This window comes from Prosopis cineraria, unplaced genomic scaffold (assembly GCF_029017545.1).
Source record: "Prosopis cineraria cultivar Desert tree isolate PC_DT_omini unplaced genomic scaffold, ASM2901754v1 PC2, whole genome shotgun sequence".
Lineage (NCBI taxonomy): Eukaryota > Viridiplantae > Streptophyta > Magnoliopsida > Fabales > Fabaceae > Prosopis > Prosopis cineraria.
This window is the reverse complement of record NW_026555333.1, coordinates 18874613-18946701: the sequence shown is the minus strand read 5'-3', so window position 1 is coordinate 18946701 and position 72089 is coordinate 18874613. Positions and strand designations below refer to the sequence as shown.

General features: G+C 32.4%; 5 protein-coding genes across 6 annotated transcripts in view; 2 read left to right on the top strand and 3 right to left on the bottom strand.

The window, feature by feature from the left end:
• LOC129304229 (THO complex subunit 7A-like) overlaps positions 1-1441 on the top strand; it is a 3806-nt gene extending 2365 nt beyond the window's left edge. For both annotated transcript variants that reach the window (XM_054943919.1, XM_054943920.1), the window contains exons 2-3: positions 1-513; positions 972-1441. The exon at positions 1-513 is cut by the window's left edge and continues 90 nt beyond it. In XM_054943919.1, the coding sequence (XP_054799894.1) occupies positions 1-513; positions 972-1103 (645 nt within the window). In that variant the 3' untranslated portion in view covers positions 1104-1441. The remainder of the gene's footprint in view (positions 514-971) is intronic.
• A 17854-nt stretch (positions 1442-19295) lies between these two features.
• Positions 19296-22428, bottom strand: LOC129302516 (heat shock cognate protein 80). The gene is made up of 3 exons (XM_054941457.1): positions 22212-22428; positions 21430-21571; positions 19296-21320 (listed from the first exon to the last, which is right to left on the bottom strand). The coding sequence occupies exons 1-3, from the start codon at positions 22332-22334 to the stop codon at positions 19486-19488; spliced, it is 2100 nt and encodes a 699-aa protein (XP_054797432.1). The 5' UTR covers positions 22335-22428; the 3' UTR covers positions 19296-19485.
• Positions 22429-39544: 17116 nt separating this feature from the next.
• On the top strand, positions 39545-43603 carry LOC129301886 (protein transport protein SFT2-like). The gene is made up of 4 exons (XM_054940509.1): positions 39545-39977; positions 41854-42121; positions 42305-42409; positions 43233-43603. The coding sequence occupies exons 1-4, from the start codon at positions 39778-39780 to the stop codon at positions 43341-43343; spliced, it is 684 nt and encodes a 227-aa protein (XP_054796484.1). The 5' UTR covers positions 39545-39777; the 3' UTR covers positions 43344-43603.
• A 2744-nt stretch (positions 43604-46347) lies between these two features.
• LOC129301887 (kinesin-like protein KIN-14F) lies at positions 46348-60135 on the bottom strand. The gene is made up of 18 exons (XM_054940510.1): positions 59979-60135; positions 59287-59499; positions 55716-55879; positions 55447-55590; positions 54992-55351; positions 52105-52173; positions 51761-51985; positions 51576-51657; positions 51371-51466; positions 51114-51293; positions 50666-50772; positions 49906-50099; positions 49622-49804; positions 49284-49537; positions 48791-48954; positions 48514-48705; positions 47663-48387; positions 46348-46762 (listed from the first exon to the last, which is right to left on the bottom strand). The coding sequence occupies exons 2-18, from the start codon at positions 59444-59446 to the stop codon at positions 46606-46608; spliced, it is 3456 nt and encodes a 1151-aa protein (XP_054796485.1). The 5' UTR covers positions 59447-59499; positions 59979-60135; the 3' UTR covers positions 46348-46605.
• An 8988-nt stretch (positions 60136-69123) lies between these two features.
• On the bottom strand, positions 69124-71727 carry LOC129302600 (uncharacterized). The gene is made up of 5 exons (XM_054941519.1): positions 71221-71727; positions 70915-71140; positions 70398-70841; positions 69827-70059; positions 69124-69705 (listed from the first exon to the last, which is right to left on the bottom strand). Exons 1-5 carry the CDS (start codon positions 71725-71727, stop codon positions 69124-69126), a joined length of 1992 nt encoding a protein of 663 aa, XP_054797494.1.
• Between the last annotated feature and the right edge of the window lie 362 nt (positions 71728-72089).

The following is a 72089-nucleotide window of genomic DNA, read 5'->3' as shown; positions in this document are numbered from 1 at the left end:
ATAATAATCAAGCATAGGCTTCTCACTCGTACAACAACAACAAGGGGTGAGCCTCCATTGAAGAAGCTTCAGAAAAAATTCACAACCTTTGTCTCCGAGATTGAAAAAGAAGAAGATAACTATAATGACTGTGAAAAGCTAGCCAAAGCTTTCTTGCAGGAATTAGCCACATTTGAGATTCCACTTCTAAAGAGTAAAGCAATTGTTGACGCCAATATTAGAGAGAAGGAAAATTTTAATGAGCTGAAAGATGAAATAAATAGGCAAATTGTGCAAGCACAGGCTGACATTGAAGATCTAAAGAAGCAACTTGAAGAAAGTAAGATTGAGAGGCAGCACAAGGAGGAATGTGAGGCTATTAGGAAATTGATTGCTCAGCAGCCACCAAGATCAGAGACACAGAAGCTTATAACTGAGTTAGAGAAAGAAATTATGGCATTAGATGCAGAGAATACAGCTGGCTCGAGATTGTTGGAGCTTCGGAAGAAACAATTTGCTCTTCTGTTGCATGTGGTATGTGGAAGTCTGCACATGTCATAACTTGTGTGATTGTTGTGTTCCTTCTTATTTTTATTTTTAAAATTTTTCACATTGATTGTAGTGTTCTTTGTCCAGTGAAATAATTAGTATGCGTTTGATCATATCCTGAATTTTCATTAACTCAGTTTATTTTCTAAGATTATCATGACAATTTTAAGATTATTGCATTTATTTGAGCAGCACTACCCTTCCGTTACCTTGTCTTGCATCTATTGTCTCCCAATCAAACTTCATTTCCTGGAAAAGGGTTATTGGTATTTAATCTTTAAAAAGATTGAATATACATTGAAGAGTGATTTTGACAAATACTTGGCGATCCCCCCTTATTCTTAAGTGTCTTCGGCACTTGTTTTCCTAGCCCTTGGTTAAGAAGTTTGCTCAATAAGAAAGTCACTGCTGATGTAGCTCTTCTGCTGCTTATTTTCTTGCAGGTGGATGAGTTGCAGAACACAATAGAGGAAGAGCAGAAGAATCTCATTGAGGAGATGAGAGCAGCACCTGAAGAACTCAAGAATGGAATAGAAGATGCAAGTGGGGGTTCAGAAGCTATGGCTGTTGACTAGCAAGTGAATTTCATGTTGATCCTTCCATTGTAAGATTAGTTACTCTTCAATCATTTGATATCATCCCATAGGGATTGTTTTCTCATCTCTAAAATTGAGTAGTAACCTTTATTTATTCAACAACAATTAGTAATGCGCTAGTGAAACTTTATGGCAACTTAATGGGAACCCCACTCTGGCTGTTAGGCATGAACTTTCATTTCTGATAGTTGAGGTTGAGACCGCGTGTTTAATTTTTGGATTTGGATGTTCTGAAATTGTTGAGGTTCAACGCAAAATATTGTATTTTCTGTTTGTATATGCAAGGCAAAATTTATAAAACATGGAATGCTGAAGTACTTCATATCCATGTTCCTAATTTCCCCACTTTCATGCATCAAATAATCGTTGATAATGATAATGGCATAATCTTAATTCTAATGATAATTGGGTCTTAACCTCATGCATTACATGAAGTTTGAGAAAGCAAGTTGTGTTATTCACGATTGATGAACTGTGCAAATTGCCATAGATGCCTTTCCAGCTATAGTCAAAACTTACACACAAATGCACCGATGTTTCTTAATAAAAAAAGGAGCCAAAATCACCAACTCAAGTTAACGTTGGTGGGGAGTTTGAATCCTAATTATTGTGTTTCGAGCAACCTAGTTGGGAGGAGTTTAGTACTCTTTATGCCTTACCAAAAAAAAAAAATTAAATAAATAAATAAGAAAAAAGAAAAGCTGCCAACGTCAGAATTAATTTATGAGTTTGTGAATATATGAAGCCTCCTTGTTTTGGTGAAAATACTTCAATTAGTTGTGGCAATTACCTCACTTTAAACGAGAGTAGTTGTGGCGAATACTCACAAATGAATTCAGGTCTTGTTTTTGTTGTGAATTGTAATTGGACTAACCCTCTTGTGATTGAAAAAAAAAACAAGAATTGAAATGATCCCAACACAATAAGGACAAGGGTATTAAGAGTGGCTCTGTGGCCCAAAATTAATATCTAGGAGTTGAGAGAAGTTAAATGAACAGCCTGATCTTCCTCTACCATTCTTCAACCTTATTTCTTCCAACCACTAAGATCAAATTGTAATGATTCCAATTTGTTTGTTTCCTGAATTTTCATATTCTATTAATATTCTTATAAAATATAAGATTTATATATGAATGGTTGAGATTAAAAATAGGGAGGAAGTAAGAAAAGTGAAAGATTTAGAGAGCATCTTTGTTTTTTGACATTTTTATTTGACCGGATTAAACTCGAGTACCGTAGGAACCGATTGAAGGTGAGAGATCATTCATGGTGTTAGTAATATGATTTTGCATTGGGTCTAAGTTCCAACGCGGCCACTTAGAGGCCCAGATAAGAGATTTGCTGCCTTCTATCTTCTTATTCAATGCAGTTCTTTTGTTTTCAGTGAGTTATGTTCTAGTTAACATTTCAAGCTCTGAGACGTTTCCATTGATGGTGCTACATCTTTCCAAAAACCACTGTTTTATAATGTATGGCAGTGGATTTCGAAACGCTATCGGGGATGGATTTGTGCTCATAAACGCCTTGTGAGGCATAGGAAATAAGGAAATGTAGCATAGTGCAGTTCAACTCAACCAAGTTGGGTCTCTGTCAACTGGTTCTGGTCATCTTCTTCAAGTTGCTTCATAATCCTGCAAGCCAGAGTTCGAAGATGTTACTAGTTGTTATGTATGTGTCTGTGTTTATTTCTTTCGTCTTATGTTCAATGTTGCTATGTAACTAAGGCCAAATATAGTTCCTACGTAAGTTCTGGATTGGGTTATATGTCTCGTGACTTTCTTTCTGTCTTTAGTTGTTTCGTGTTTGTCTCCTGACTCCAAATAATGCTATTCATCTAATTTTCTTAGGCTTTTTATGTTATCGTTTTACTTTAATATAATTTGATCTGTATGTCAAATATATATATATATATATATGAGAAAGAAGAAAAATTTGTCATTTTCTTTGAGAATTGGGGGAATGACAAATTTTTTTCCCAAAATATGTAAATAATAATTAAGTATTGCAAAAGGTGATAATTATTATTTAATCTCAAGAGATTTATTTGACATTTCAATTTTTGACAAGATGTAATGTTTGCCCTCAATGATTATTATATATTGGAAAATGACTATTTTATTGGACTAATAACAAACAGAATAAAAAATAACTAATTTTTTTATGTAAATTTGATTATTAGTTAAGTGCAAGTAATTATCGGTGATTATTATAGGATTAATGAGTATTTTAGATTTTGAAGTATTACGCGAAAAATGCCCTAAACCCTAAACTTTTGAAATGTACAAAATGAACTTTAAACTTATAAATTTATAGTAAATTACCCCCACCATTAACTTATATTTAACGTTGTTACTGTTCACTTAGTGAGACCCAATCAAGATGCTAATGTGACAGTTTCTTATTAATATGTCATTTGTTAATGAGTACCATAAATTCTAAATTATTGCACGAGTAGCATTCTGAACCTTGAATGTTAAAATTTTGAATAAATTACCTCCACTATTTTGTGCAGAATGTTGGCAGTTATTAGACTAAATTAATTTCAGCGTGGTTCGCCATGATGAATGCGTTGTTAACTGCAGTGAATGACCCAAAATTTTGTCAAACAACATTTTTTGCCCCCTTTTTACAATGTTTTTCAAATGATTGACATTTCATGCTTTCGTATACTCTATAATTCTAATTTAGTTTTATTTTGAATAATATTTATTTATTTAATAGCAAAAACTTAAGATCTCATTTGAAAAGAAGTTTAAATATAAAAAGATATTATTTAACCGATTAATTTGGGTTTGAAATCCATTGATGAAATCTTCGGCTTTCGCATTTATCGTCTGTAAAATCCTTTGATACTTAAATTTCTTTTCAAATGAAATCCCAAGTTTTCACTATTAAATAAATAACAATTATTCAAAATAAGACTAAATTAAAATTATAAAGTATATCCATACATGTGATATCAATCATTTAGAAGACATTGCAAAAAAAGGGGGCAAAAAATGTCATATTACAAAATTATAGGTTGTTCATTGCGGCTAACAATGCATCCACCACTGCAGATTACATTAAGGCTAATTTAATTTACATAATAGTTAATATTCTACATATAAATGGTGGGGGTAATTTGCTTTGAATTTCAAAGTTTATGGTCCCTAATATTACTTGTGCAATAGCTTAGGATTTATGGTGCTTATTAATAAATGATACATCAATAAGAAACTGTCACATCAACATTTTGACTGGCCCTTTAAGTGGATCCCGTTTTAGTGCTAAGTAGTGTGATTAGTAGGAGAAGCTCATCACCAAAACGCACAGCTTAATTAAAGTAAGAAAAATCTTGGCCATCCATTATGTTATAATCTTAGCTGTTGATTTATTTATTATTTTTTTATCTCATCAAACCTGATGGCTCTACCCTTCCATTATTCGTGTTCCTTTCTTGGCTTCTCCAAAAACCAATTCGCCCAGCGTGAGTTCCCCAATCTTTGGCCTATCTCATCAGCAATTTCTTTAGCTCGTTTATCTTTCTCCATTATCAATAGAGAGGCTTGGAGAAAGATATTTTTATTAGATTGAAAGAGTTAGAGGTTAAGTTAGAGGTCAAATTACCAAATTGAAAGAGTTAGAGGTTAAGTGACGTTTTTTATTTTTTAAGAATATGAAGGAAGAAGAAGATATTTTTTGTTTGGTTCTTTCAGATAGATGACATGGAGTTTTTTTTTAGATTTATTTGTGATAATTTATTGTCAAAATTGCTGGATAGCACAAAAATCATGTGTATATGACAAGTATTCATCAATTCCTTATCCCCCATCCTATATACTTTTTATTTGTTAACGGTGTTTAGAATAATTTGACTTCTATTTTTTTATATTCTAAATATCATTCCAAAATTTCATTTCAAATGCCAACCCTACCACTCTTGCTTCTTTCTCTGTGAAATGCTTCTCAATCAAACATTCTCTTCTCAAATGCTAATGGAAGTAATGCCATGACATGATAACAGAAGGTTTTATTACAAGTCTCCAAGCTCACTTTGCTAGTGGGTTTCACAGGATAGTTGGAATTCAGCTCAGCATCAATCATGTGAGACATGTTCAACTCAGTGACCTTGTTCATGCTGAAGCTACCCCTGTCAGTATTAGCTTCACTGTTTGTGGACGTATGACTGAATCAATGAATCTCGAAACCTGTTTTTTATTAAAGCTGTGCATTTTTCTATGATGAGCTACTCCTGCTCAGTATTATGCTTAGCAGGAAAATTGATCCCCTCTTTAAGTGAATAGTAATGGCATTAAGTATAAATTAGTGGTGGGAGATAATTCACTGTAAATTTAAAAGTTTAGCATTCATTTTATACATTTTAATATTTTAAAATCTAGGGCTCTTTTTGCATAATACTTCAAGATTCAAAATGCTTATTAACCCATTATTATATGTTAGAAAATGAATATTTTAGTTGGGCTGTTGACTTAAATAGAATAAAAACTGAAGGCTTCTCTTTCACAAATTTGTGATTTATAAATGGATAAGAAAATAACTATTTTTGTTGCAGTTATTGATAAATAAATTTAAAAAAAAATGAAGTAGTCATTTTCTATTATGTTTTAGTTAATAACTCATTCAAAGTACTGAAGTAGTCATTTCTCAAAGTATTATAATCATTGGGAGCAAATATATCATTTTGTTAAAAAAAATAAAAAATGTTAGACAAGTTTTTAGAGACTAAATAATAATCATTATATTTTGTAGTATTTAATTATCATTTACATATTTTAAAGGTGTTTTTTATCATTTTCTCTTGAGTAATTTTTTTTTTAATTTTCAGTCCAAACAAATTCTAAAGATAAGAGTTGGATTCAAAGAAAGGAAGGTGGCGAATATTACGATCTCGTTTTATTAAGGAAAAACAAATGAGAAACACAAGGTTAAAAAGTAGTTTTTCCGTTAAAAAAAAAGTAAAAAAATAAAATGCTTTCGTAATATGGAAGTTTTTTTTTTTCACAAAAAAATATGAAAGTTCAAAAATAAAATAAATAATTAAAAAATGTAAGTATGTAAGTACTTTTATCTTGAATTTTATTATGAAAGAAACAACGTACTAGGAGCATTTTATACAATTGTTTAATCAAGTATAATATGAAAATTTTGGCCAGAAAAAGTGTATAATATGAAAATTCGGCAAGTTGAATCAGTAAATCATAAAATTAATATCTTAATTAGTTTAATAAAATACTTTTTTATTAAGATAAATTACTAAATTAGCCTACTGGTTAAAAAAAAATTAATATCGAGAAAATATGAATCAATTTTTTTTTTAAATTTAGAAGTATAGCTAGTTTCCATTAATATATAAAAAATTTATTATTTAAAATTTAAAAATTTACATAAATTTTTTAATTAATATATAATGATATATTATTAATAAATATAATGATCCGTTTATAATACAAAATATAATAAATATTTGAATCTATGTCCACAAAAGCCTCTTATAACTTTTCACTGTTAGACTACAGTTTTGACTGATCTGGTTTTCCGTGCTTTCCTTGTCCTCACATTGGATCAAGCCAACAAAGTAAATTTCAAAGGGAAAAGTGCAGCAGAGTCTTTTGAAGGAGAATGCAATTGAAACTTTAAGTCTATCATCTCTCTCATGCTTGTCATGGCTCATATCATCAAGATTCATGCTTTCTGTTTGATTTACTTTCTATTAAAGTGGATTTGGATTATCTCCTATTAAAAATATGTATTGTATGTTCTCTTTGTTTAAAATTTACATTTTAGGAATATTAATCCAATGGCTAGTAGAGGAACTTGGACTATAGCTAATTTATGTTATGCTCTCCTTAGCCGTTGGAACAATTTCTTTTTCCTACTATGGGATCAAACCATCAAACCATAATTCAAACAAGAGAGTACAACAAGAATTTTAAAAGAAGATATATTTTCTTGTTGAAACTGTAACTTTAACAGTGCTAGATTATCTTTCATGCTTTATCAGCGTGATCAATGCTCTTTGCGCATAATTTAAGAGCGTTATTAAAATAGATTTAGATCATCTCATGTAGAACACCTTATTATTCTTTCTTTTCTCAAACCTAGTTTGTTAGTTTGATCTAACAATCAAGATAAGGATTTGATCCAACGGCTAACATATGTAACACAATGTGCAACCGTTGGACCAAATCCCTTTCTTAGATGTTAAATAAACCCAACATACCAAATTTTAAATAGGAGAGTACATGATTGTTTTTAGCAGGAAAATATCTATTTCCTTTTTTGAAATGTTGTCAGTGCTAAATCATGCTTGTCATGTTCTATATCAGTGTGATTTATGCATTGTATGTTTGCGTATATTTTACATATATATCTTCTCAACTCCATAAATGTTGGCGACAGGTAAGAAAATAAAACTTGAGTCATGCCTAAAAATACTGTTCTTAATAATTATTTCAACACATTGGTACGGTAGACTGACAATTGTCCAAGATTAAATAAGCCCTTTTTGCATAGGTAAAGTAAGGCAGCAGAACAACAGGCACTAGTAAGAAAGAAACTTAGGCAGATGAACACAACAGAGGAGGAAAAAAGTGGCTTGAAAACTCAAGAGCCTAGCACACTAGTTCTGTTCGCATGCATGTCTATATATAGGTTGAAATCTTGGACAAACATTAGATCAATAATCATATGATTAATCTACCATTAAGCCTCGGTTACACACACATAAAATTCTATTAAACAAATGTGTCAAATCATTGGGGCAAACGTGTAATGAAAATTGATTAACAAAATCTATTTAAGAATTTGGTTAAAGCTATAAAACGTCTAAGGTCTGAATTCAAATTTCAAAATACTGAAAATCAAATTTTTTTAGTAAACTAATTTTAAATAAACAATTACCTATTTTCCACAAAAAAATATTCTAGTAAAAGAAACCTAGTACCTTTTTAAGGAGCACGCAAAAAGTTGACTGTTTTTAACTGTGATTGTCTTGAGTTAACTTATTTCATTCTCACGAGCTCACTTTTTCTTCAAGCTCATTTTATTAGCCTATTTCATTCCTTAATATTTATACAGTAAGAGCTTTTTTCATGTGGGTAATGTGGGACTTCTTCTTTTGACACACACATAATTACTACAACAATAAATACCCACATCTTCTATTCATTCTTCACAAACAAACATTGTATCCTCCAAACCACCTTATAGTTTCATTTCTCATCATTCTTATCTCCTTTTTATGAGTTCAATCCCTTCTGGTTGAGGTTTCATTTGCTTTGTGGTTGTTCTGAAGTAAAGAAGTTGAAGCCTCTTTGTTCATTCTCTGCTTCAATGCTCAATTGTAAGACATTTATTAAAATTATTTGTAGCTCTCTCTCTTACATGAGTTGGGTTTTAGGGTTCAAAGAGACCATATAAAAGAATTAATAGATTATCCACAAACATAATTGTCACATGATTTGAACTTATGACCTTATGAGTTAAATCTTTATTAAATGAATTAACTTTTGTCCTAGGGCTAAAGACAAATACAAAGAAGGACATGTGGGGTGCTCCCCACTTACTTTCTTTGTATTTATTTTAAAGTTTTCTTTCTGAAAAATGATAAAGTTGTTTCTAGGCGCCCATATTTTATATAATTTGAAATTTTGCCCCACATACGTGAGACTCAAGATCCGATGGCTGATGCTTATAATTTACGTATAGATATTATCATTTGTTTCCCATCCATTAATTTTTGCAAAACAAAAATCTTTCACTTTATTTGAGAAAGATAAATGAGACTGTTATGCACAAAAATTAGTTACTAATTTAATCTCATACAAATTACAACAAATTATTATTATTATTATTATTATTATTATTATTATTATTGCGCAGAAAGAACCGAAGCATGGGCAATGAACTGAAAATGTTGATACCATGGCACTGGCAAAGAAAATACAAATATCATCGTCGGAAAATAAAATCTGAGACCTTATTCTTATCGTCTTATTTACTCAGAGTCAAAACATTTTAAGCACATTTTACTCACATCCCAAACATTACGTTCATCAATCCATAGTATTTCAAATATTGGTTCTAAGATCTTTTTTACTTTTCAAGAGCTTCATGCATGCGCCATAAAAGTGTGCAGAGTGTTTAAGCTCTCTAGAAAGAATATCGAGGGTCTAAAAAGTTAAGATCTTATAATTTTTAAATATTACACAGCACAACAACCAAAAAATTGGGGGAAAACAATATTTCTCTTATTCTAGTTATAAAGCATATAAAGAGTGTTTATTTTGATTTTATTTATAAGATACAATAATTATTATTGTTCTTATCTCTATTCTTTTACCCTTATTAAATGTTGAAAAAATTATTAAATTGTAGGGTATTTTATTTTTAGATAAAGTAAATAATATTTAAGGTTTTACTTGATTTCGATAAAAAATTGCTTGAAGTGATTTATAAATAGGAATAGAGAAATATTTTAGATAAATGGCCAAATAACATTCTGTTTTTTTTTTGCTTTGGTTTACATAGGTAATCAGTGATTAAAAAACTAGACTAGTCCAACTATCGATTGGTTCGGATTTCGGCTTGGTGAACATGTGAAAATTTTTTTGAAATTGAGTTAGGTTGAGCCATTTTGGACTGGCGGTTAGATTAGAAATCAGAATCAAGCCAGGAATCGAATCCAATTTTAAAAAACTGGACTATTAAAAAATATTTTTTAAATTTTTTATCAAATTTTTTTAAGAAATGACTAATTTTTTTAATCAGTTAATGTTATGTTGTATCATGTAATTTTTTAAGTTATAATAAACTTAAAATATTTAATTTTATTTTTAAGTTAAGTAGCAATTTTATATTTATTTTTTATATTTAAATTATTATATACATATATAATTTTTTTAATTTAATTATTACGTCATCGATTTGATCATTGGTTCAACTCGATTAAACTATATGAACTATGAATCACTGACCTTTTTAATTCAATATTCAGTCTGGTTATGAAAACATTACAGGTAATAGATCTTGTTTGGAATTTATGGCATGGATAATGAAAGGAGGACGATCTCGCACTTGTCCTCGTTAGTTTTTCAATTCCCTTTGTTGGTCTTTGATTTGGTCACGTCTATGACGTGTTGAAAATAAATTTGAGACCAGCATGACTCTTCGCAATAACACCTCGCCCCGGCTATGGCTGGTTGATTCCAGGTTGGATCTGTGAAGAACGTGTGATGAGAGGAGTTAAGGGGAAGAGAGGAAGATGAGAGTTGGACGTCAGTTAATTTTGGGAGGGGCAAATTGGTCATTTCAATGAAAAGTGCAAATGAGGCCTTTATGCAAATATCTCCTTTCTGAGGGTCTTGAACGCAATTCTCCCAATTATCTAATGTATCAAAATATTATTATTAAATGTAGAACTAGTGGTTAAAAAACTAGATCAGACTAGACGATTGAATCGGTTTAAATTTTGGTTTAATCAGCATATAAAAACTATTTTAGGAGTTGAGTTGGTTTGGGCCATTTTGGACTAGCGGTTGAATCAAAAATTGGGATCAAGCCAAGAACCAGATCTAATTTTTAAAAATCAAACTTTTCAAAAAACATCTTTTTTATACATTTTTATCAATTTTTTTTAGAAAATGATCAATTTTTTTAATCATTTGATGTTATATTGTATCTTGTGGCTTGTTAAGTTATGATAAACTTAAAATATTTGATTTTATTTTTAAGCTAAGTAACAATTTCTTATTTATTTTTTATATTTAAATTATTATATACGTATATAATTTTTTTTAATTTAATTATTACATCACCGGTTTGATCACTGGTCCAACTCGATTAAACCATGTGAATCGTGAATCACTGACTTTTCCAATTCAATATCCAATTCAATTATAAAAACACTGTATAGAACATATATACAAAACGAGTGTGTCTTTATTTTATTATATGAGTAATTGCTATTATGTATAATATTAATATACCTGGTAGGTTTTGTTTATTGTTGGAATATTAGAGGTGATTAGGTGTTAATCACTTAGTAGTTAGTGACCCTATTGTATGTGTATAAAGGGACTGCATTTGGTGTTCATTAGGATTGATGAGCACGTACTCATCACCCTATGGGGTAATTTGAATCCTTTATTTTTTTTTTCAGATGATATTTTCCATTGGTTTAAACTTATTTTAAAAATATTTTTATATTAAATTTATCAAAATAAAAATTATAAATAATTATAATATTAAATATTATCAATTAATTAAAATTATAAAATATTTAATATTAAATTAGACATTTGAAATTATATATATACTGTCCAGAATATATCTAAATAGTTAATTTATAAAAATTATTTAAAAATAATATTAAACTTGATCATTCAGATTAAATCTGTACTGGTCAGATTAGTAGTAAACAAATTTATTAAAGACTTTTATATTTTTTACATATTTTTTATTTTAATAAATATAAAATAAAAGGAAAAGGCTTAAATTTTGGATGATCTAAATTTTATCAGAGGTGATGAGTACAATAATATTTATTCTCTAATAATATAAAAAACAATCCATATTTAATATTATAATTTTTTTATCATTTTTATATATTTTATTTTTATAAAAATAATATTGAAATGATTAAAAATGATTTTATATCAATGGCAAAAATCATTTAAAAAATAAATAAATAAAAGGCCCAGGTCATCACACAAGATGATGAGCGCGCGGTGCTCATCAGTATGCATTTCCGTATATAAAGGGCACAATTTTGGATTTAAATATAAAGATGTTAACCTGGTTCTCACCTCATACTTCATCTCTTATTGTTAGGGTTTGTCCATTATCCAAATTAAGGATGATTTGATTTGTAATTCTTTGTTGTATTTTTTTTTCCTAATCATTATTGTTAATTAATGAAAGGTTTTTTTTCATCAATATTCTTCTCTCTCTTATATATTTTAACATTTTTTTGGTTTATGTTATTGATTTACTGTTATGATTATATGTAAACGCTCGTTAAATGATGAGACCGCAAAAAGAGAAAAGAATTTTTCTGAAATGGAAACAAACACTGTTGAATCCACGTTTTTTTTTTTTTTTGAAAAAAAAGCTCTAAATCCTCAAGGGCTTGTCTATAATGTAATTACGAACGGACTTTTTTTTTTTTTTTGGCGGCCAAAAGCAGACTTCATTAAACAACAGAAAAGGTTCCAGAAGACCAATACAAAGACCAAAGAATAACGAAATCAAAAGGCAAAATGGAAAAAACCAGATTACATAACAGTGACGTTAGCCAATTCCCAAGCGAGCATTTACTGATGAAGAGTTTGCATTTGACACCCCAGATTGTTATGTTGGTGAAATCACCCACCCACATGGGAACACATCCTTAATAGCACTAGCTGCCAGAAAATCCAAAGCCTTATTTATTACCATCACATCGTGCGTACGACAAAGAGAAACCAGCATTGGAAGCCACGAGATCTTGGATATCTAAACTACCCCTCGACAACACCATTCACACTGATCAAATTGGCCCTTCTGAACACAAAAGACGAGGAAAGTGCAATCACTTTTGAAAACAACATTTTGATTGCCCAAATCAACTGCACCAATGCCTTTTTCAATGCCATGGCCTCAGTCATAAAAAGTAGATAATGATTTAATTTTTTTTTTTCAACAAAATCCCATTAGTATTCACCTGAATAATTGCGGCAGATTATCCCAATAGCAGTGATGTTATTCTTCATCTTGAAAGACCCATCCAGATTTATCTTCAAGAAGCCAAAGGGTGGTGGTTGCCTAGTAAATTGTTGTGCCGCATTATTATCCACATCAGCTAGCATTCCAGTAGTGGACTATTATAGATTTAGCCATAATAATGACAGCTGTTGGGTCCACCTGTAAATTGTTGAAGACGCTGTCATTTCTCCCCTTCCAGATGAACCATATCAGCCAACACATGAGCTATTTCAAACTCAGAAATCCTTGCTGTTACAGACTTGACACCACCAGTTCTGAAAATTAGACTGTACAGGGTTCAAATTTCTTTGAAAGTTCACTTCCAAACCATACACGGCGTACCCACGGGCATAAGAAGATTAAGTGTTCAATTGTTTCTTGGGCCTCATGACATATAGGACACATCTCGTTAATTCCTCTTCTCCTCTTGCACAGTGCTTCATTTGTGGCCACCGCGTTTGGTAAGAGTCTCCAAATAAAGTGTTGTATTCTTGGTATGGTATGGAGCATGGACGTGCCACACATTCTGCCATAAATCCATAGGGGTAGTTATAGAAGTGCCTGGAGAGTTTGTAGGAGCAGTATCTGTTCATAAAAAACAAACAATTAAGGCGTGGTGTCGCGAGACGTGTTAGAGACGCGGGATCTCAAGAAGATGAAAGAACCTGACTTCTAATCAAACGCAGAGAACCTGGACTCCTTTACCACAGTTCACTCGGATGTAAGAATTCGAAATGAAGAACATTAATGTAAATGCAAAAAAGCAGAGATGCATTAATTAAAGAAAAAGGATAGCGGGCTATGCCGGCCGTACAATAGAAAATAAAGACTAAAGCTACATGATAAAAAGAAAAATAAAGTAACAGACGCAGAGTCTGAGACTGATAGTTTGTTGATGTTGATAATGATGTTAAGAGAGATCTCCTCTGTTTATAGATAATCCTGACTTGATACCCAAGTCCCATAATTGCCCCTTTTCTTGAATTTAGGAAGCACTTCTTCCATCATGTTCACTCATCATGAGTGATGGTCTTGACTTAATGGCTAAGACTTCATAAATATTCTTTTTTTATATAATTATTTTAAAGTCAATTAAGTTGAGTTGGGCCAAGGCCTCCATGTTCACAATTTGAGTGCAAACAATGCCCCCTGCATACAAATTGGCCAAAGTCTTCGTAGGCCGATTTTGTATGGATATATCTTGAAGGACCAGCTCATTGTCGTTCTGATTAATGGTTGATCTGGTACTTTTCTTGAAAGACACCCTTGTGATTGAGGATAAGGACCATGTGGTCCATCTTAGGATCAAATTTCTCAAGGTTTAGGACTTTAAGAGCTGGTTTTGAAATTAGCCCTTCAAGTTTTTGAACTTTAAAGACTGATTCTATAAAATCTAGTTGTTGCGAGGCCCCTGTGGAAAGAGCCTTTTAGGAGAGAGCTCTTGTGGAAAGGGCTCTTATAAAACTTGCCTTTCTAACTTTGGCCCCTGCAATGCCGGCCCTTATGGCTACAGCCCTTGTGGTTGCGGCCTTTATGATGTTAACCCCTTGGTATTGGCCCTGATGACTTTAGCCCTTATGGCTTCGGCCCCTCTGGTGTTAGCCCCGATGGCTTCGACCCTGATGGTGCTAGCCTTGATGACTCCAGCCCTTATGACTTCGACCCTTCTGGTGCTGGCCCCAATGGCTTCGACCCCAATGGTGCTAGCCCCAATGACTTCGGCCCTTCTAGTGCTGGCCTTAATGGCTTTGGCCTTGATGGTGCTGGTCCCAATGACTTTAGCCCTTGTGACTCCAGCCTCTCTAATGCTGGCCCTAATGGCTTCGGGTCCGATGGTGCCAGCCCCAATGACTTCGGCCCTTGTGACTCTGGCCCTTCTGGTATCGGCCCCAATGGCTTTGGCTTCGATGGTGCCAGCCCTAATGACTTTGGTCTTTATAGCTTCGGCCCCTCTAATGCCGGCCCTAATGACTTCGGCTCTTGTGGCCAAACAGGCCTGCTATTGAATTAGACCTGCCATTTATCTTTTGAGGGATGTTATAGTAGTCCTCGTTATTGATCTTTTGGTTAAAGGACACTTTAGGAGATTGCCCCCCGAGTCCATCTGTTCTCTGAAAGTGCAAGCCAATCGGAGCTTGCTCCTGTGACGATCTAGACAGCATAGCAAAGATGTTCCTTAGCCCCTCTTTTAGAGTTTGCAACAGAGCTCTTTGCCTCTCGTTAGCTTGTACTTCACGTTCTGCATATGTAGCCACATTCTCTGAATCGTAAGACTCAGGTCTATTCTTTCCAACAACGCATTAATCTTTATGTGTCCTAGACATTTCTTTCACACGAGTCCCATCGGGTGTGCCAAAAATTGTTCGTAAAAAACAAACAATTAAGGCATGGTGTCACGAGACGTGCTAGAGACACAGGGTCTCAAAAGAATGGAAGAACCTAACTTCTAATCAAATGCAGGGAACCCGAGCTCTCTTACCACAGTTCACCCGGATGTGAGAATGCGAAGTGAAGAACACTAATGTAGATGTAGAAAAGCAAAGATGTATTAATTAAAGAAAAAGGGTAGCGGGCTATGCTGGCCGTACAACGAAAAATAAAAACTAAAGCTACACGGTAAAAAGAAAAATAAAGTAACAGACGCAGAGTTTGAGACTGATAGTTTGTTGATACTGATGATGATTGTTGAGAGAGAGCTCCTCTATTTATAGATGATCCTGGCTTGGTGCCCAAGCCTCATGATTGCCACTTTCTTTGAATTTAGGAAGCACTTCCTCCATCATGTTCGCTCATCATAAGTGATGGTCTTGACTTAATAGCTAAGACTTCATAAATATTCTTTTTTTTATATAATTATTTTAAAGCCAATTAAGTTGAGTTGGACCAGGACCTCTATGTTCACAATTTGGGTGCAAACAGTATCATTTCTTTTCACTTTAGCATATGCTAGAGGGATTTGTTTGATTGCCTGGATGAATTTTTCACGGACAAACTCATTCAAATGAGAGAGATCCCATTGCCGATCAGCCGTAAGAGTAGCCACGACACTATCCAAATTAAGACTTGGATCCGCACATAATGGAGTTTTATGGCTTTTCACAGTTGGTATCGTTTTATCTTTCTAGATTTTGACAGACTTTCCGTCCCCTATCTGCCAACAAAGGTCTTTGGCCAAAAAATCTCTCCCATTCAGAATACTAGACCAGCACCATGAGGCTTTGTAGCCTTTCTTTGCTCAAAGAAAATCTGCCTTTGGGAAATATATTCCCTCAAGTATTTTAACCCACAACGCATCCGGGTTTTGGATGAGCCTCCATGCAGTTTTGGCCAAAAGAGTATCATTAAAACTCACAAAGTCCTTGAAACCCATACCTCCCTCCTTCTTATGCCTCATCAACTTGTCCCATGCCACCCAGTGAATTTTACCACTCCCCTGAGAGCCCTCCCACCAGAAATTGGAGATTAAGCTCCTTGCAAGATTTGATAGGAAACTTAAAGCAATTCATAGAAAAGATCGGGATGGCGTTAATGATTGATTTTATCATAGTTTCTCGTTCAACAAAGGATAAGCATTTATGACTTCAACTGCTCACTTTTCGACAAACTTTTTCTCGAACATAGGCAAGGGCTTGATGTTTTCTTTTACCTCATACTAGGAATTCCAAGATACTTCCCAGGAATATACATGGAATTTATTTCTAGACAACGATAGACCTCTTGTCGCATTTCTACAGGTGTACTGTAAGAGAAGTAGATACTAGACTTCTCATGGTTTGCTGTTTGCCCGAAAGCTTCACAGTACACAGGAATTATTTCAGGCAGCACTGCTACATTACCCATAGAAGCGTTAATAAAGAATAAAGCATCATCAACCAAAAAACTGTGAGTAATTTCTGGATAATTAATGGTCAATTTGATCCCTTTTAGTTGATCTGCTTCTTGATTTTTTGTAATTAAGCATGAGAGAACCTTAGCAGCAAGGATAAACAAATATGGTGATAGAGGATCACCCTGTCTTAATCCCCTACCCGGATTAGTAGAAGCAATGTTGTCACCCGAAAGACACAGATTCAGCTTAACAAATACAACACATTGCATCACAAGATTCACCCAGTGGTTTGCAAAGCCAAATTTAAATTGCATGTGTCTCAAAAAATTTCACTCAACTCTATCATATGCTTTACTCATATTCATTTTCAAAGCAAACTTGTACTTACCCCCGTCTTCTTTCTCTTTAAATAGTGATAAGCCTTCTGTGCAATAATAATATTATCATGAATAAGATGACCAAAGACAAAAGCCATTTATCACCTCTAGTGATAATATTATCACTAGAGTTGATTAGGTGTTAATTATGCAGTAGTTAGTGACCCTAATGCATGTGTATATAAAAGGTCACAATTTTGAATTAAAATGTAAAAATATTAACCTAGTCCTCACCTCATAGTTAATCTTCATTGTTAGGGTTTGTTCATCATCCAAGTTAAATGATGATTTGATTTGTAATTCTTCAAATGAAGGAATTTTGTATTTTTTTTCTAATCATTGTTGTTAATTAATGAAAGGTTTTTCCATCAATATTCTTCTCTCTCTTAGATATTTTAACATTTATTGGTTTGTGTCATTGATTTACTTTTATGATTATATATGTAAACTCATAAAATGATGAAACCCCCCAAAAAAGAATAGAATTTTTCTTAAAAAAATCACTGCTGAATCCACTCAAATGTCCCACAAAATAAAACGGAAGAATAGCGGTTAAATTTTAAAAGAGAAAATTAATTACAGTTAAATTTTTAACAAATTTTTTTTAAAAATAATTTAAATATCGATTCAAACACTTGCAAATTTAAAATGTTTAATTGTAAATATAATATTTCAATTTTAATATAATAATTGCTCCCTTTGTCGAAAAATGTAAGCTTTTTTAATCGAATTTCACCCCCCAATAAAATAATTATCTACTTTTAAACCATCATCATCTTTTTATATTTACCCCTATTAAACACTCTACAATAAATATAAAATCATTATCAATAAGGGCACTTTTTAAAAAAAGACAATGATTACACCTCAAAAAACTAAAAATGTCTTACATTTTTTAACATCTAACTCCTCAAAAAATACCTTACATTTTTTAATGGAGGGAGTAGTTTGCAATTCATATTTCTAATTATAACTATCTGAATTGATATTTATAATTTATTTTGCAGCAAATTTTATTATGAATTTAACTATCATTAATTGATCTTTTAGAACTTTTTTGTCATTCTCCCTAAAAAAAATGGCTCTAAATTCTCAAGGACTTGGCTATAAATAAATCATGATGTTTAATGTCTACAATGTACTTACGGTTAATTACAACTTTGTTACAGGTTAAGTAAAAATTCATTAAGTAGAAAGTTTTCGTTTTAGAATGATAAAGTTATACTAGCTTGAATTGACAAGAAGCAACAAGTATTGATAAGTAAAAATTTATTAAATAAAAAAAAAATTCGTTTTACATTGGACGAGTTATTGAAATTGACAGTGGCAGTAAAAATTTATCAATTTTTTTTTTCTCCAAAGTAAAAATTTATTAAGTTAAAGAATTTCATTTGAAGTTCCATAAGCTATTCATCCTCAAATTAACAACAGTATATCGGATCATGGCAACCTCTTTTATAAGAATTTTTTAAAATGGAAGAATTTGATTTTAAAATGGTAATATGTAATGACAACTAGAACTCAATAGTGATCATACAAGCTGATCTTGTCATAATCTGTTGAAGTTGTGTGAACCATGGTGCCGTGAATTCGTCGAAAATACATTCACACACTCGCGCAGGCATAGCCACATTTATTTATTAAAAAAAATAACGGAACGAAGAAACGAAAACGAAGAAAAAAAAAATGCTGTTGCAGAGCCAGACGTATCCGAGTGTGACATTTTGAAGAGTATTATTGACATTAATTTATTTTTAAAAAAAGACAGCATATTATTGAAATTCAACAATTTTTTTACCTTCATCATGAGAAACACCCTTCAAGCTTAGGCTATATCGACAGGAATTTTCACTAAATGGTAAGCTAAAAACTAAACTAGATCAAAATAAAGGAACAAATCGTCCTCCATCGCTAAATCAGGGACTCTAGTCGACTGATCAGCAGCAAACAATAATAATCCCCAGCAGCAAATATTCTTCTCAACAGCTTGGAACAACTAAATAAGTTTAGGTTTAGGGATGAAATAAAATCATACTATACTCTGTTATTGCCTAACAAGGCAGCCACCTGTCCAATGCCATAATCAATCAACAAGAACCACCTCACAAGGCTCGTCAAAAGGCCGCATCAAGCACAACATGCCCAGAAGTGACACGTATTTACCATATTATCAGTTCATGACTTGCAACTAGAAAAAGAAAAAAGAGGGACAGTGAGAGATGCAATTACCAGAGCAGAACTCAGGCAAAACACTTCTACCAATGCAAAATATAACAGAACATTCCAGGAGAGAACCGAAAATTAAAAAAAACAAAACAAAACAAAAAGACGGGATAGAATTGTCTCGGTTGAAGTTGATCACTGCGAACGCTAGTAACATAAAAGCTTATAAACGTCATTTAAAAGTAATTTAATCGACTTCCTCCATCTTGCTTCCCTCTGCATCAGCATCGGCTTCCTCCAATGGGGGCATGTCAGCATCACCATCACCGGCATCCTCGTCAATGCTCAAGCCAAGTTTAAGCATCCTGTGAATTCTGTTACCGAACGTGTTAGGATCGTCGAGGCTGAAACCAGATGTGAGGAGAGCAGTCTCAAAGAGCAACAGAACAAGGTCCTTGACAGATTTGTCATTCCTGTCAGCATCAGCACGCTTCCTCAGCTCCTCCATGATGGGATTCTCCGGGTTGATCTCCATTGTCTTCTTGCTTGACATGTAACCGGCCATGCTGTTATCTCTCAGAGCCTGTGCCTTCATGATTCTTTCCATGTTTGCTGTCCATCCGTACTCACCAGTCACCAGACAGCAGGGAGAGTCAACAACACGGTCGGACACGACCACCTTTTCAACCCTGTCACCCAAGACATCCTTCATCACCTTGCAGAGGCTATCAAATTTGTTCTTGAGCTCTTCTTTCTTCTTCTTCTCGTCTTCGCTCTCATCAAGCTTGAGACCCTCCTTGGTTGCTGAAACCAACTTCTTGCCCTCAAACTCCTTCAACTGACCTACAGCATATTCATCAATGGCATCGACCATGAAAAGCACCTCATAGCCCTTCTTCTTTAGTTTCTCCAGGAATGGAGAGTTCTCGACTGCTTTCTTGCTTTCACCGGTGATGTAGTAAATGTCGCTCTGGCCTTCTTTCATCCTGGTAACATAGTCCTTCAGGCTGGTCATCTCATCACCGCTCCTGGTGGAGTGGTATCTCAGCAATTCAGCAATCTTACCCTTGTTCTGAGAATCCTCGTGGATACCAAGCTTAAGATTCTTAGAGAAAGCCTCATAGAACTTGTTGTAGTCCTCTTTGTTCTCGGCTATTTCAAAGAAAAGCTCAATGCACTTCTTTACCAAGTTCTTGCGGATGACCTTCAGGATCTTGTTCTGCTGCAACATTTCTCGAGAGATGTTAAGGGGAAGATCCTCAGAATCTACAATACCCTTGACAAAGCCAAGGTACTCAGGGATCAACTCCTCACAGTTGTCCATGATGAAGACACGGCGAACATACAGCTTGATGTTGTTGGGTTTCTTCCTAGTATCAAAGAGATCAAATGGCGCCCTCTTGGGGACAAAGAGGATTGCCTTAAATTCCAGCTGACCCTCGACAGAGAAGTGCTTGACAGCCAAGTGGTCTTCCCAGTCGTTGGTGAGACTCTTGTAGAAAGCAGCATACTCTTCCTTTGTGATCTCTTCAGGCTTCCTCATCCAAATAGGCTTCTGCTTGTTCACCAAGGACCACTCATGTGACACCTCCTTGATCTTCTTCTTTTTCTTCTCATCCTTTTCCTTCTCCTCATCTACTTCCTCAACCTTACCCTCTTCTTCCTTCTTCTCTTCCTCGTCCTCATCATCAGAGATCTCCTTCTCCGTTGTTTTCTCAACCCAAAGAGAAATAGGGTAGCTGATGAACTCCGAGTGCTTCTTAATCAAGTCCTTAAGACGTCGTTCCTCAAGGTACTCAAGCTGATCTTCCTTAAGGAATAAAGTTATCTTAGTTCCCCTTCCAAGATTCTCACCAGATGTGTCTCTGGTGACGGTGAATGACCCACCAGCTTGTGATTCCCAAACATACTGTTCGTCATCATTGTGCTTCGAGGTAACAATGACCTTCTCAGCAACAAGATAGGCTGAGTAGAAACCAACACCAAACTGACCAATCATGCTCACATCAGCACCAGCAGCCAGAGCCTCCATGAATTCTTTGGTTCCAGACCTTGCAATGGTACCGAGGTTGTTCACCAAATCTAAAATATCAATTCACAGCGTTGATCAGAAACGATCATATACTATATCAATTATCATGTTGTCATTACGGCTACTTCCAGTACAATTCAAGAATTCTATTCATCTTACCAGCCTTAGTCATGCCAACGCCACTATCAATAATGGATAGGGTGTTGTTAGTCTTGTCTGGAACAATATGGATGAACAGCTCTGGCTGAGCATCGAGCTTGCTCTTGTCAGTCAAGCTCTCAAAACGGATCTTGTCCAAAGCCTGCAATATGGGAGACGGAATGGATACTCAGAACGTATTCACTCTTAAATAAGATAATAATTCCAGGCATTCATCATTAAAACAGATTATAATTCACGTATCGCATAACTTCAAGTTGTCTAAATTCACACAATCATCCCAAGAGAAAGAAACTAAACATCGACGCTACAATACAGGTACATGCTTCCAAGATGTTGAAAGTAAGCAAGCAAGGAAATTCCGGGGCGAAAGAAAGACCAAATTCGCATAGTCTATTTTCAGACTAACAGAAAACACTAACATCCCTATTTCATAATTAAAAACATCAAAAGTCCAAATAGCGGGTAAAGTCACTTGAAATAACACCGTGAAGTGATACTAATTTACTTCATTTCTATTTTCAATCAATAATTAAGTCGGTAAGCGATGCAGGGTGCGTAGCACAAATAATTATTCAACACATAGAACCACGATACAAGCCTCACAGTGTCTTAATCAACAAAGAACCAAGTCATATTGAAACGAGTCTAACGCACTCGATCCCCTACTGCGAACAAAACAAATTCAAATCCAACACATCCAAGCAAACATAGATCAAGCAGAAAGATCAAAGCTACAGTCTAAAAACACAGAAAAAGGGAACAAGAATGAAGATACGTACATCAGAGGCATTGCTAATAAGCTCACGAAGGAAAATCTCCTTGTTGCTGTAGAAGGTGTTGATGATGAGACTGAGAAGCTGGTTGATCTCAGCCTGGAAGGCAAACGTCTCAGTCTCCGCCATTAGCTATCTGTCTACGAGGAAGGAGAGAGATGAGAACGAGGTTTTCGGCGAAAGATCAAAAAGACCAGAGCGTCAGAGCAACAAATGAAAGTGAGCCGCAGAAGGAACCGGAACGAAGAGTTATATAGGAGAAGAAACTGGCTAGGGTTTGATATTCTAGATCCTTCGAAATTAAACTTATTATTTATAACTCAAATTATAAGACAGGCAAGTCAAGCATTGAGAGGCTCTGGGTGGGCCCACATCGCATTCTTCGGTCCCTTAACACCTTCGCGAACATTCAATTGATTTGTGTATTTATTTTTGACCGTTGGATTGCGATTTCCTCATTTCTCGGACCTTTCCTCTAAACATTGAGGAATACGTTGACCGTTAAGGGCTAAACAAAAAATTATTTAGTTTTAAAAATTTTAAAAATTTTGACAAAAAAAAATGTGCTTCCCGTCAAAAAAATATATTTTTTGAGATAAGATATTAAAAATATAAAATTTTTAAGTCTTTTAATATCTAATTAATCATATTTTTCTAAAAATACTCTTAATTAAGAGTGTAATTAATAAAAAAAATTTTAATTAAGTATATATATATATATGGAAAGAGTATATAATATTAAATATAATTAACTAATTTATTAGGAGTATGATTCGATTAAAAATTATAATATTATAATATTAAATAGAGGGAGTATTTTTGGAACAATATTTTTTTTTTGCAAACATACTTTGGATTAGTTGAGGTTTAAATTCATTAATAATAATAATAATAATAATAATCATCATCATCATCATCATCATCATCATATGCTCAAATTATACCTACAAAGAAGTGTTTTTATGAGACATTCAGAGACTACATAATAAATCAATCAAATAACTAATAAATCAAATTAGGTGGATAATATTTTTAACAATTTAAACGAGGAGGCTTTTATGTTTTAAGAGTTTACTCTTTATAAGTTAAAATTAGGTAGATAATATTTTAAGAACTTGAATGAGTAGAATTTTGTTAATTAGAACATGGAATTTTACATATTAAAAAGAAAAAAAGAACATCAATTTTTTGGGTTGAAGAGTTACGCATCAAGATTGCACAATTAACACAGTAATATCATGGAAGATTTTGATGTTATGAGAACAAATCGGATCGGATGGACCACTTTCATATCCGGTCCGATCAAAGAAGATGACCGGTAAGCCAAAAATTGGTAAAACTGTCCAGCTAGTGGTTGAATGATTGATATTTTTTCATTTAAAAATATAAAATATTTTTAATTAAATTTTACCCCTCAATAAAATAATTATTTATTTTTTAATTAATTCTATCTTTTCATATTTACTCTTATTAAATACCCTATAATAAATATAAAGTCATGATTAATAGAGACACTTTAAAAAAGATAATGATTATACCTCAAAAGATTAAAAATATTTTACATTTTTTAACATTTAATTCTTTAAAAAATGTCTTACATTTTTTAACAGAGGAAGTATATTTTAAAATTTTTTATTGTTTTTAAAATGTTGATCTTTGTTATGAAACAATAATTTATACACATTTAAATCTACTCCCTCCATTCAAAAAATATAAAATATTTTTTTAGGACTTGGATATTTAAAAATATTGTAAAACATTTTTAGTTTTTAAGATTTAATTATTATCTTTTTTTAAAGTACCTATATAAATAAATAAGTTTATATTTATTTTAAGAGTAAAACACCCTATTAAATCAGGAATAAATATGAGAAAATAGAGTTAATTTAAAAATAAATAACTATTTTATTGAGGTTAATTTAGTTAAAAATACCTTATATTTTTAATGGAAGGAGTAATAAGTATTGAAAAAGGAATAAAAGTAAACAAATATGTCATATGTGACACACACACACACACACATATGTTAAATATAAATTATTATCAATGTAAAGTAGTCTTAAACTTAAAAAATTCTTGCATGAAACATCATCTCATCTATATTTTGCCTAATAAAAATATTTCATGTTGCTCCAATTTAATTATATAAAATATTATATATTATTATTTTTAATGACTTTATTTTTTGAATAAAGTGTCTCTTTACTTTTTTTTATATTCTTTTCTATCTATCATCATCAACAGGAAAATTATTTTACATTTGCACCATTTGATATATCATGTTTTTATTGAATAGAATATAAATAATATGGTCCATTTAGTTCATGAAATAATTTATCACCAATTTTATATACTATGTAAGAGACTTTTTTCTATCTTGATTTGTTTTTAAATGTAAAATATGAATAAGTAATATATCATATATTAATTGCAACATTTCAATTATACCACTCAAAAACAAAAAAGTACCTGTTTCAACCTCAAGACAAAGGTGGTCTCGGCAATTTGGCCGACGAATCCTTAATGGCCAAGCAATTGTGTAGCGTCAATAATGTAAAGCAAAATTCTTCGCTAGCCATAACCCTTAAAGAAATAAAATACAATAAAATAAAATAATAAATATAAAAATAAGATAATGAAAATGTAAACGAGGGTAGGTGAACTTTGGGTCCGTTTAGATTTCAGTTGGGTATAATAGATTATGAAAATAATTGATTAAGTGGTAGATTTTAATCATAATTGATTATATTAGAACGCAATCTGTTTGTATGTTATTTTTCTAAAATTGATTTTAACAGAATTGAAGATGTTTGAATAATTTTTTAGAATAAATTTTAACTGTTTAAATTATCATAAAGGAAATTTCTTTTTAAAATTAAATTATTAATAAATTTGTATATAATAGTATTAAAGTTGTTACATTTTATTTAAGAAGTAAAATATATTATTGGTTTTATTTTTATTAAATTTTGGGATTTTTTTATAATTTTTTCTTGGGTCTTTGTTTGTAATTTTCTCCAATGCTTTTTGATGGATTATCACAGACGCTCCAATTGCCAACTTCTGAAAAAAATCGATTTTAACCAATAAAATCGATTACATGATTTTTACGTGTTTGGATATATTTTTGGTTAATCGATTTTAACAATAAAATAATCGATTATTTTGTCTAACCAAACGGGCACTTTATTTATGAGGGAGAAAGATAACTTATTTCGTGGGATTGTAAGCAATAATTCGTAAAATTTTTTACGAGTTTGATGATTCTTATGTTTACAGTAGATAATATTTAATTTATTTAATTTTATTATAATTTAATTTATCTTTATTTTAATATTTTCAACAACCAATCAAAACTTTAAGGTTAAATATATCAACATTAATTCCCTCTTCATAGCCAAAAATCCTTACAATTCATGCAAAGAGCTTTTTCCTCTTTTTTTTATTCGCAGATCTTATTATCTCACATTTAAGGTGGAAAGTTGGTAATGGCACCAATATCCCTCTAAAACATCCCCTATGGTTCCCTCCTTATAAGAAAATTTATCCGATTGCTCTAAATTCTACTTGTACTAAAGATCTACTTTAACTTTAGACAAATTGATGGTAGGAAACTAATAAAAGTCGAAAAAAATTTACCTCATAATTTATAAGATTACAAATTTAAATCTTGCTGCTATGTAGTAATTTTGTTGGTAAGTGACCTATAAATATTTTTGTAAATATTTTTTGAGTTTGGAAACATACTTTAATTCTAATGAATCCACAACATTCAACTTATCTGAACTTTCTTATATTAAAAAAAATGGCTGGAAAACAGTCACTACTTCACTTGAAACCAGAACCTTATTAATCACTTTATAGTGATGAGATTGCTTCTCATATTCTTAGCATGCCTCTTTCTTTCACGAGACATGAGGATAAGATCATGTGGTCTGGATCTTTTTCTGGTGAATAGTCAACCAAAGACGGTTTCAAAATACTTCCTGACAAATTGATCTTTCAGTTTACTTTTATCATTGCAGCCTATCTAGAACCTCTTATGGGAATTGAAGATTCCAATGAAATTTTTCTTGTTCACTTGGAAAACTTATTCACCTGGCGATTCCTATTGGAGACAAGCCTATTTCCTTTTGGTTGTCAACAAAATGAATCTTTTAAGTCACGTTTTTGCATTTTGCAACTATTCAAACTCTTGTTGGTTTGCAGGGCTTTCTACATAAGAACATCTGAATTCATGCAAGAAGGATTTATCTACTTCAAATATTCTGAATCAACAAGGAAATCAAGACAAAATCATCTCTCCTCTGAACTTGATTCGAAATTTGGCAGTTTGGTGGATTTCGAATTCAAGAAAAAGCTCATCTTCAAGTAGTTGCTTCACAATCACAGCTCTGATCCTCTTATTGCTGATATTTTTTGTATTATATTTCTCGCTGCTTCAAGTTTTTTCATGTTTCTGTATCCCGTGATAGTTTTTCCTTTACTAATTTCAGCTTTGTTTCTTGGATGAATCTAATTGACCTTTAATCTTTTTTACCTTGTTAATGTACATGTGTGTGTTCCTTTCCCCAAAAAAAAAAAAAATATGCCACTCAATTATAAATTTTTTTTTGTGAAACACTCAATTATAAATTTACAATAACGTTGTATGCACAAGACATTCTTTTATGTATCTATTTTTTTTTACATAGAGTTACTGTCTATGTAGTGTGTACAATTAATAAGGGTTGGATTGCAAAAAAAGACTAGTTTTTTTTTTTTTTAACTAATCGATGAACTAAAATTTGAATCTTGAGATAGGCGCAAAGAGTTTTTGTTTACAATTAAATGGGGTATTATGAAAATAAATTTTATTTGAGACAAAACTAAAAACCTTAAATATTTCTGATTGCTGACTACCTTTACCACTCCCGGTAAGTTAATTATTGTTTCTTGCACATGAGATTGGGGTGGGGTAAATATAAGGATAAATAAATATAAAAATAAATTATTCCTTTATATTAAACATTAATGCTTTACACTAATTTTTTTTTTAAAAAAAAAACTCTAAGTAGTGGTGCTTTTTTTGCTGATTTGTTAGATATTCCTGATTCATGATTTTAACAAGTAAAACAAGTGAACATAAACTATGATAAATATAGGTCAACAACTTATGATAAATGCAATAATAATAATAATAATAATAATAATAATAATAAACGAGACTTTTGGGAGAATAATCTGTCTACAGATTGCCGAACAAAAGCAAGAAAAAGAACAATTGTGCTGATAAATGAATTATAGAAGTTGTCAAAAAATAGAAAGACAATACAATAAATAAAAAAGAACAAGAAACAACAGTTGTTGGCCTTAACGAGACAAAATATGACCGCTTAAATACAAGATATTGAGTTCCAGCCCATGTAAATGTAAAAAGCTCTTTTAAAAGAGTTACCTTCAATTGAGTTAGACAATACTCGCATCTAATCCAATCATATAGCTATATAAAATACATGAGATAAAACTTTCATATAATTTTATTAGGGATGACAAAAAATTTGTCCCTTAAATTTGCTTCGATTTAGTCCATCAAATTTAGTTTTTATCAATTTAATTTTTTAAATTTGCCCAAGCTTTTGATTTAATCCTCATTGTAGGGAGATCATATAATGTCGTTAACATTCATGATAACAAAAACAATTTTTGGCCAAAATAAGATAATCAAATAAGTATTACTCTCTTCAAATTATAATATAAAGCATTTTCTAAAAACCTTCTTGATCTAAAATATAGAGTATTGAGTAACTTTTATAATTAATTTTTTAACTATATCCCTACTTCATTTATTACTCTTTTTGAAAAAATGATGCATTGAAATTTTAATTGTTATTATCAAGGCATTTATACAGGATATTTAATGAGGATGTAATTAAAAAGACATAATTTTTTTTAAGAAATTTAGGTTTCAACTAATATTTTTTTAGAACCATGAATTAGTGACTAATACCCTACTCCGTTCATCCCTATATATAAAAAATTTTTAGAATCTTTTTTATCCCTAATTATAAAAGGTTGTTAGCATATTTTTTTTAATGAATAGACCATTATACCCTTATTAAATTGAAAAGAAAAAAAAGATAAGTATTCTCATTAATTTACTACTAAAAAAGAAATTCATTTTTTATTTACAATAATTAGGGGCAAAATTAAAATATTACTATGCTTTTAATTAGATAATCAACTTTTATTGGTTTGTGTAATTCGGTTAAAAATATCTTATATACAAGGACGGAAGGGGTATATTGTGATCTGGAGGGAGTAAGTTGGATGTCATATAGATTAAAGAAAAGAAGTGTAATTACTTATATAGAAAAAAAAAAGGAAAGCAAAGCAAAAAAATTTCTAAAAAGGAACAAAACACATTGTATAAGAAAATATGGGGAAAAAGAAAATAAGTAGAAAAATAAGGGGGGAAAGGATAGGGTTGAGGGGCAAAAAAGACTAGAAATCTTTTTGAAAGAAGCAATAGGTATCCTTACCTTTTAGATGGAGTAATATTGACCTGGAAATATTAAAAGTGAAGCAATGTCACCCTTTTCCAACCTCTAATAAATATTGACTAACAGAATTTTGACAACCTTGCCATGCTAGCAATCATGCTTCACTCTAAGCACCTAAAAGATTGTATGCTTTAGGTTTCATAAAGACAGAGGATGAGGGGGAGGGTGGATTCCTTTTGGATGTTGTAGTCATCAAACATGTCGACATTTTCATCTTTGAAGATGATTCAATTAGGTAATGGGTTGTTTAATTGCATTAGCAATTTGCTGTTCCCATTCCTTGCATTTGTTGGATTGTTCTTACTCTTTCACTGAGCATAAGGTGGACCTAATGGCCCTAGTGTTCTCAGTGGACCCATGGATTTTAGTCTATCAAAATCCAAATTCTAGGAAGTTTTTGAAAACTAGTGTGACCTTTGTTGATGTTGTTGGAGCTGACCGAGCCAAATTGGAGTTGTAAAAGGTTGTTGATTTCTTGAAAAACCCAAATAAGTACATTGCCATCAAAGCTAAGATTCCCAAAGGATGCCTTCTAGTCACACTGCTCGATATTGGAAAGACTCTTTTGGCTATTAAATATGCAAAGCACTAAAATTTAATAGATCCCAAAGGGTCTTTTTAGCCACTGCTTATCTCTAGAATTGATGGCTAAAGGGTTTGAACTCAAAATTTCCTAAACAACATTCGAGTCACTGAATCTTGTGGTGATGTGAAGGTCATTGCCTGATCTTGTGTTTTGCAAATTACCCGTGTTCGTTTTCACTAGCTCTTGTTACTTAAGAAATTGTTTGCCTTAATGTCACCTCTCTTTATTTCAAAAACAAGATTGAACTCTTCCTATCTTCCTCATACCCTTCTCTTCTTCTAGGTGCTCATATGCTTTCATGGCCTATGCCTTTATCTTCTCCTTTATTTTGTTGTTTATAGTGAAACCCAAAGCACATGGCCTTCCAATTGCCAAGAGTAAAGCATGATTACTAGCATGGAGGGCTTGTCAAAATTTTGTTAGTCAACATTTGTCAAAGGTTAGAAAAGGTCAACATTGCCCTACTTGTACAACTTTCAAGATAACATTGCTAACTCTAAAACATAAGTTGCACCTTTTGGAAAGCTTTAGGGTATTTTTTCCCCTTAACTTAAAAGAATAATGTAAAAAAATAAATTTGATTTGTTCATTTAACCACGTATACACATTAAATTATCAACATATAAAAAATAATTTTAATTTTAATTTTTATGATTTTATTTTCTAATATACATGGACCAATATTTTAAATAGTTAAAACTACAATAACTAAATTTTATTAAGTTAAAATTTAGGAAATAAATTACAATTGGGTCAAAATTGTAAAAATTAGATTACAATGATTTATTTACTTATTACTAAGTTAAAACTATAAAGATCAAATAATTAATTTTTTTCACTAAAAATGTTAAGACATGCAGTGAGATAATGATGAAAAAAAGTAATATTATAACATTATAATATCCATGACAAAAACTGTAATATCTTGAATTTTAATTTTTGAACTTAAGAAATTATTTTTGGGTGATTAAGATTAAGATAGGAGTTTATTAGTTTAGGGACAGTTAGAATGAACTATTAAACCTAATTATTGTCAGTTATAACCTTAGGATTAGACTCGGAAGCTTATTGGGCCATGCAAGCCCAAAATGCAAGAACATAGAGAATGGTGCTTCATATGCCCATGGATGAAAATACACATGGTTCATTTGCACGTGGATGGACATCAAACGGGGTATTTTACTTTTTCTCCATATACACGTGGATGGAATTGTGAGGCTTACAATCGTGCACGGATGAAGCTTCTAAAATGTGCTATAAATCCTAAAATTTGCAAAAAAAAGAGAGAGAGGAAGAGAAAGGGGAGTCAAAGAAGACCCTAAAGGCTTCGTTAAGGCTAGGTTTTGAGGTGGATTTAGGACATTTTTGAGCTAGCAATCACCTAAGGTGAGTTCCTATACCATTTCTCTTCCATTTGAACTAATTTTTAAGCTAGGGTTTTTTCATTCTTCCTCAAATCCAAACCCTATGATGATTTTCTAGACTTTGGGTTGTCGTTGGATAAATTATTGGTGTTAAATGAGGTTATTAGATGTTAATTTATACTCATAGAACATTGATTTTGAATGGGTTGAGCTTAAGGTCTGAATTTCTCCATTTTAGGCAAACTTTAAGCTCTTTGAGGAAGAGTTTGAGCTATAAGTTGCTATAATTGTTGTTATTTCAGTTGTTAGGACCTCAATGAAGTTAATGGAGAGCTAATAAACTTATTGGAATTGAAGTTACACTCGTGGTTAGATTTATTAGTATTTCAAGTGGAGTTAGAAGTGTTATGGTTGTGATTATTTAGTGATATTTGTTGTTGTAGGTTATAGAGTAATCTTATGACATGTTATTTGTGTAACATTTAGGAAAATTAACGTGATTAGTTAACCCAATTATTTTGATTAGTGAGTAATGAGGTGTGTAGCTAGAGGGGCTTAACTTAGTATAATTATGGTGATTTCAGCCTTAGAAGTGGATTCGGATCGATGGCAAGCCACCCGGGCAAGGAAAGAGGAAGAAAAAGTGAAGATATTCTCTTTGTGCCATATGCCGCAATGCGAGGTCAGTCCGTCACAGTGCACAAAGGCAAATTTAAATGCAATGGACTCCTCTGTGCCATGCATCACGACGAAAGACAGCATGCACTGCGGTGCACGGCCAAAAATCTAATATATCATATTCGTATCAGCGCGAGAAAAGTAGAAAAGAGGAAGAAGAAACTGAATAGCACAACTTTAGCTCTACTAGAGTTTGTTGTTAGAGTATATTGGTGATAGATTAAAGCTCCCAAACACCTAAGGTAAGTAATCCAAGCCTTCTTCTTCTTTTCTTTCCCTCATTTATGATGATTTATGGTAGGTTTTGAGTTAGAAGATGGATTTTCAGTCCATAAGTTTATGGGTCTGATCTCATTAGTTAAAATGGACATAATGGGAGTTATTTAAGATATTGGAACACTACATTGATGATTTTAAAAGTGGTTAGTCTATGAGAGCATTTAATATCCAAAAATTAACATAAATGTGGTAGTTGGGAGAGGTTTATATGCATTAATGATGATTTGAAGTGTTATTAATGATAATGTGTATTAATGAAACCCAAAGAGCCCATTAGGTATGAATGGATAGAGATTTATGAGATTGGTAAAATAGAGGAAAGGTGGAATCAATGTTGATATTTCCTCAGGAGTGGGATTGTGATGATATTCTTGCTTATGATTGTAGTGTAAATTATTTGGCACCATTCAAGCTTGTTGAAACTTTGAAAGTTGATATTGTGAGGGTTAACCTTTGACCTTTCAAAAGTTTGAGGTAATTGGAAAAAACTTAATTTTTATAGTCGAATGTTAATTGTATTTGTAAAATGTATTTAATGATTTAAATAAATGATGCATATCAGCAATGTGTTTAATTGTGAAATAATTTTGGAAAGGAAAAACATTTATTATGCCATCCACTTGTGATTTATAAATTTACTTGTGGCATGTTGTTGTAAAAATGAAGAATTGTGATATGTGATATGCTGAATGTGTGAAGCGACTAAATATGAGGTAATTTGTCATGAATTGATTCTAGAAATGCATGTTATGTGAGAAATGTGCATAGCATGATTATTGGCGGGAGTTCACTTAGAGAGAAGAGTAGATTGGTTTAAATCCACGTGATACTGATAGTGACTGTTGGAATTGAGTACTTGTCTTGGCACCGATCGTTAGAATTGAGAGGTAGCCCTTATCCTATGGTTGATTCGGGACTGTCTTACTTATTCTACGAAGGACTTAAATCTAACTAGTTTTCACCGATTCATGAGGAGGCTAGATTAGGGGTGCGACACCCCATGGTTGTTAGTATTGAAAAAAACTAGATTGCATAAATGAGTGAGTTTACCCTAGCTCGGTAGCTCCTCACAAGTAGAAAGTTAGGTTAGTTCGTGAAGGACATAGCCATATGATAGCCACTGATTTCATGTCGAAGGTAACAGGAGGGTATAAGGGTGGTATATGATCATGTATATAAGTTCGGCCATATGGTTGTTAGTTTTGTGGTGTAGCATGTGTTAGAAGCACATGGTTATTATTATTGCAACCCCGTGTTGGGTGTTGTGAAATATCATGATATTGTGTATTGTGGGTCCAGTCACATGGTTGTTAGTTTTGTAAACCATGGCCAAGTGTTTATATGTGATATCTATATATTTGCCTAATTGTATATATTTACAATTGATATGCAACTGTATAGGTTAGATTAAACTTGGTTACCAAGTGGTTGTATTTACCTCTCAATTCTCAATATTTTCAGGACCTAGCTCATCGGATTCGAGTCAGGGAAAATACACAGAGGCCTAGGATTGTGGAGTAATCATCTTTATGCCTCTTTTTATTGTTTTCATGTTTATTTGCTAATGTAATTGCCAACTAGAATCATTTGACATGATTTATGTACTACTTGTATGATTTTGTATATAACGTGTATTTTGTGCCTTAGGATAGTGAATTTTGGTTGTAAATCCATAGATAAGGCTAAAATACTTGTGCAAGTAGAATTATATGTATTTTGAAAGATTTGAAATGAAATTGATGTATTTATATAACTTTTGCTCCCCCTTTGTGTTTTGAGAAAATTAAGGTTGAGTGATGGTTTTATGATAAACGTGTTTCTAATTGTGTGTGGTGTATTGCACTTGTCTATTAGAGTTTATTGAGTATGGTTGGATAGTCGGTGTGAGCTATTTGGCACATGTGCTTGAGTTAAGACACCCATTTGAGAAATTTTGTGAAAAAGTGGTCAAAATGGGTTTTGGTATTCAACTTTTTATAGAAAAAGAATTTAAGTGTGAAACTGGTGCCATTAGCTAAAGCTAGGAGAAAACTTCATGTAGACACCAAAACCAACTTAATTAGACGTTGGATAGAGATTTGAGACGCATCAAAAGTTCGCTCCCTGTGTTGTCAAATGACAGCACTGATGCTGTCAAATTCGTACAATGTATCGTGGCACATGGCACAGAGAAGACAAGCCATGGTGCACATGCCATAAGCTATGGCGCACGTGTCATTTTCTGCACAAATATCAATTTTAAGTTTTAAAACTCATGAATTTAGGTCTCAATTTATTTTCAAGCTTTCGCATTACTTTCAAAACTTTTATTTGAACTTATTAAATATTGTTTGAGATTTGAAATATTAAATATGGGATTCCATTGTAAAAGTTTTGAGAAAATTTTTTATGTGATTTTTCAAACTTAGATAATCCTTTAAGGGCTAATCCCTTGATTACCTTGATTGTGGAGCATTACATGGTTAAGTAAAAGAGGCCTTACAATTTGAGCTTGATTTGAGCTCAGAAAGTAAGCTATATTAGGGTAACCTTTGATTTCCTCAAACGTTTTGAGGTAATTAGAAAATCTCTAACTTATGTGCTATTGCCTGTTAGATTGATTTAGGTTATTTTGCAAATATGATTAATGTGTTTATAAAGTTATAAACTCATATATTGTTTAGAAAAATATATACAAGTGGGGTTGTATGATTTATCATTATAGTTTATGATGCTGAAAATGTCAAATATCACTGATTGATTTTACTATAAGTAGCCAAATATTATTGGCATGCTTGTGATGGTTAATTACATTATTATACGCATGTTTGATTATTGCATTGTGGCATGAGCAATGGAAATGTTGGTGATTGTCTGGTGCAAGGTTGCATGATCATGAGTTAAGTAGGAGGATGCCTTAAAAGGAGTAGATTATTTTCCATGTGAAAGAATATAACCAACAATATGGTGGCTGCGGTGTTTGATTTCATGGGTTGGGTCTTCCTAAAATTCACCTTGAATTGGGTGTAAGAGTAGGTTCCTTGACCTGTTGCCCTTTTATATCACTTTGGATTGGGTGTAGTGCTGGGCATTATGATACCCTAATGGATTTAAGAATTATGGGTATTCGTGGTTCGAGATTGATTGAGCATCTTTAGCCAGGTTTCTCCTCATGATTGGAGAGCTTAGGCTAATCTGGCAACACAGACTCAGTCCTATTTAATAGTCAACTCATAAATTCAGTCAATAATATATGAAGGAGATAAGGAGTTGATGATCATATATTTAATTGTATCATGGGACTTAATACTGTGGGTATATGATATTATACTTTATGCTTTGATGTGATGTTATATTGGTCTACTTTGCATGCCTTTATTAATTTAACTTAAAAGTGCGTGATTTAGAAACTTTCTTGTTTATTAAGTAATTATACTCGCCCTTAATTAACTTTTTACAAGCACTAGCTCTGGCAAGAAGAAGAAAAAAGGGACTAAGGCTTCGAAATCCAAGATTTCTACTGTATAACCTCCTTCTATGTTTATTTCATTATGTGTAATATAATGATGATGATTTCATTGCCAACTTAGGATATTCATTTTGTATTACCTGTACCACTACATATGGTTATTATCTGACTAGTTGTATTTAGTGCTCTAAGCTTGTTATATGAGTTGTAATTGTTTATTAAGGGCCTAAATACTGGTACAAATATATTATTGATTATTTTGTAAATTGCAATTGTTTCTTTTGGAAATTATTATATTAAATATCTGCCCCTCTATTTTTTGATGATTAAGGAATTGAGATTTAAAAATGTGAACTATGTGAGATATATTATTGTCATATTTTGTTGCTGGTTGCCCTAAGTCCTTTAGGCTCAATCTAGGTTGTGGTTTGTGTTTTTTGCACTTAGTTTGTATAGACACCTTGGTGGTTTAAATATAAAAATGGTATAATTATGACTGAGTATACCGTACTATGAATTGTTATATTTTAAAAGTGGAACATACCAATATCTATCTTGCTATATGAGTTTCTTTAGAATGGCTTAGACCCTCTATCTTGAATGTTGAATGTTGGTTTGAGGTGTAAAATCTCGCCCCACTAAATATAATTAACCATTAAAACTCATGGTAATCAAAACATTAACTCAAAGAGTGATTATCAAGGTGTAATTCAAAAGCAAGGGATCCCAAGTTTTTTATAATCACAAAGAGTTTCAAATGATCAAAATTCTCTTGTATCAAAGTAAAAATAAGTTATGGAAGCATGAGATACCTTGAAAGAGTGAAAGAAATTGAAAATAAGTGAAAAACAACTCTTTTAATATGTGATAGAGTAATGCACCGTAGCTTGTGCACACTGCGCCACAACTTGTTACTCTTCGTGCCATGTGCTGTGGCTCAGGCACCATGCGTTGCGGCGTGTTGCACGAAAATTTAGTTGATTTTGCTGTCATTTGATAGCAGAATCGAGACACTTTCCACGTGCTCAGATTCTTCGTCCAACATCTAATTGACGTGATCTAGGTATCTACAGCAAACTCTTAACATGAACTAACTAGTAGTATGGGTTTCACTTTCAAAACAAGTTATACCAAAAAGTTGGATGCCTAAATACATTTTGATTACTTTTCATAACTTTCACATAAAAAAGGTGTCCAAAACCCTTAACAAGTGCCAAAAGTCTTTCTTAACACCTGTACTATATCCATTGGACTCAAGACTATCAGTACAACGTCACACATACTTAAACCCCAGTATAACCAAAATTCACTCCTTAATCTCTTTTTACCAAGAAAACAAAGAGGGAGGCAATTTATCACTGCATTGTATCCAAATCAATTAAAATATGTTCAAATCATCATTTTTATACTTGCACTAATATTTTTTACCATATATATATATATATATATATATCTCAACATATACTTAGACCCAAAATACAAATCAGATATTTGCGATAACAAAATAGTGCAAGTGAGATGGCATGCAATCTAAAATTGGCAAACATATATTATTACACAAAATAACTAAGCTAAAGGCATACAAAAAGGAATATGCTAATTCCTAACCTCTTGAACCTTCTCTCTCTCTACACTAAAACTAGAGCTTGAAAAGTGTTAAATAAAATGAGTAAGTCTAGCCACTTAGTAACAAAGATAAAATCTACCTATATAGTTATATATCAATTATAAAACAACCACATGCATATAAAATTAAGTACACAAAACACGTTTACACACATTATAACTCATCATTGCTCATTCTATAACATTTTTGTCTCACATATACTAGGCACATTGTCACCATATTCTCAGATATATGACCATGACCTCTTATTCATGTGACTTGCCACAACTCAACACGTATGACACGTCATATATTTATTTAGACAATGATGAACCAACCTTACACCCTCCTTGTTTTCTTAGACCAAAATCATGGATTATAACATTGAATAGGGCTCTGTCCGTGTGATTGGACTACCCAAGCTCATCGATCGTGAGATGTGACCTAGCCAAAGATTACATAACTCACTCTCGGACCACGGCTTCTTCCATTTTTGGATCTCTAGGGTATCTCATACTCTAGGCTATTCTCCTTACTAAATCGATAGAGATAGCTAGGTTCTAGTTCCTTGACAAACTGTAGGATAATCCCTAATAAACTATGGGATAAGACTATACCCCCGTGCACTGGAGAGTTGCCTAAATATCATATGAATTTTTCTCTACTCTTAATCCCTAGGCGAACTCCTGTCCATTGATCATGCCATAGACAATACTCATTCTTTTTACCTTTTCCTTTGCTCATTATCAAAATCAACACATTGGACTCACGAACAAGCGCTACCCAAGTGCACATCGATTTCTTGTCTTTCACTTATATCACTCACACCTATTTTTCAATCACAATTGCTCATCTTTATCAAATCAATCACTCACTACTCATTTACAACACATCATCACATTCATTTTCCTAAAGACATATGCATGTTCATATTCAAAAATATCTTCATTTAACATTTGCATTTTAAACCACAATAACATTATGCACATTCAATTTTCATACACTCATTGAAACTAATATATGCTTTTCACATTGAAAATCAATTCATACATGCCACGTTCACAATTAGAAATTAATTTTCAATCAATTAATATATAACTACCCAAAGTAGAGTTTCTCCTAGTTACCTCAAACTTTTGAGAAGTCAAAAGTTTACCTCTCAGTACTAAAGCTTCCAAGCTTGAATTCCCACACCAAATAGGTGACCAAGAGCCAAAACTACAATCAATCAAGTTGAATTTCATCAACATTACCAACTCAAGTATTAAACCCTCAATCTCCACTTCTAAATTACCCAACATTTACTCCATAAGAATTTGAGCCCATCCCTTGAGTTTATTAATTATTTTTAGTCCCCAATAATATTAATGAACTATTAAATTTTCATTAATGGCATCACAATCTTCCAACCACCCATAATAAATGAAATTTTTGAATATTAATAATGCTCAACAACTTAAGACATCAAAAATTCATTATACTAGGTTTAGATATTCTAATCTACTCCTATTAACTCCATTTGAGTCAATAAATTTAACCCATAACCCATATAAATTGAAAATCCACTTCCATTATTAAACCCTAACTATAAACTCATAAATGTGGAAGAAATGGGGAGATTAATGAGTGTGATACTTGCCTTGGGTGTTTATAGCCTTTAAAATACTTCCAATATCGTCCACAAGTAAACCCTAGTAAAGCTTAGTACGTCTCTTCCATTCTCTCTTTTCTTTCTATCTATTTTTCGCATCAGTTTGCATATTATTTTTGCAGAATTTACACCGTGCGCCACGATACTTGTCCTCATATGCCGTGGCATATGGTACAGAGAAGACAACTCTCACTTGATGGCCCTGGCGCCACAACGCATTACGCATGCATTACGGCATGTGACACAGAGACTTTTTAGCTTGTTTTTCTTCATTTTTTGATCCTCAAATGACCCAATTTCACTTTGGACCTAAATTATACTTGAAATTCCAACTAAAAACATTTATTATTCTCCTCTGACCATACATCACATCAACTTATTTAATTATCCTTATTAACCTTAGTAAAATAGGGAATAAAAAACCAAAATGTTACATGAGGTGTGATGGATGTTTACTCCCAGGGGTTGTTTAAGTGACAATGCCATATTGTCTCAATTCTTATGTAATGTGCTACTGTGTGAGGTGCCTGTACCATAGCACACAACACAGAGGAGGTCATGGCATATTAGGATATGTGTAAGCTGTAATAAACACTCCTATAATTGTAAAATGTTATTTTTATCCTTCTTTTAAACTAAGTTTTCAAACATATTGATATCCCATGCTTCAAAGGGCTTACTACTCTGATTCATGCTCTATATAGGTTTGTTATGCTTTGGTTTAAATTTGACAACTTTGGATCCCAAAAATTTATGTATTTACACCATTTTATTTCAAATTTTATGTTTAGTCCAAATAACCATAATAGACCTAGAATATCAGTATTTTCTTTTTTTTACTATGGTTAATTTTATCTAATTATAATTGTTTTTTTTTATCATGGCAAGGTGACTAAGAAGATTAATTCTTAATTATCATAATAATCAATGACTTTATGGTTAAGTCTATTAGTAAATTTAGCAACTTTATGAAACCAATTTATTAAGTTTTACTATTTTAAAGACAAGTCATAATTAGAATGGTTTAAAGAGTAAGTAGTTTGAAAACATATTAAATTTTATAAAAATGTTATAAATTTTAAAGTCAAGGGACATACATCATATAACCTCCGAAACAAAATGATTCTTTCTATTTTGGCTAAATATATGAGCAAAAGCGGTAATTTGGCTAAATTTTGTAGTGAAGCAGAAGCGATTTCTTCGAACCGCTTTGCAGATTCACACGTCCATTCATTTCGTTAATCTGCAGCCTTTACTATCGATAGACTTGTAAGAGTAGTCACAGACTCGTAAACCCCATGCTAATCATCCCTTCTCTGAATCAAACAAAGCAAAGTTGCATTCTTGATTTTCTATCATATTGTTCTTGATCTAGTATCTGAACTGAGGTTTGGGTTCCGCGAAAGCAAAAATCGAAGATGCAGAAAATGGCGCAGGGATGGTTCTCACAAGCCACTGACGGTGACAACAGCCAGAAACCCTCGTCTTCTCTGCTGGCCGATTGGAATTCGTACGCATCATCGCAATCTATGGAGGAAAACTCTGATTCCGCTTTTGGTTTTGACATCGAAGCTGCCGTAAGGTCTGCCAACGACACAGTGACGGGTACCTTCAACGTGTAAGCCATCCTTGCTACTCCTTACTCGTATCTCTTTAGATTTAGCTCAGTCTGGTTATGATATCTTGTTGGTTATTATGCTTTCTGGAGTTGGCTATGTGATGGGTTCTTGAATTTCGCTGATCTGCGACTGCCTTTGGATAATATGCATGATTATTAAGATTGCAGCTCAATAAGAATGCGTAATTGACCGATTTTTTTGGTATGATCTGCTGATTTTTAAGTGGTGCAGGCAGTAAAGAGATCGTAGGGATCAGTGGTAATTTATGCAATTAATTGGATTTGAAATAATTATTAGAGCTTGTTTAGTTTTTTCTTATCCTTCCGATGGATATTCTTAGCGCTCATTCTTATTTGCAGAGAACAAAACTTGTTCCTTAACTCTATTGGATTTTGATAGGTAGTACAATGGGAGTATTAGAAAAAGAAGATCTGAAATTTTTGTGATAGAAAGATATTCATGAAGCTAGAAGTTAAACTTTTATTTTCTTCACATATATGTTAATATAATTTGGGATGTCAAGAGAAGTTATCTAAATTTGAGCTTAGGAAGTATGAAAACATTGAGATGCATGTGTTGTAAGTAGTGGCAGAGGCTGAATTGGCTTCATATTTTCAAATTCTTATATTTCCTCTTCATGCGGTGAATTAAGCTCTAGGAACTCTATTTGAATCCTTGCCTCCCCAAGTCCCCAACCACTTGAGCTGACCCTTGATGACCAATCTTTACACCCTGTTATCAAGATGCTTCATATTAGCTGTGAAGATAGTGCATGGGTCTTTTGATCCTTAACCATTCCCCTTGTCGTGTTCTATATTTATTGGCAAGGAGTAACTTAGGCTCATTGGTTGGAATTTGGATCAGTTAGACCGGCTTAATCTCCTTAGTTATTATGTAGAAAAACCAATATGAAAGCTACATGGCAGCCTTGTGCTCAAATATTTTGTATTTTCAATTTCTATTGAAGTCCTTATTTCTAGTCAATGTATAAATTTTACTTGTGGGAAGTGTTTATCGTATGATTGGAAAACCATTCCATGAGCTGTTTGACATATGAAGCTGATTTATGTTTATTTCAAAGATGAATCAATTTGTGATGGGTACAAGAATGTGCCAAAGTATTAAAATCTTGACACTTGATGTGTTGAAGAATGAATTTGTTAGAAACAAAGTGACATGCATATTAGGTTCAGAAAATAAAGTGATATGTGCATAAAAACCATTCGATATGCTGTCTGTGAGTTATGTAGCCGATTTATGGCTATTCCAACATGGATCTATTTGTGACACGAATGACGGTATAGAGTGGAAAAATGTTGACATATTGATGAATGGTATTATTAGAAACAGAGATTTTAGGTTCTGAAATTAGAGAAGGGTCTCCCTTATATAACTAGTAATCATAAGAGCTTTGGGTGGGGCCCTATTTCTTTTTGTAATGATTTAAATTTCAAATTGATCATGGCTACGATATGTGAATATCCCTTGAGATGTTTTGCTGTCAGAATACTGGCCAGGCTGTTGATGAGTCAATCATTTAAATTGGAATGTTCTCTTTTTATTTCTTTCTCTCTTTGGGCTCCTATCACAACATTACTTTAAGAGCATAATTCGTTGTTGATGAGTTCCAGACTACATATTATTATTGTTTTAAGATGTAAGAGTGCAAACATGTTAGCATGATGGATTTAAATTTCCATACCAATTGTAGATGGAAATACTGTCTGTTCTTGTCAGCCTAATCAGAGAATGAATTGCCTTAATAGTTCTAAACGAACATGCTGGGTGGAAACTGCTTATAATAATCATAATAAATTGTTTTGCCTGAAATAATTGTTTTCAAGTAGTTATGGAATTTCTTATATGATTGTGTAGGGTTTCTAAGGGTGTGAGAGATATACCTGGCAACTTCCAGTCTGCCACTAGTAATGTACCTTCGGGGAAAGCTCTCCTTTATTTTGGTTTGCTTCTAGCGACTGGGGTTTTCTTTCTTTTCATTGCATTTACCTTGTTCCTTCCTGTTATGGTGGTTATGCCTCAAAAGTTTGCCATATGCTTTACTCTTGGGTGTGGATTTATTATCGGATCATTCGTTGTTCTCAAAGGTCCAAGGAATCAGTTTGCCCACATGACATCAAAGGAGGTACGTTGTTTGAATGTTATTTCTTATCTTATACATATTGCATGTTGATAATAGATCTCTCGACCAGTTATGACATGGTTCGTTCATTGTGTTTTTGGGTCTTCTAGAAGAAGTCTCATTGATTTGATTGCATCCACTGGATGCTTTATTTTTACACGATCTCTCATTTTGTCTACATTTCAGAGGCTCCCTTTCACATTGGGTTTTATAGGCAGTATGGTTGGTACCATATATGTGTCAATGGTGCTTCACAGCTACATTCTCTCTGTGTTATTCTCTGTCATACAGGTATTCGTTTCATGCATACTTAATGTGCTTATTCTTATATTTTTTGCTTTGACTGTGCCTTGTGTTTTTCATATGAAGCACGGACACTTTGAGTAAGGAACTACTTTTGCATGACACATTGGACATTTGGTATTTGTGTTGATACTCCAAAACCTCAATGCAATGCTTTTAAGATTGAATATGTTGGACTTCAAGAATGAATATATTGGAATGTGATGTTGGGGCATTTGTTTGATGCTTTCTAATGATGTTATAACCATACTAGCCATATTTTAGGTGTGAAATATTTGTTGTCTCAGACACGTGTACATATGTATGTTTGTGTAGGTCCTTCTTGTGTCCTTTATTATATTTTAGATTTTAGACTTAGCCAGGCGCTTGTTCCCTTTTTCTGTCTGTTTCAACACCCATAGTTCTGAACCGGAACTTCTGGTCACATTTACTGTTAATGTAAAATGTGCAAAGCTTTAAAGCCAACCACCTGGAACTAATTTAGGTGGTAAAGCAACCCTTCTGGTGTAAATAAAAAGTTAAAAAAAAAAAGTAGTATAAATCCTTTTACTCTAGTTTTATTTTATGTTCATCAATGTGACCGTCGCTTTTATCAAGTAGAGTGAATGATATGAATTTAAGAATGTTGTATCTGCCTGCTTGGTAGTCAGAAATATATTATGGTTATGATATTGACAGTCTCATGAAGTGGTTCAGGTCACTGGGGAGTGGAAATATATCCTCATAGGTTGATGCAGATTTATGCATTTATTTATATATTATTATTTCCTCTAAAACCATCCAATCTTATATTGAAATTGATTAATGATAGGTTCTGGCACTTGGGTACTATGCAATATCGTATTTCCCTGGCGGATCTGCTGGCATGAAATTTTTGACATCTGCTCTTACATCTTCAATACTGAAATGTTTTGGGAGGTGACGCATTTTAGTTTATGAGAGGGGAGGTATGCTCTTTAGTCCATGTGGTAGTAGCTGACCTGTAAATTTGTCTCTCAAGATATGTCATGTGTTCAACTTTTGAACTGTTATGAAAATATAGCTGATTTGAAGCATCATCTAATGATTTTCAGAGATTTCAATGTTTGTTGTAGTTTATTGAAGAAAAGAAAACTCACTGACGTTTCAGCCACAAGCTTTTAATTGCAAAGAATATTGCCTGACCAATGGTTTGACCCACTATTCTGCATTACTGTGTTTTTCTCCTCTCTACATACCATCACTTTTAAGGTTAAGGTGCAGAAATATTCAGAAATTTTTTTTCTCCGAGGGCTATTAATATATTTAAGGCAACAATGGTGTATTCATTAACTTTATAAAAGAGATCAACCTTCTCCAATTCATTACAATTACTTGATTTTGACAGTTAAGTTCTAAGAATAAAAATTTTTGACCATCATGTTATTTTAACGAATTGGGAGAGGTTAATTTACATATATGTGTGTGTAAAGTTAATAGATATCTATGCACCATTCTTAATTTAAGAGTACGAGTTCCTGAAAAAAAAAATTTCTTAAAGCATTTGTGCACCTTAACCCTTACTTCTAATGAGATATTATTTGACCCACTTTCTTTGATTTCTTGTTTGCTGGTGGACATTATCTCCTGTTGCTAACCGAAACAAACCAAATTGCGGGCTAGACGAAAGGTTTATTTGTGTAGGTTCGGTCATTTTAATTTTAGACTGTAGTTATCTATAGGCCTTGTATATATATATAATCGTCAAAAAAATTGTACTATTTATAGGCTGTAAGCAATATAGCTAATTTCAAACCCCATAAAAAGCACGGTTTAGTTCAAATTGAAACAATCAAATCAGTTTTGTGAGGGGAGGATTTCTTAAATTTTTATTTTCAGTTGGTCTGGCTGTGTTACATGCGTGCGTGTGTGTGTGTGTGTGTGTGTGTGTGTGTGGTTGGGGTTTTATACGATTGTAAGGGTGTTGGGAATATCAATATTAATAACATGGCTAAAAGCATCTGAGGGAATACTTATTAAAACTTATTTTCGGCCCAAATCATTATAGCTTCCAAAATAATTTTAAGTTACATCTAATGCAGTTCAATTATCAAAAGCAACACGAATGTTTAAACAAGGACCGTAAAGTTCTCTTACGTCATGAACGATTTGTAGTAAAAATTTATGTATCTTTTAAAGATATTGATGAAAATTGAAGACATCCGATTATTGAAATTGAATTATTAAAATGCCATAATTCTAATTATTGAAGTAATAATAATAGAAAGTCATTTATGAATTTAAAAAAGGTTAATTGTGAATTTAAAAAAGATTACTTGTGAATTTATGCAAAACTATTTGTGAATGGATTAATAGTTTTGTGAATATATATATTTATAATTGTCAAACTCTCACGTTAACTCTTTGAATTTAATATTTTTATGTTTTTATTTTATAAAATTGTATCAATTTATTCATAAACTTGAATTAAATACAAATTTAATTAAACTTGTTAATTTACCTTCAAGTTTATTATTTTTATGTTTCTAACTTATAAAATCATGTTAATTAATTATTAAATTTGGATTAAATGTAAATTTAGTTAAACTTGTTAGATTGTCAATTTCTTTTTTGAGTTAAGTATATATTATGAAAAATTCAATTTATAAAAGTTATAGGACCTGATTTAAAGAAAGAAAAAATTAAACTGCAAAAACTAATATTAATAAAAAAAATATAAAAGATAAATTCTCCTATTTTAAAATTTTTATGTTTTGTATATAATAATTTATCAATATAGATGAGTTTAATTTTAATGATTTATATTTTTAATATATTTAAATTAAATTATGGTCATATTTTATTGGCTATTTATTAATAGGGTAAATTCTTATGAGTTTACTATTCAAATTTGTAATATAAATTTATATTTTTATTATAAGTTTATTTAAACTCACGAATTTAACAATCTTATATACATCATCACATGTGAATTTTAAAAAAGTTACTTGTCAATTTATGGCTGGTCAATTGTAAATGGATATGCAGAAATATGAGAGCATCCTTGTATAATTGATTTACAAATAAGATTATTCATATTCATTCATGACTAACATTATGTCTATTTTTACAAATGACATTCCTTAAATTTATAACTATTCCTAAATTACAAGTGGTAATGTATAAGAACTTATTTGGTTTCTATTCTCATTTTTTGTTTTTAAAAACTATTTTTGTGATATAATTTATAAAAAAAATTCAAAATGAAACCAAAAAAAAATCCGTATGGTTGTATTAATTTAAAAATAATTTTAGAACTAAAAAATCAATATTAATGATCACCAGCAATTAATGGTAATAGCTTATGATAAATATTGAACAAGATAACTGTAACTTTTAACAATTAAATCTAATGTTTCTATTAAAAACAAAAAAAAATGAAAATAACTTTTAAATTTTTATTTTTTAAAAAAATAAAAATATTTTTGAAAGCAATTATATTTAAAATATTCGTCTAAGCAATTTTTTTAATTTTGTGTGTTTAAAAACAAAAAAAATATTGTTAAAAATAAAAACCAAACAAGCCCTAAATCTACAAAGTTATCTATTTATTTATAATTAAATTTTTATAAATTCACCCATCACTTTTCTTAAATTTAAGTGATAATACATAAATTCATAAATTTATCTATCCATACAATTGGCTTTTTATTGATTTGTAAGTAACATTCATTACATTTACCATTAAATTTACTTAAATTCATGAATCACATTCTATTAATTATTTTAATAATTATTTAACTGCAAATAAAAACAATAGCATTTGCATAACATTGTAATAATTTGAGAGTTTGATTAATGCCTTTTGGCTCCCAAAAAAAAAAAAAAGTGTGATTATTGCCTTCACAAGTTTTGTAGCTGTCAGTTTCCCTAGAAATTATAAGTAACGTTGTCAATGTCATAGAATGTTTCAAGAGACATATTAATATTGATATTTAAATTTAAATATAAGATATTTCAATTCAATCACAAAGAAGCATGCTCAGGCCTCGAGTGAGAATACAAGAACAGATAAAAAGTCGCACAGACTCGCCTCAGAGATCTTGAAAACCTCTATAAATTATGTGAGCTCAAACTCCCAGCATAATTAGCAATTACTGTACAAAAAATACAAGTATAAATATCAAGGGAAAAAAATTGATTGTCCCATTTTAAACCTGAAATTCTCAAGATGAAAGGAATTTTCCACGAGGGGTTGATCTGCTTCTTCCAAATTCAGGCATGGATGTATTGCTTCCTTCCTTGAGATTTCTGCCAGAACCATTTACCAGTTTGTTCTCAACCTTGCTAGCCAATAAAGGTTCCCCTGCTTGGAGTGTTCCTCTGCATATAATATACATGCCCAATTATCAATATCTTACAAGTCTAATGGTCTATAAATGTCAAGTTTCTAGGAAAGTTTTTTTCTCCTTTCTTTTAAGAAAAAGTCACATTCTCAAGAATTCACAATAGCCTTTTTTCGACAACTCGACAAGTTTGGATCTTCTACAGATTGCAAGGGTGCTGTAATGTAGTAAGAAAGAGATTTACACCAAAAATGAGGTGTATGAGGTATTAGAATGTATTAAAGAGTTCCACATTAATTAAAGAATGAATTGGAGGTATATAACCTTGAGGTAAGTTCTACCAAGTTGGTTTAAGCTATTTTAATGGAAAGACAAACCTAATATATATATATATATATATATATCTAATTCCGCAAAGTTTAATATGGCATTAGAGCCATTTGCTGTGGGACACAAAAGAAACAGAGAGTAGGACAAACAAAGAAGAGAAAAAAGGAGATAGCACAAAAAAATGAAGATTGTGGATCTAAGGCCTCTGAGACTCAAAAGAAATACAAGCCCAGACAAAGAAAATGCAGTAGAAGGAATATTACATATTGAAAAGTCCCATTTTGATTAACTATAGAATGAATAGAAGGTTAGTTAAGTCTTACCAAGATTTGATAGAAAGACAAGCCTAATATATACGTAATTCCTAAAGTTTAATATGGAGCTCATTTTATTAAATTACACACGTCCCAATTTTTTCTCTCTCTTCCTCGCAGGACTATGCGCTGTAAGATAACTTACTGCAGAGGACTTGGAGTTGCAGGGGACAAACATGTAATAAATATGTTAATTTTAGGAAAAAGTGAACTCATTAGTTTAAGAAAGCTCTAGTTAACATTAGGCTAATAATTCAAAAGCCATATTGTTAATTGAAATCTGTCGGGCATACCTGGGTTTAAGGTTCTGAGAATTTCTTGGGAAATTTTGACGTATCTTCTTAAGGTTTAGTGCAGCATGGACTGGGGAATCAATTAAGCCAAGATCATTTTCCGGCTCGGAGTAATCACTCTTTCTAGGTGCCTCCAATGCCTTTTCATCAGCAAGGTCCATGTCAGGGATCGGCACAGGTATCAGATCAGATTTTTGAATCCTAAAAGGAAGTTGCTGGGGATGCTGATGCTTGGCCTTGGCCTTCCCCTCAGCTTTGCTCTTTCTTATACCTCCTTGTCTTACTGCAGTTAGTGCTTGTTTAAATTGTTCCTCTTCTTGTTCATGATGAACTTTCCTGGAGCTGACCTTCTGGAGGTTGAAGAGAGCTTCAGAAATGTTATCTTGTTTCACCAGCTCATGAAAACTCATATTCACCCTCGAGTTAATGTCAGTGCTTGTGGCCATAGGCAATGGGGAAATAGATTTGTTTACCGGTACTCGAGCTGGAAATGGATGTTTCAATATTGGCTGGTTATCTGCTGTGTCAGTTCTGACCTTGCTTTTAATGACAGAGCCTCTATCTGTGGATATTGATCTCCTGATAGGAGGAGATGGTGATCTTCCTTTCCCTGAGTTTGCTATTTTTTCTTCAGGCAGATGAGGCATTCTTGGAATGGACTCTTTGTCCATGAATGATGAGGGATATCTTGACCTTCTTTGCTTTCCTGAAGAACAACTTCTAGCCTGAAAATGAAGTTTCAGATTGAATTATATGAGAGAATGCAAAGGAGAATTAATCAAAGCACAGTTTACAAGTAACTTGTTAAACCAAGTTTATGGTAAAAGTGTTATAATATTGCATTTAAGTACTTCAGAAATTTTATCATCAGTCAGTCGCTGGCAAGATTCCGACTTCACACTGGCATTGACTCCGATTTTGGGAAGGCGAAAAGGGGAAACTGCCCTTGGTTTCTGAGATTCTACAATGTTTCGAGCATTCCCAGCTCTCCATTGCTCCAGTTCAGCCTCCTTCCTCTCCAATGCCAACTTGAGGTTCGATATCTAGTTAAAAACAGAAAACCCAGTTCTCAACAATTCTAACAAGCGTTGAATCTAAAATTGCATCACAAGTGACTAGCAAACGAACCACTTCTTTGAGCTCTTTAATTTCACCAGTTTCCTTATGAGACTGGGCAGCGCCAAGTTCAATGGATGCCACCCTCTCAGCAAACTTGAGCGTGCTAATTGTCTCCCCAAGAGCATTTTGTTCAGGATTTATATGAACAAACATCAAAGTTTTGGCATGCCCACCTATTGAAATGAAATTTGATAAAAACAACAGAAATAGAGCAAAGACTAAGATAATTTTATGGAAATTCAATGAAACAAGTTATTACCAAAGACAAAAGAAATGCAATTATATCTTCATTTTAAACTACAAATCATTCATTGGCCAGATTTTCCCCCAAAAAATATGATGCAATGATGAAATCTATTGCATAATTTGACTTTTGAAATTGAAATTTGAAATCACTCCCATTCTAAATGCCCTTATCACCTATTGTCATGAGCAATTTGCACTGAAGTAAAAGAGAGAGGATGAGGGATGGGATCCTCCATGAGAAGCCTACATCTATTACCTAAAGAATCTTGTAGTACTTGTGTGAGCTTGCTATTCCTGTAAGGAATATGTGGACTTTTTTGTGCCAAGGCAGATATAACATCTCCCAGTGCAGATAGAGATCGATTTATATGTTGCGCTTCCTTCAGTCTTTCTCCAACAGCCTCAGATTTGTCAACCCTTTCGCTTCCAGCCAAATCAACGAGATGGAGACAACCTTTAAGAATGGAGTTGGAAACTAGCTCTCTTCCTCGAACATGAATTGTCAAAATGCTGCAACAGGGTGGCCAAATTGTCTCATTATATAGCTATAGAACAAATGGAGAGGCCAACTAAGTCAATGAAGAGGAAGTTTACCAATGAGAACGGCTGCTTCGCTCATTTAGAGCGGTAGCACCCACTGCACGATTCTTCTGACCAATCCTCATCAAATCAAGAACATCTTCAGTACAATTAACTGGAACTAAACATGCATCAGGCACATTAAGGCCATTCAATTGAGAGTTGTTTCGTATATCTAATGTAAACCTTGTTAAGGAAATGAAACAACTAACAAATAAATGCTACAACCAACCTCTGTACAAAAATTAAGAGTTTCACACAGAAGCAAGGAAATATGATGATGTTATAGGAAAAAGCAAGTAGTAAAAGGATATCTTCTATTAGAGCCATCACTAACTAATAAATCTCTCACTTGTTCATTGTATATTTCAATCATCTGTACGCCAACATCATATTTTATAGCATTCAACCTTTCCTTTGATATCTGGAATAAGTCACGCAACGCTCTATAATTTACTCCCCATGTCTCTTCCGTCGTTAAATCTGGGCCACTCTATAAAAGCATAAAATCACGTTAATACCACACATAATAAATGATGAAATAATAATGAATGTCCAACTCGAAAAAAATTCTGTAACCTTCAATGATGCCATCCTTTTGGCGTGGGTTTCAAGTTTGATCAAATGGATAACTATTTCTCTTAAGGTCGATGAAGAGCATAATATTTAATTAACAATTGTTCATGGGTTGTAAAGTTTCAGAGGAATATTCATTTGTGAGTGTTTGATATTGTTTCCAACATGTACTCTTTTTAGTAGGAAATGGCTCAAAACCGAGATACGAGCTACATAATAGTTTGAATAGTTACTTACAAGTTACCATAAATAAATTAACTAAAAAGAAAAACGTATTTTTACAAATAATACAAGGATGAACCCTACAAAAAATTTATTATTGAAAAAAATACATATTCAGATTCTTTCATCTCATGCTATAATGATTAACAAGTACTTAAGAATAACACGCTACACAAAATACCAAATAAATTAAATCTACAAGGTAACATAGTGTAAGTTCTAATATTCCACAACTACTATGCATGTGCAATGTGAAATTACCATTGTGTAGGTCTTCCCAGAGCCAGTTTGTCCATATGCAAAGATGCATACATTATAACCATCTAAAACAGACCTGACCAGTGGTTGCGTGTCAGCATATATTTGTTCTGCACATGATAATGAAATCATCATTAATTACTTTGAATATGAACTAAAAGGATATTAACTCTTAAAAACAAAATAGTATTATTTATATATTTCTATAGATCGATCACATTTGTTTTATTACACAGCACGATAACACGATGCAACAATTGGAATATAAAAGCAAAACATACAAATTAATTTTTTTCTCTCTCATTGCCACTAGAAAAATAAAAGAGGAAAAAGATAATTAAATCATTACACAGAGCAGACTAAGAGCTATTTAAACATACTAATACAAAACAGAGCATAAGGTAATACTAAAGCAATTGCAATTAATCAATAACATGTAAAAAAATTATACCTTGTGTGACATTTGTTGCAAAGACCTTATTGAATTGAAACACTCTTCTTGCATCTTTGCCCTGCTTAAGGGGGTTAACAATCATGATATTTCCACCTTCTCCTATATAATCTACTGTTGACTTTACATTTGATTGTCCTGGTAAGAAGGGTCTCACTCTACAGTAGACCCTAATAGTTCCTATAGGACAACAAAGTTATCAGTATCCACCGTAACATTAGATTCACCGACAAGAAATATTTTAAATTCTTGTGCACCTTTCAGGTCTTGTACTTGATTGTAGAGTTGACGATTCTCCTCTAAGACTTTGTGGTAGGAAGAGGCTGCCACTTCTAGGCTCTTAATATGATGATCTAAGTAGGACACCAAACTTAACTCAGTATTGTGGGAAGAAAAATCAAATTAAAGGATGGGACAAATGTGGAAAATGTTTCTCATGAAAACCATTTCTTAGTTTCTCACCAAGCCTGCCCAATTCTTGCTCCCACTCTGATTGAATTTGTTTGACCTCCATCTTTGTCTCTTCAAAAAGGTATTTCATCCCCTGAAGCATGAGAAAGGCCCTTTTAGCGTGGGTGCTAGTGTAAACTTACAAGTCATATAATCAAAGCAACAAGAACAATGCATTCTATTTGTTAATTACATACCTCAAGTTGTTTCTGTTGCTCATTAACTATTTCAGCATGGTTAAAAGAATAATTACTCTCCTTCCGAGTGCGGTCAAGTTTTCCTCCACAAATGCAGAATTTTGAAAAATCTTTGGACGCCAAACTACTTCTTTGGTTGAGATATAATGAGATAGCTTCTATGAACTCTGTTTTTGATAGGCAACCAATATCACCTTTCAATATTTTCTTCAAGAAAAAACCAAGCTGCAATATCGCAATATAAAAAAGACATGAATGATTAAATGGCATTGGAAGGTTAGAAACAAAGGACAATGATATTCTATAAAAGTAGTATTGACAAAATTATTCAAACTTTAAATCACCTGATTGCGTTGAGAAACAAGCAACGATGAGAAATCTTTGACTACCTTGGCGAGCAATGCATCAATTACCTATAAAGTGTACATCTATTAACAATGATATTGAATAAAGCAAATTAGAAGAATAGCAAAAGTTCATTTTTGTAAAGGAAATAAGAAATTAAACCTTCATAATAATTTCATTTGTCATTCTCAGCAAATATTCAACTCCGCCTATGTTTATAGCTGGTCCCAAGCCCGGGTAAAGGAGGAGGGTTGTGTTAGGCCATCAACAGCCAATGTAAAAATTTGTTGAATCTATCATGAATATGGACAATAGACGTTATAATGTTAATGCTAGGTCGTTGCCCGTAAGTAACGCGCTGCATGGCTCGAGTAGTAACACCAAGGATTAGGTGGTGGCAATTAAAAGGTGAGAAGCAAGATATTTTCAAGCGAAATCTTTTGGATAAAGGAATTTGGGATTCTCAGGGAAGTGCTAACATCATATGGGAGGATATGGCTAAAAAGATACGGGAGGTTGCAAAAGTAGTTTTGGGAGAATCGAAAGGTCCTGGTCCGAGAGATAAGGAGTCTTGGTGGTGGAATAATAGTGTACAGGACAAAATCAAGTATAAGAAGAACTGTTTTAAAGCCATACATTTGTGTAACAATGAGGAAAATTGGGAGAGGTACCGTATGGCTAAGAAGGAAACTAAGAGAGCTGTGGGTGAAGCTCGTTCTAAAGCTTTTGAAGAATTTTATAAGAACCTTGAGACGAAGGAAGGAGAGCAAAATATTTATAAGATTGCCAAGAGTAGGGAAAGAAAATCAAGAGATCTAGAACAGGTAAGGTGTATTAAGGATGAAGAGGGAAGAATTTTAGTTACAGATGATGAAATTAAAAATAGATGGGAGACTTATTTTTCTAAACTTTTCAATGATGGAGAGGATTCATCTAGTAACTTGGAGGATTTAGTAACTGGTGAAGGAGAACAAAATTTGTCATTCTATCGAAAAATACGTGATAAGAAGGTAAAGGAAGCTCTTAAGAAAATGGCAAATGGTAGAGCTAACGGACCTGATTGTATATCTATCGAAGCGTGGAAATGTTTAGGTGAAGAAGGGGTGAGATGGTTAACTAAGTTATTTAATGTGATTTTACGGTCCAAGAAAATGCCTGATGAGTGGAGGAGAAGTACATTAATTCCTATTTATAAAAATAAAGGAGATATTCAGAATTGTACTAACTATAGAGGGATTAAACTCATGAGCCACACAATGAAATTGTGGGAGAAAGTAATTGAGCACAGGTTGAGATTGGAGACAAGTATTTCTGAGAATCAATTTGGTTTTATGCCAGGTAGATCAACCACAGAGGCGATTTATCTACTAAGGGGATTAATGGAAAAGTATCGTTGTAAAAATAAAGATCTACACATGGTTTTTATTGATTTGGAAAAAGCTTATGACCGTATACCAAGAGAAGTGCTTTGGAAAGCGTTGGAAAAAAAGGGAGTACGGATTGCTTATATTAAAGCCATACATGATATGTATGAGGGGGTAAAAACTAGTATAAGAACGCCTAGTGGTCAAACAAAGGATTTTCCTATAAAGATTGGGCTACATCAGGGATCATCTCTGAGTCCTTATTTGTTCAACTTGATTTTAAATGTTTTGACGGAACATATTCAAGAGGAAATCCCGAAATGTATGCTCTTCGCGGATGATATAGTTCTTATAGCAGAGACAAGAGAAGAGGTTAATTGCAAACTTGAGTTATGGAGGAGGACATTGGAGTCGAAAGGTTTTCGTCTGAGTAGAAGTAAGACGGAATATTTATATTGTAAATTTGATAAAGGACTATTCGAAAATAATTTGGAAGTGAAATTGGGAGATCAAATTATACCTCAAGTGGAAAAGTTTAGATATTTGGGAGCCATTATCCAAAATGATGGCGAAATCAGTGGAGATATTTCACATAGAATTCAAGCTGGGTGGTTTAATTGGAGAAAAGCTAAAGGAGTTATTTGTGACCGTAAGGTGCCTAATAAACTTAAAGGAAAGTTTTATCGTACTGCTATCAGACCGGCAATGTTATATAGTAGTGAATGCTGGGCTCTAACGGGACAGCAAGAGCATAAAGTTAGAGTAGCAGAGATGAGAATGTTACGATGGATGTGCGGACATACACGTAAAGATAAAATTCGAAATGAGCACATACGTGAAAAAGTGAGGGTGGCACCTATTGAGGAAAAAATGGTAGAAAATCGGTTGAGATGGTTTGGGCATGTACAAAGAAGACTAAGGGAGGCACCAGTGAGAAGAGTGGAACATATAACTTTGAGTCCGATTAAGAGAGGTAGAGGAAGGCCTAAGAGAACACTCTTGGAAGTTGTTGAACGTGATCTCTTAATTAATAATATTTCTAAAAGCTTAATAAATGATAGAGCACAATGGCGTCTTACAATCCATGTAGCCGACCCCACCTAGTGGGATAAAGGCTTGTTGTTGTCGTTGTTGTTGTTGTATTCTCAGCAAATATTCATGGTTGTTATAATTCAAGGAAATGGCTTGTTACATGCATATGATATTAGTACATATGTATAGCTTAGTGGTCAATGCAATGTCCTCAAGATGCTTATTTGCTTGTTGTAAGAGTAATTGAAAGTATTAAGAATGGACAATTATATTTATATTAGGGAGAATGACAAGTAAGGACCCCAGAAGAAAGTTAATGTCAAATTAGGATTTCTTCAACACTAAAATTCCCAAATTCAGTACTCCTTCTCTCATGTTTCGATGCTGAAATTCCTAATTTGACATTAACTTTCTCACAAGGCCCTTACTTGTCATTCTCCCTAGAATATAAGCTATAACAGTACAATACACTGGAAAGGCTCTTACCGACCATTGAATTCATAGGCAGATCTTCAATCCCATCCGTCTCTCTGACGTAAGCTTGAAGGAGTCTGAGTCCAAAGTGATCAAATAGGAATGCCAATGCATTGAAAGTTCTAGTTTCTTCAATCGAGATCTCACTAGATAGATGGAGAAATTCTAGTAGTTGTTCATATTGTGATGACTCAGACTCATCCAGGGATTCATCAGTTCCTTCACTACCAGTTATAGAGGAAGAAGACCCTTTTGGAAATGAAATAATCCTCACAGTTCCTCCATACCTCCATTCCCCAACTCCACCAGCTAGCTTCCATTCATAATATCCTTTCAAACACAGAATGCAATCCACAACTTTACTCATTGAACCTCCCTGTAGTTCCAAGTTCATTACGTTTATAAACAGAAGGGGATCAGGGCTAAAGCCAAACCACACTAGCATAAATTAAAATTAGAACAAAATTTAACCTTTTCTAAATCCGATGCTTCAAACGTCAATAGCTTCATATCCTTGACTGCCTCCAGAAAATTTCTCATATTCTCGAAATACTGAATGGCAGACTGAGCCGCTCCTTCTGCAGATTGAACCGCAAGAGTAGCATTGTCCACCACCTGTTGCCAATTCATTACCCAGAATGCAAATGAAAAGGAAAAACATCATCAAAAGTGCACGAAAGTGTTTTTCATGTCTATTAACTTAGAACGCGGTAGAAGCCCGAAAAGAGAGGGGGCAGCACCTTGAGAACAGCCCCGGGGTTGACTTTGTTGAGGACGTTGCAGAGAATGAGGCCATTCCGTAATGCAAGGCAGAACTCTTCTTCAGAGGGCTCTTTGGAGAGAGATGCCGACGCAACATGGTCCATCTCGCGTAGCCATTCTGCTGCTTTATACCTCCTTGAAGCTTACCACATACAATCGCAATCATACTCAGTTTCAGACCACTTACATCAACAAGACAGCAACGAAGAAAAAGGTTTGCCCGTTTTATCAATATGATTATTTTGGGAAAAAAAGATTAGAGACAACTATTAATTATTGATTATTGATTATAAAATCGTAGTAAGTATTGAAAAAAGAATTTATCTCTTTAGAAATATCTGAGGAGAGTTGGAAGGGGGTTGCAAATTACCAGTAGGGATAATGATTTATTGTAGATTTATCATGAATCAAATAAAATCAAGCCAGTAATTAAGTTAACTAACTCTGTTTTGTTGGGGAAGAAAACAATTTCAACTTAATTTTCTATTTTAATCAATTCCAATTGGATCAATTGGTTTAGTCGTTTTTCTAATGTACATTTTTTTTTTTTGCTGGAATGCATGGCTACTGCTAAAATGTGAATCAAATCCAAGTTTAATTTCACATAGCTTTTTAGTTAAATTAAAATCTTTTTTAAAAATGGATAGAAGTAAGATCTAATAATATGAATGTGAATGCCTGACATCCTTAAAAGTGTGCACAATATTTTTTTTTTTCCCCATTTTGTAATGAATGGCTGCTACTTGAACTATGAATCAATTTGTTATAAATTCAAGTTTGATCCTAAATAAATTCTTGTCAAGTTTTTCTTGTCATCAATTCTTTTTAAGTTTAAATTTAAACTCTCTCTTATTTTTTATTTTTTTTTGGGGAAAACTAAGGTATACTGTCCAATTTAAAATGGGATATAATTTGATAGTCTATTCCAGTATTCTATCCCCGACACTTCAAAATTTCTTTTTGGCCAGTGCGAAGTTGGCCAAAAATAAGTAAGATTTTGGTACCACGTCCAGTTTTCTGTGGGACCTTAAAGTTCTTTTCCAACAAATGCTCAACATATTGGGAGTGTGATTGAAAGTTGGTTTGATTACGGGGTGGTAAGATGAGGGGCCTGGAAATGACTTGCGTTCATAATTTGCAAATTTACTGAAAAATATCCCAACTCCCTGTTTTCCCTATCATTAATCTTGAATGGTGGAATAAAAAATACTTCCTCCATCTCAAATTATAAAATATTTTTAAATAAAATTTTACATATTAATAAAGCTCATTAGATATATTTTAGAATCTTACTTTTTTAAAATAAAAATATAAATTTTTAAAAATACTCTTCATTTAATACTCAATTAATTAATAAAAGAATATTGAAGAGAATATATAAAAAAAGTAAAAAGTATCATTAATAAAACTTTATTTTTATTAAAAAATTATACTTTAAAATATTAATTTTTTTTAAAAAATATCTTATAATTTACGATAGAAAGAGTATTATTTTTATGTAAATAAATAATTACTAGAGAACATAAAAATTTATAATAACTTCACATACACATCCCAAGCCTCTCAAGTAATCAATTTAACAAGGGGGATCGCCAAATTGAGATGGGTTCGTTAACCTACTTTGCATCCCTCTACGGGCAACTCATTCTGCTGATCAAACTCGGGCCAAAAATGAATAAAAGAAGTCCTTACAAAGAAGTGTATTTAATTCTCTCTGTTGTCTATCTTTGGGACATAATCATAAAAGCACAACTTCTCAAAATTTTTCTCGAGAAGGCACTTATAACTTATCCCTTGTCATGTTTTCTTTTTTTTCCAAAAAAATGGGAATATTTATTCAAGCCAAGTAAGAAAATAATCCCTTGTCATGTTTTTAACAGACCATCTACCTCTCAAAAAAAAATTTCCTTCCTCCCAACTCCTCACCTGCCACACCTAAATTACTTCAATCTTTTTATGTGCCATATGCATATCAACCAAGCATAATATATAGAATACTTTAAAAAAAAAAGCATAATATATAGAAACTTCATGTAAACAAAGGCCACACCTAAATTACTTCAATCTTCTTATATGCAATACATATATATATATATACATATATATATATGTGTGTGTGTACATATATATATATGTGTGTGTGTACATATATATATATGTGTGTGTATATATATATATATCAACCAAGCATGATAAAAACTTCGTGTAAACAATGGCATCAAGTGCTTCGAATCATATTGTGTGCATGACTTTTCGCGTTCCAAACTAATTATTCTAATTGAGTTGAAATGATCATTTTTTCCACTTTGGAATTGAAAGTGGAAAAGATCATTACTGTCATGCTTTTCTTTTTAATCATTTTAACTCTAATCACAACAGGTTAAAAAGAAGGGATACAGTATTAAAGTTAAAGAAGATTAGCTATAATTAAAGATCCCAATGGTTAGAGTTAAGAATTCTTTCGGCGAAGATAATCAAATTTTTGGACCCATTCCTTAAAGCCGTTTTTGCCACCACATGCCCCGCTTCCTGCGCTTCATCATTACGTGCTTCACCATCTTTTCCATCCCTTCTTCAATTCTTTTTCTTTTCTCAATACCTCTTACCTGTTACTATATTTTTCTGTTTTCTATTTCTTTTTTTGTTTCCCTTGGGAGATTTATTCCCACATTGAACTGTTTGTTTCGTAAGTAACGCTAAATTACTACTTTTTTGTTTCTTTAATCTCTGCTTTTTGTTAAGTAAAGCAAGCTATCTGTCTTCTAATAACTGGGTTGACCCAAGAAGACAATGAAACCAAAAGGTAAGAAATAAACAAAATCACAAAATATATATATATATATATATCGGCCCTGTAACGCAACCACCGCCTAAAGTGCCACGGTACCATTTGATTTTCGCTTTTTAAAGTTTATTTAGAATATAGTCTTACAGTCATACCCCTTCTTTTTCTTAAAAAAACAAAAGAAGAAGAAGGGGAGAGAGAGAGAGAGAGAGAGATATCTCAAGTTTAAAAGAATTAAGAAAAAAGTACATAACCTCGCAAATATCGAAGCACCATGTAAGGTGTGAATTTAGTTGAAAATCAATTCCAGTTATTTTCAAGATTTTATATCCTACTATCCGACATGATACTAGCTTTTTTCCCCCAATGGATGACGCTAGTTAGATTGAATGTAAGATTAAATGTAAACCATGATATAATTTTGCTTATTAAAAAAAAAGAAAAGAAAAGCTTATCAAAAAATTATGATAAATGTTTTTGGCTATACCTGGAATTAAACTATTAAACCACTAAAGTAAAATCAAAACCACTATACCTAAAATTAAACCAGCACAGGTTCAGATATCCTCAAACAGATAAATTTTAATGTGAGAAGGGGCCAAAAAAACAACTAAAAATCAAACTGTTGCATTTAACACCTGTGCAATTTATTTTCAGATGAAGCAGTTGGTGATGGGTTGTTAGTGTAACTCTGCTTCAAGGCAATAAAAATATGTAAAAACAGGGTGTATCAGATCAGTACCAGTCTTATTAATATTACGTACCTGCTTCCTCTGCTTTCCTCTGAGCTAATTCCCGATCGTTGATGATCTCCTCAGTGACGACGAATGAAGCCTCGTTACTGATAGAGTTAGAGACTAATGCTTTCAATCCTCTCTTTGAAGGCGACGTGAAGAATGAGTTACCGTTGCTCTCTTGCGGCATCTTTTTTCTTCTTCAGCTTTCCCAGAAAACAAACATACAAATACGATTTCACTCTGCAACCAGAATTCCAAGCAAATTCTTCAAATTAACAGAAAGAGACTAAAAACGTGAAGAAATTCTGTGAATAATCCGGTGATTATGATCCGGATTTCATAATACAGACGAAACAGAGAGAAAACTTTGATCGAGTTTGTCTGATAGACAAGGGCACTACTTGATGTGGGAATGCTTAAATTCTGTAACCAGACATTGAAATTACGAGAAAAATAAGAATCTTTAAAAGAAAGAGGAAAATGATTAACATAAACTGGATGATTTTAACGAAACATTCAGGAGGTGAAATCCGAGAGGAAACAGCTTTCTGACTTTGATGATCTTAACGGAGACGAAAACCGTAAAGAAACACAGATTGTTGAAAGGAAAAGTAAGCTTAATTTACATGAACTATAATCTTTTAATGCAGCATTCAAGAACAAACACAGAGATCGAAGACTGTGCTCAGTGAGCTGGGAATCAGAGAAGGATTGGTTACCTGAATCTGAAGAACAAAGGAATTCAAAAAGCGTGATGGATCGGAGCTCAATCAGAAGCAAGGTTCTCGTGGAATGTGTGAATGATCAGCTTTCAAAAAAACTGTGTAGGCTTCTTTAATGCAAGAGAGTGAGGATGGCAGTGGGAGAGGAATATGAAATGAAAGGGCCTACGTTAGATTTCAAATGCTGGTTGTTAAGTCTTCTGGACCCGAAGAAAACGAAAGACGGAACCGTCACAAGGTACTCACGGCGCCATCACGGCCGTTTGCCACGTGGCGATGACATGTGGGTCTCTGGTGGGGCCCTGGTTCGTTGGGCTGAACGGCAGGATCCGGCCAGGATGATGGCGCCCTGCTCGTGCTTTTCAAACCCTTTGGACTTCGTTTCCAAAAATAATAATAATAATAATAATAATAACAATAATAATTAATAAAATATTCGGGCTACAGCATCCCATACTCTACGTATTTGTAGGTGTCTCACGTTTGCGTGACCGAGTCATGAGTCATGAGTCACACGGTCAACGGACACGTGCCATCACTAGTAGCAGTACAATACACATGCATGATAAGTACGTGTCAAGATGAGCAATGAATCCAACGTGTTTTATTTTATTAAGGACGATGTGTCAGGAAAAAAAACTGTTGAGAGGAGAGGAAAAATGGTGTGGCACCCAACAAAATGCATCCACGTGGACTTTTTATTTCCTTTTCTCCTTCTCATTTCTCCCCAACGAGATCGTTTGTAATCGAGTTTAGATAGCAAAACGACGTCGTTTGCAGACGCAAAAGACAGAAGACGACTTTGGGGGAAGAAGATGATCCGTAAGGCTATATTTATTCATGATAAGATATGGACAAGTTGCATTGCTTAGCATCCACTAGCTCAATTTTCAAGTTTAATATATTGTTTTAGGAGGATTTAGATGTCAAAACCTAAGTATATCTTTTTAAAAAAATTAAAGTATTATTTATTCCTATTTATTTCATATGATGCATGGAGAAAATATATTTATTAAAAAATTAGTCTTTATAATGATAATCAACTTTAGTCAAAGTCTTTCGAAATGACATGTTACTAATAGGGTAATAATATTTGGTAACGATAAAAATTTTGATTAAAATTTATCCACAATTCTGATGAATGAGTTCTTGATAAGAAAACCTATAAGACCTTAACCAAGATCCACAACAATTTTAGAAACTGAAAACTTTATTTTCCCTATATTATAATATAAAAAGCTTTAACAAGTTGTAATATTTACAATTACAAAAGAGAAGAGGAAGAGGAGGTTGGATGGGTCCCACAAGGGAAGAAAATGGAGGGAATTGGTAAAGGCATGAATGAAAGGGAGACGTTGGATATTTGAAAAGGAAGGGGAGGCAAAAGGACGTTGAATGGAATATTAATGGAGTAAGAGAACGTTGGATACCTAAATTTCAATCATTGTTGTTGTGGTGCTTTACTTTGATTTAATTTTCCATGCTTTCTTTTGTTTTACAATTTGCACCCACTTTTCCTGGAATTCCCTATTCCTCATTCTCCTCTTCCCATTCACTTTAATCATAAAATTTTTTTTATCTATACCCGCATTTTCAGCTAGTTTATTATGAGATCATTAAAAGAACTTGTAGTTTAAGTAACATTCTCTCACCCTTGAGAACAAGGGTTTTCATATCAATTCCTCTTTGAAATTACTAAGAAAACTAGAGTTTATTATGAAAGATTAGATAATTATCTTTGATCACATGTTTAAATAAGCAAATAAATATATTAATCTGCTCGTCCACTAGGCATCTTACAACAATTTAAATATTTTGATATTTAATCATCTATCATTAGGGTGTAGGAATATTATATATAACTTTTTACATGATTTAATTTTATCTTTTTGCATAATTTTTTTTGTGACCTTGTACTAAAAAAGAGGAGTGTGGTGTGATCAACTTCTTGTTCAAGTGGCATTCCCTAGCCCCTTGAAGTAAGAAGTTGTAAAATCAATCTTCCATATGATTAAAAGAACTTATGATTCAAGTGATATTCTCTCACTTCTAAAAATAAGGGGTTGTTGGATCAATTTTTTTAAAAATTATTAAGAAAATTATGAAGTTTATCTTAAATATTATACAATTACTTCCGACCACATGTTTAGATAAGCAAATATGTGCATTGATTTTCTTGCCCACTAGGCATCTTGTCTCACTCCTAAAAATAAGGGGTTGTTGGATCAATTTTTTAAAAAAATTATTAAGAAAATTATGAAGTTTATCTTAAATATTAGACAATTACTTTCGACTATATGTTTAAATAAGTAAATATGTGCATTAATTTGCTTGCCCACTAGGCTTCTTGCAGTAATTTAAATATTTTGATATTTAATCATCTGCCATCAAGATACATAAATCATATAACTTTTTATATGACTTGATTTTGTTTCCTTGCATGATTTTTGTGACCATATACTCCACGAAAGAAGGGGAAGCAAAAAGCGCGTCAGTGTCGTGTGGGGGGACCCCTTTCTAGTGGGGAATAGTTAAAAGGCATAGGTAAAAAAAGCTAGTTTATGAGATCACGAACATATTATGGCATCTCAAGATTTAGCTTTTATGTAAATAAGAAATTATATAATTAAGGACCCTAAAGTAATTTGTTACTTGTTAATATGATTGATTTTAAAATACTAATAGTATGTCTATACTTCTCATTTGTCAATTTTGTTTACCAATTATTTTCATTTATATCTAGTCAATATATGTTTGACTAAAAACAATACAGCAATAGTTTGTGTTATTTTCTTTCAATGTAATATAATAACTTTTTAAAGATGTAGACAATTTTTTAAAAACACTATAATTAGGATAATTAAGTAATAAACATGATATAACTAGGATTAGAAACATTTGAGGAAAAAAAAAGATTAGAAATATGGCTTAAAGGGTAATTTTATCCCTAAATTACAAATTCAAGAGCATATAAAATCCTAAACTCATTTTTGATAATATTTTTCTTCAACTTTTAAAAATTATGCAATGTCAATTTTATCATTAACTAAAATTAACTTTAACTAGGACTATTTAAGTCGTCCAAAAACCCGATTAACCTGGCTCTATTAGAGTCATTTAGGCACTTCAAGATAAGCACTTGGTAGGGGTTAAATCTTACCTTGCCTAATTCAGCCCGGCCCAAACATGTCATATTTTTTTGTTTTTTTAATAATTTTCATGAATAATATTTGTTTTATAGTATCATTTTTTGGTGAGAGTTACTATAAACTATATTATCTTCATCACCTTTTTAAACATTTCTTATTATTATAATTTTTTTTGGATCTCTTTCAAAATTCAAATTTTTTTATTTTAATATTATGTAAAAATAACTGACAATTGTTGACCATATGTAATTTAAAAAAAATTATTTTTTTGATTCTTGTGTTAATATTATAAAGAATATATTTTAAATGACAATAATTATATTTTTTTGAAAGAAATTTTTTATATGTTTTTCAAAGAAACATTGCAAAATTTTTTTTATCTAAATCGTGCCAAATCTACCCTGAACTACACAGTAGGCTAGTCGCCAGGTAGGGTTGAGGATTGATGCCCACCCAACCCTACCTATATACAACCCTAATTTTAACTATTACTTAACAAAAAAAATTACAAAAAAGGATATCACAAATTACTAACAAAGAAAAAAAAAACATGACATAAAATAATCAAGAAAATTTATTGACTTTTTTGTGTAATTTTTTAGGCTCTTTTTTATAATTTTTTGTTAATTAATGGTTAAAATTAATATTTATTAATTGCTGAAGTAAAATTACACTGTTTTCAAAAGTTAGAGGAGAACATTATATCTAAAACAAGTTTAGAATTTCAAATATCCTTCAACCTATAATTTATGGGTGAATTTGCCATTTAACCACATATAGAAATATCATTACTCACGATATGTTATCTGAAAGTTACTTGCCATTGAAATTTAACATGAAAGTATACAAAAATAGGGGGAAAACAAACCTGTGCTACAACAAACAAATATTAACTAATCATGTTAATATCTTCCTTGATTAAAAATGAGTCTCACATATCGGTGCAGATGCTTTTTTGGGTTGAGGGAGATGAAACTGTGCTCATAATATATATATATGTGTATGTGCGTGTGTGTGCGCGTGCTGTCTATCTGAGGACAAGAAACTTGGGGAGTTCAAAGGGAAGATATATAGAACAACGAATCTTGTAGAGTAAAATATGCATTGGACACTGTCTAACTTGAATATAATTATGAACATCCAAGACAATAATTAACCACCTGACTTTTAACACTGCAAGATATTAGAAATATTCTAATAACAAATGAGAAGTTACTTATGAGTAGAAGTATAGTATACCAATACATGTGCCGATTACATTGCAAATTTTGAGGGAGCCTCCTTGAGATTGTAAGAACCTATGGCAAAATCATATAGAAATCCCACATAAAAATTCTAAATCACCAAAAAGTTACACTAGATGCAAAAATAACTCCAAAGTCCTGTAAATTTTAATTGCAAATAAGTTTTGGTCCGTATTTATCAAGATGCCCTATTTAAAAAATTTAAAAAAAAATTCAATTTAGACATGGAATGCTCATTAGGGGCTCAGGCACATTTAAGCCCTTGATTTCATCCTCAATTGATTTTTACCATTCACTTTAAACTTATTTTTTTTAGTATTTTTAATAATGCATTATTAAAATAATTTTATAAAAAAATATAAAAATTTTAATATTAAATTTGAATTGTCTTCCGTCCTCAACAGGGGATGAGTACCATGTTACTCATCATTGCTGGTGAGATTTACCATTCAAATTTAAAAATTTTTAATTTTATTTTATATTTATCAAAATAAAAAAGCATAAAAATTATGTATTTTTTAATAAATTTTTTTATAATCAGTCTAGCCAGTGCACATTTAATCTGGACTATTTGGTTTGGACTTTGCTTACAACATTGACTTTTCAATGGATTTACTTTAGGATTATTGTGTCCAAAAAAAAATCTCATACTTTATTTGTTAAAAAATATAAAATATTTTTTTTATGAATTGGGTGTTGAAAAATATAAAATTTTTAGTGTTTTAAGGTGTAATTAATGTGTTTTTTCAAAAATGCCTTAACAAATAAATTACTTTATATTTATTTTTAAGTAAAATAACTTATTAAATAAGAATAAATACAACAAGATACTATTAATTTGAAAACCATTAACTAATTTGATTAGGGATGAGATTTAATTAAAAATAATTTATATTTTAAAATGGAGGGAGTAAATATATTTTTGCGTTATTTATTTTCTACAATATATTACTATCACAAATGGTTTAAAGTTTCACATTTTTATTAAAAATCAGATTAAAATTGTGGCATCTGGTACAATAAAAACTTGTGAACTAAATTAAACAAACAAGCGTCTAATTTAAGGAACCTTAGTGAAAGTTTACCGATGGAAAGATAAAAACTTTAATTGTTTTGGCCAACAAAGATAAAAACTTTAATGACATAACTTATTTTATTTGGGTTTTAATGGAGAAACGATGCATGATCAGCGGAGAAAAGTTGCGAGACTACGAAAGCACAACCAAGTCACAAAGTTCCAAGATGCCAAGTTGCCAACAAGAGAAAATAGAAATTGAAAAACTAATAATTGGGTAAAAAAAATTAATATTTTTATTAAGATTACAATGACAGAAAATTGTAATTAAGTCAGAAATATAAATCATATTAAGAATATTACCCCTGATTAATTCAGATAATTATAATAAAAATACAGATAGAGAGAGATCCAGTTCTAACAATTTTTGGATTAAAAAATAAACGTGAGCTTGTGGGACTGCATGTAGTTGATAATTGAATGTGGTCCAAATATTATAATTGTATTGGCATTTGTATTATTCACGCATGCTTCCCTTTTTTTTCTTTATTGCCTTTTCTTTTCCACCATCCATCTTTTTTGGCATGCCATCCGGTGTGATGATATGAAAATTGGATAAATCAGAGATTATACTATAGATATTTATTCTTTAAAAATAATTTTTAAAGAATAAAATATAATTCCATGAATTTTTTTCCTTATATTTTTTACTTCAAGTTAGAAAATATAGCTTGGTTAGCCAGTAAATTAAACTATTCTTTTTTCACACACACACAAACACACACACACATATAATATAGACTTCTTTTTTAATAAGCATTCGACCTTTAATTTCCTATATTGTAAGTGACTATTTCCTTCTATTAGATTCAAGGGTAAAAGGGCAAAACTATCTTGAAATTTTTTTTCTACGGATACCTGGCGCCCTAAATTTTTTTTAAGCATTTTTACTTTGAACTTTAAAAAAAAAAGCATTTTTGTCCCAATGTTAGAAATTATAAATGTTGACGATTAACTAAAGTTTGATCAAGAGTTAAATAGCATATTTACCCTGAAACTTTTTCTTTAGGAGCGTTAGGTACCTTGAACTTTTGTTTGGAGCTTGTTTACCCTGAAAGTTTAAAAAAGAGTGTGATTTTGTCCTACCGTCAGTATTGATTGTTACTTTGACTTTAATTGCTATATGTAGCCATGCATCATTTAAAAAAAAAAAAAAAACACCTAGATAGCAAGAACACCTCTATTAATATCAATAATAACAGTAAGAACAACTCTATGAACAGCAAATAATTTCAAATCATCTAAACTTATACTTATACCTGAAAACAATCAAATATCCGTTGAGTCAATCTATATGAACTCAGCCATTGGAAGTTCTCTTCTTCTATATTCAACAATTTCATTATCTCACTCAACTATGATAACTCCATGGACTCTGACTTTAACTAGAACTTTTTTAAGGATTCATAGCATCAAAATTGATTATGGTGGTAGTAGCGAAAGTAGCCGCTTGGATGTTGTGCGGGGAGCAAATGGTAACTGTCGAGGGAGAACAAAGGCAATCTAAGAGAAGTTAAGAATAGTGAATTTGCGTTTGATAAACAAAGTGACGACATCGTGGGCTTAAGTGACCATTTTTAGGGGTGAAAGTGTCAAGCCAGATGCGAGACTTCTTGTGAAGCTCACAAATCTCATATACTTATTTTTCCCAACTTCACATTTAGACTCCAATCTATGGTAATGTGAGAGCTTGCTAGTGGAAAAGGAGCAAAAGGAAGAAGAGTAGGAGGATGATGAAGAAAAAGGCAGGGCAAAATTATTCTCTTTTTGAAACTTTCAAGATAAACAAGTTTCAAACAAAAGTTCAGGTTACACAGTGCTCTTAAAGAAAAAGTTTCAAGAAAAATATGCTATTTAACGCTTAGTCAAATTTTAGTTAATTGTTAACGTTCATAATTTTTAACGGTAGGGCAAAAATGTTGTCTTTTTAAAAAATTTGAGGCAAAAATGCTCAAAAAAAAAAAAGTTTAAGGTGTCAGTTGCCTCTAAAAAAAAATGTTAGGACAGTTTTGCCATTTAACCAAAGATTCAATCACTAAGATGCTTTTTTAGTAATGAATAAATTGTCCTTTGTTAAAAAAAAAGATGCTTTTAATAACCAATATATCAAATACAAAATATAAAAATAGAGTCCAACGCTAACCAAGACCAAAATATAATGTTTCATCAATGAAGATGGAGGACGCTTTTTATATATGTACATGTTAATTAAAATAAAAATCTATTGTCTTAAAAAAAAAACTCTATGTGCTCTAATTTAAGTTTATCAATTTTTCTATCAAACAAGTAGTGTTAATTTTGTTGAAATTTTGGATATTAAGTGAGTAAAGTCTTACACTAAAATAAAAGTTCCACAATCAATTGAGTTGTGTGTGTGTTACATTTTTCTCTCTTTGAAATTAAAAATAGCATATATTTTAGAGAGAAATTGAGAGCATTCATATTACTATTGAGATTGCTCATTTATTTTATAAAAAATGTATAAAAATATAAATTCAAACTCTCACTATTATGAATTGATGGATGAATGGCCATACCTTACTATGAGTTAACTTTGCTTTAATCCCATTTTATTAAATATTTTTCTTGAAAATAACATTACAAGTATAAAAAAAAAATTCGGACTGTTGACCAGACAGCCTACTTTTTTGGGCCCATAAACATCATCTGGGCTTGCAGATTAATTGGGCCAGCCCATCTGCGTTTGAATTTAATTAAGTTTAAATGTTTACTATGTTATTCATGGTCTGGTATATTATGAAGATCAAACAAAGGCCTTTTTGTTTATCTATTGAGAAGTTTGAGGCCCCGTTTGGTATGATTGAATAGTTTTTGATGGAATTGGAATTGGAATCGGAATCAGAATTGGAATAGAATTGAATTATAAAAGTATGTTTGGTATGTCAGAAAAATTAGATGGAATCCTTACATTACTTTTGTTTGGTATGCAAGACATGGAAATGGAATTATACTTAAAAGACAAAAATACCCCTATATAAAAATTAAAATAAAACATAATAAAAACTTAATTGTGTACCAATTTTCTTATGTATTTTATATATTAATGAAATATTATATAAATCATAGATTATATCGATAACTATTATTCACTAGCTTGGGCCAAACAAAAAGTTTTATCATCAGAGGGAACATTTTCTTGAAAATAAAATTGACAATGGTTCCCATCCCTTCTACTTTAAAATAAATACACTAACACATAGATTTAGAAGAAAAATGTCAAACAAATCAATTCTACTTCTTATACCAACATATTATATCTAGTAAAATATTTTACAAAAAATATTATAAATATATAAATTATATACAAATATTATATATAATACTATCTTATATCCATATTATAACGTTTTCATGTCACTAAGGATAAAGTTAACTATTTATCACATAAGTAGCATTTGTACAAAATGTCTGACTCAATTTTTTTGCCATATCTTCCAATGCACAATTTACCTACCATGGCAAAACCAAAAAATGAACTAAAGAAGTAGACTTGAGCACTTTACAATCAGACTTCCTATATATAAGGCAGCCACAACTATGTAATCAAAAAGGCTACCAACCATGACAGAGCCAAAAAAATATATCCATCATGGTTTACAATGTAGACTTAGCTACACTATAATACCCAAAAAGAAGCAGCATACATAACACATTTATGCATAAAGTATTTTGCGAACCACAGCTGCCTTAGCCTTATCTGGTAGGTTAGGAAATCCAACAAGAATTTTATCATCACCTATCATTTTAAGATATGCATCAGTGCGCTCATTGTCAGTAAGATCTTCAACCTTCAACAACTCATCATATAGAGCCTCTCTTCGTGCATCTAACATTGCTTCTCGAGCCAACTTGTCTAAACAAGCTCCTAATTGGGCAGAGGAATCCTTGATGTCTTGGGAAGTAGCTGCTAACATCTCTTTAAGTGCCTCAGTCAAAAACTCATCACGATCTTGACTAGTTCTTTTCCTTTTCTTAGACTTAGAAGTGCCAACATTTGTGTTTTCTGATGGATGGTCAGAGAATGTAATTGATGGATCCATCTCTAGTCCAATATCCACAGTATCTTCATCAACATTAGCAGCTATTGTATCAAACTCTGTATAAGCTTCAACCTCATGCACATCATTGCTTGAAAGTGACCCTTTTCCTACAGCTCTATCTTTTCCAAATATAGAGCATAGTGCATCAAAGAGAGGAAAGGGTTTGTTCTTGAAATGAGCAGCTTTTTTATGGCTCTACAAACATAAAATCACATAAAAATATCAATAGCTAGTAAGCTTACAAATTCAAATCTGCATCAATATTTATTATAAGTATAAAGCTGAAGTAAAAAATATTTTTCTAGTAAAGTTTTACCTTAACATACTCATCCCACACTTCCTTGTCTGCTGTAACACATTGTTTGTCAGGGTCCCAACCAAATCCAGATGTGTTTGAGCCATATAACATATCATATATGACCTGCCAACTAGTCTTCAAGGTCTTCAAACGAGATTGAATGTGAGGTACAGCTAGTATCCCACATCCAGGTGACTTCTCCTCTATCATTCTTTGCAACTTCTTTAAACCTCCAGCCTTAAACCCATTATCTGCAACCAAGGTCCCATCATCACGAAGCTAAAGCAAGGATTGCACAAGAAGAGAGTCTTCCTCAGGTGTCCAGACATGATGGGTTGACTTTGTGGAATCGCCACCTGTCATGATCTTACTTAAACAGCAAAAATTATCATTAGTTTTAACATACCATAACACAATCAATTGCTATGAAGATAAAATCTCATACATCACAATATTGCAAAGAAGGAAAACGTCACCTAATAAAACCATTTATAATGTTGTCATTACACAAAACATACATCCACAAATATTCAACTAGAATTCAAGTCACATCTAGATTTAGGTGTCTCTTCTAATGCTCACATACTACCCCTATGACTCATAAGTTCAACAAACATTTCATTTGCCAAGGTATCACGAAAGTTAGCCCATGCATTTGATGTCTCAATTGTTTGAATATAAGGTATCTCCATATCATTGGTAGTTGTCTCCAATGCCTCTATCTCAATATCCAGTGGATCATCTCCTTGTCGACGGATCAAATTATGAAGGAGACAACACGCTATGATGACTCGATTATGGACTTGAGCAGGGTAGAATGAAGGACTCCTAAGAATAGCCCATCGTAGTTTCAACATTCTAAAACATCGTTCAATAACATTACGCGCAGATGAATGCCTCATGTTGAAGCACTCACGTGGAGTTAAAGGCTGCCGTCTATCCCTCCACTCACTTAAGTGGTATCGCTGACCTCGAAATGGGGCAAGAAATCCTTCACAATTTGCATACCCCGCATCAACCAAGTAATATTGGCCTACAAGAATAAAAGAAATTAACTTTAAGCTCATTACTACATTGATCATTACTTAAAAATAAATTAACATTACCTTGAGGCACTTTCAAACCATTCCTACGACTAATAGCATCTCGCAAAACTCTACCATCAGCTGCTGAGCCTTCCCAACCCGTTAAGACATATATGAATTGTCCATCCGGAGAGCAAACTCCCAACACATTAGTAGTTATTTCCCCCTTTCGATTTCTATATCTCGCTTTGTCAGCCATAGGCACCTTCATTTTAATATGGGTTCCATCAAGAGCACCTAAACAATGCTGAAAATAACAAATAATTAATTAAAAGAATAGATAAATTATATCATTAATAAAAGTTATGAATTAAGATATGAGATTACCTTAAACCACCTCCATTTTTCGTCTATTGAATCCTCAGCAATTGGCTCAGGTTTCTTTAGGAGCTCTCGATTCAGTTTCATCATAGAAGTTAAGACCAAATTAAAATACCTACTAATAGTTTCACCAGACCTCCCAAAATAAAATCGTATAACTCTATTTTTTAAATGATGTGCAAGGATATGTAAGAACATTGCCACTTGCTCATCAACTAGCATGTTTTTGGTTGGTTTCAAACCTCCTATGACATCAAGCATAAGACATAGCTTGTCGAATGTGGCTCTATTCATTCTAAGCTGGTTATAACAAGTAATGTCACTGTTATACACCAAGTTTCGTAAGTGGACTCTATTAGCATAGAAGTCTACCGTATATGGCCTTCGACTAATGCGATTCCTACGCAAGGCTATAGTGGTACAAATGGCAAAGAAACATTGATACATAGAGTGAAGAACATGCATCCACCAAATCATCAAATGAACTATCACATCTCTCATTTCTGGATCCATAACTGTAGGTTATAAATTTTAAAATATCAGGATAAAAAATTCTAAAACATCCAATAAATATCACTTCAATAGACTAGAAACAGTATAAAATTCTATAGGCAACAAAAACAGTATAAAATTCTAGCATAAAGCCCATATTTAATAGACTAGAAAATCATGAAACTCTAGTAAACCATTTTAAATTAAACACACATTGTTGGTAAAGAAAAATGTTGAATACCACGAATAGGGTTATGTTAGCGTCAAACCTGGATGGACCAGAGTCAGTTTTCCTTATTACATGAGCAAAGAGGATTTTGAGTTCATACTAAGAGCCATGGAGTTTATAGCAGACTATGGCCAGAGATTCCTGCCCTTGTACA

Coding starts and splice junctions, on each gene's coding strand:
- LOC129302516 (XM_054941457.1), bottom strand. CDS start 22,334: ATGGCGGAGACTGAGACGTTTGCCTTCCAGGCTGAGATCAACCAGCTT. Junction 21,572..22,211: donor TTATTAGCAATGCCTCTGAT/GTACGTATCTTC, acceptor CCCATATTGCAG/GCTTTGGACAAGATCCGTTT. Junction 21,321..21,429: donor CGTTGGCATGACTAAGGCTG/GTAAGATGAATA, acceptor TTGATATTTTAG/ATTTGGTGAACAACCTCGGT.
- LOC129301886 (XM_054940509.1), top strand. CDS start 39,778: ATGCAGAAAATGGCGCAGGGATGGTTCTCACAAGCCACTGACGGTGAC. Junction 39,978..41,853: donor GTGACGGGTACCTTCAACGT/GTAAGCCATCCT, acceptor ATGATTGTGTAG/GGTTTCTAAGGGTGTGAGAG. Junction 42,410..43,232: donor TGTTATTCTCTGTCATACAG/GTATTCGTTTCA, acceptor GATTAATGATAG/GTTCTGGCACTTGGGTACTA.
- LOC129302600 (XM_054941519.1), bottom strand. CDS start 71,727: ATGGATCCAGAAATGAGAGATGTGATAGTTCATTTGATGATTTGGTGG. Junction 70,060..70,397: donor TGAACTTATGAGTCATAGGG/GTAGTATGTGAG, acceptor CCTTGGTTGCAG/ATAATGGGTTTAAGGCTGGA. Junction 69,706..69,826: donor TGTGGGATGAGTATGTTAAG/GTAAAACTTTAC, acceptor TTATGTTTGTAG/AGCCATAAAAAAGCTGCTCA.
- LOC129301887 (XM_054940510.1), bottom strand. CDS start 59,446: ATGCCGCAAGAGAGCAACGGTAACTCATTCTTCACGTCGCCTTCAAAG. Junction 55,591..55,715: donor ACCCCGGGGCTGTTCTCAAG/GTGCTGCCCCCT, acceptor AATTGGCAACAG/GTGGTGGACAATGCTACTCT. Junction 46,763..47,662: donor TCTCAGAACCTTAAACCCAG/GTATGCCCGACA, acceptor TATTATATGCAG/AGGAACACTCCAAGCAGGGG.